Genomic DNA, 71,274 nt, shown 5'->3' with positions numbered 1-71,274 from the left:
AAAGAGCTCCTTGTGGATTACCAGAGGAACAGGAGGCCCCCTGTCCTGGTGTCATCCAGTGAGAGGAAGTGAAAAGATAAAAAGATCAAGAGACAAATCTGGGTCAAAGTCATCATTTTTAGATTTTCCACCACCACTGCCGAGAGCACTCAAATAAGACGTTTAAGCAGTTATTGGATTTTTTTTTGAACTAACACAATTCAGTTTAATCAACATAAATTATAATGTATGTGAAGTCAGCATCATGTTAGGGATAAAGCTAATGCACATTAAAACAGCCACTGAATGATATTTCATTAGTTTGATATTGAAAATCTGATTGAAGTGAGGTTCAGCCATGAGCCTGTTCTGCCTGAGCCGCACCTTTGAATGACGTTCTGGTGTTTTATTTTTAACTGCTTCCATGTACGTTTTTTTCTCCCGCTGCATTGCTCCTAAATTAATAGAAATTTTAGCTTCCGGTCGTGATTAAGTATTAAATAAATAGACCAGTTCAAACTTGCGCATTAACTCGAGCAGCAGTTTCTTCCCACGCCGCTTCTCTCTCTTTTGCAGCTGCAGCCGTGTTACTTTATTTTTCTAAAAACATGCTCCTAGTCGCTGAACGTCCGCATGAGGATTTCGAGCTCCACTGGTGTGACGTAGGAGGACCTCTTTTTGTGTACCGTTGCCATGGTGAATCGTGGTGTCGGGGCTCCATTAACTCTGGCTTTTGATAGTCAGCGTGCACGCACTTAACTCCGGGTGAACCTACTCAGAGTTGCTTTAACTAACTCTGATCAGCTGTTCTGAAACCGAAAACTCAGAGTTTCCTATCTCAGAGTAGATCGACTCAGAGTTCAGGGTTAGACTCAGAGTTTGTTTAACCCTCTTAGTGAAACGGACCCCTGATCAGTTAGTTCAACTCAAAACATTTCAGGAAACCAAACTCTTTTGTGAGTGAGTGTTTTGAACTTATCAATGTAGTAAGATGAACTTAGTTAAGTCGTTGTTCTCAACTTCAAACTCTCCTGTGTCAACTCATTTGAACTGAGGAAGCCGATTACCTTAAAGTCGAGCTGAAACAGCATTTCGAGAGTATCTAGCTTCCGTATCGTGACGTATTTCCGAGTGAAACAGGACGTGCAGGCGGGACATATCATTAGAGGGATTTGATCGAGAGGGATCGTTGAGAAGTTGCATTAACACAAAACAGAAACTGTACAATTCAGTGTATGAGACGCACTTTTAATATTTTTTTCATCTATTTATAGAAACATTTATAGTTTTTTTTTTCAATAGCTTCCCTGTCATGTGACCCAGTGTCCTCAAATCAATGTCAGATGTTAACACTTTGACAAATAAGACACACTTCATCACATTGGATTTAATTGCTGCTTGTATTTTATATTAATACTTTTACGTAAAATTTTTTAAATTTTTTCATCGCACATGTACTGTCATGGTCGCCATTACAGTCGCCACCCTGATAACAATCAATGTTACCGTAGGCTGCCAGCTACCGCTAGCTACCACACCAGCTACCGCTACCTGCTCCTATCCCAGCAGCTACAGACGCGGTGTAAGACTCTCGCCCAATAATAGCTGGGATTCGCTCCAGACCCCCCGTACCCCTGAACAGGATAAGCGGTGAAGATAATGGATGCATGGATGGATGGATGGACTTAGGGCCAATTTTGACACCATGGCAGATCCATTGCAGCTTTCTACAACTTAAATACAACAGGCAGATGCACACGCATAAACAAAATGTTCTAGATGCTGTTTGGTTTCACAGAAATCTGACCACCTCCCTTCCTCTGCAAAATGACTCTAGTGTTTTCCATTAGCTTCATACTTTCAGTTTTGATTTTGCTCTCTGACATTTAAACCCTCCCCGCTGAGAGCGGTCCGGCAGCAGAGCTGAGAGGGCGCAGCACACAACTTCTCCTTAAGATCATCAGCTGCTGACATTTCTTCCTTTTATTTGAGTTCCTCGAACCTGAAGATGTCAGGTAGGCGAACATCACTAACAACAACATGTGCATACTCATCAACTAGTATACTGAAGATTTCAGAGAGACAGATAACTTCACTGACAGAAAGTGAAAAAAGCTGCTTATAGCATATTTTCGCATAATGTACGATAAAGTCAAAATGTTGTTAACAATGAATGGGTACATTCTGAACTTGATTCATGTAACTTATGGATTTTAGAGAAGATTATAACTTGCTAAAATAAGTAAATGACAAAGTTTCCATTTTCTTTCTTTCAGATCTTGGCGAAAAGAGTGAGTAAAACACTTTTTCAATATTTTTTAGTCTGATTTCTTTTCCCCCGGCGTTGCTCAATATTGCTTAATCATTGCCTCTATATTGAAATTATTTAGACCAGTATAGCAAACAGGCAAGATCGTTCTTCACTGCGCGCTGAGCAGACTACCCATCAGTAATGGCTCAATGCCCTTGAGAATACCCCAACATCGCAAATTAAGCAAGACAAAGCTACATTAATAAGTTCAATCGCAATTGGTGAGTGTTGAAGATACAAAGACTGTGAGTGGATCTTGCCATCACAGCACACATGCGGGGGGAGTTTCAGGGGCAGCTAAGGTCTGCATCCGACACAGACAATTGTGGGCCTTGTTCCAAGACGTTCCTTGGGGTGAATTAGTATATAGCATTCATTGCGTTGAAGGCGAGAGAAATCTCTGAATCTGTGTCCGTCGGGAAAATAAGATTCTCTATGCGGCAACTTCAGAGCTGTTATTTGATTTTCCATTGGTAATAGCTTAATGCCCTTGAGAATACCCCAACACCTAAAAAGAAACAAAATTGAAGAACTGAATAAGATCAGACAATTGTCTGAAAATACTCTTTCAAAGACTTTTGATGCTATTGAAGTGGTTATAATGAATTATATAAATACAATTGATTTTTTTTGTACTGCTGCATCTACATTTTTACTTTATTCTTTTAATCAAATTGACTTTTTTTCTATCTATTTTTGCTGTCACATTTCTTTCAATGTTCTTAATGCTCTGTTTTTAATTGTATAAAGCACTTTGAGTTGCTTTATGTTTGAGTGGTGCTCTATAAATAAATCTGCCTTGACAAAGCAGATCAGATAGTCTTCTGTGAACCGATTAGTTAATGGACTTGGGATTTGATAAAAAGGAGACATTGCTGCAAAGTGATGTCTCGAGCCCAGCAGCAAACATTCAAAGCCTCATATTTTACGACCCCTGAAATAATATGTATTTTGCCTTAAAAATATATTTAGGACCCGAGCACGAATGTGTGTGAGGACCCTGCTGAAATTGAAGGAATTATTTCTTTCTTTTCGTTCCAAGATCTCATATTTGGTGGCTTTAACATGCCCCAATCTCACCAATTTTTGTACAAACATCTTATGGGGTGGAAATTTACATGTGATAAGGGTTTTGTAATTGGGCGTGGCAGAATGGGTCCATAGCGTCCACTTCAAATATTCAATAATCCAGCCCCTAGAGCTGGTTAAACCTACAGGTATGAAAATTGGTAGGCATGTGTATCATGAGAAGACCTACAAAAAAGTCTCTTAGCGTCATGGTGAAAACCCAACAGGAAGTCAGCCATTTTGATTAGCTTTTCAGAATAAGGCGTATTTTTGGCGACTTACGGGGTCCGTACCTTGACAAACTCCTCCTTGGGACTTCATCCTATCTTCCTCAAATTTAGCCAGTGTATTGAAAAGACATTGGAAATTCAAAGTTACCAAAAGCTTGAGTTTTCGCCAAGGGGTGTGGCCTGGGCTGGGGCTCAAAGTGTGATGTTTTTTTGCATTTTGCCAAGAAACAGACAACCATTGTAACTCTCATGTGCAATATGTCATCATCTTCATATTTTTATATGTATGATAAGAGTCCCAGCTTAGACATAACTGTGTAAATATTTGCCTAATGGCATAGCGGCCCCTACTGGAAACAGGAAATGACATGTTTTACGCTACAAACCACTCCTCCAAGGCAGTAAGACATAACCTCAAATTGTGGCCAGGAAAGCCTTAAGACCTTGATTAAGTTTTGTACAACAGTTTGTTCGTTTTTGTCAGAGGGCGTATCCGTGGCGGCGCGTTGAATAAAACATATATGATGCCTCGCCATTAATCTTGTTATATATTTTGTTATAACTCAGCTGTACTTCATCATATCCGAATCAAAATTCATATGCTTCATAACTGTCCGCCCTGAATACATCTACATACTATTTTCTGTCATAGCTATAGCACCGCCGGCTGGTTCCGTCTGCTCATAATTTGACGGCTTTGATGAGGGTGTTGCCCTAAACAGATTTACATATTCACTTGTTTTTTCATACTCATAGTGCCACCTACTGGTAAGAGCCAATAGTAACTCTTGTATACAATATTCAATTAGCTTCAAATTTCATGTCTGTGATGAAAGTCACAGCCTTAACAGATCTACATATAAATTTGTGTCATGCTGATAGCACCACCTACTGGTACACAGCCCGTGGTTTCAGCACACCCCGTGACTGCAACACACCCCGGTGTGCAAAAAGGTGCGAGGGCCTGTTCATCACCGCTTGCGGCTTTAATTTTCTAATTAAATTATTGAATATAACATCATTTTCTTCTCAAAATATTACCTTTTAATAATAGTAAATTAAATATTGTTTAATAAAATATTGTTCTAAATAAATGTAATAATAATATTCTTGACTTTTCACCACTCGACAAAATCTTTTTTCCACTGGTAATGTAATTTATTAAATGTTGTGTTTCTGTTTGCATCCCCTGCAGTTGTGAAAAAAGACCTACAGATTGATGCCGAGGAACCGAGTGACAACTCTGACCGGCCTGGTGCAGCTTGTGCCACCAGTGCGTATGCAAGTGCTGGGAAACTAGAAGGCAATAACAAGACGGGAGCATACGCTGGAGCAGGATGGGGCCACGCTAGTGCAGAATGGAGCATTTTTGATGCCGAGGCAAAAGGGCCCAACGTCGGAGCAGGAGTCGAGGTGTCTGAGGACAATGTCAGAGCCATGGCCAAAGCAGAGCTGGCCAGTGCCTCAGCTTCTGCGGGTTTAGTGACAGGTACAGTTGGTCTGGCAGCAGACACTGGATTTGGAATTAGTAAATCCGGATTAGAGGCTAAGGTGCTGGGAACAGGCTTCTCCATTGGTCGGAAAACGGGAATTTCTCTGTTTGGATCTGGATTTGAAATTGATTTTGGGAAATGGTGACTTTGTGCCAAATACAGCTCTCTGTGATGTTTTCTGTTTCAACAATAAAATCTCTGTTGAATCTTGAAAGTTTCTTTTTTTATGTGAACACAGTTCAAATGGCACCACTGAGATTTGATATATTAATTATTGAAGTATTTCTACTCTGCAGACTATATATTTTGATTTGTCACTTAGTAGTTTAACAAACATGCATCACAACTGTTCCCTCAGCCAATAATACTGACTTACATCTGAAGAAAGCAGTGAACGCTGCCAACTCAAACTTTGACATTGATTTGGTCTGAAAACAAGACTGAACTTTACTACGTTTCTCTAAAATCAAAGTTGTGTGAGCAGGATGATTTGAAAGCTATATATAACAACTCTACACTTTGGGCTTTAAAATGATAATTACAAACAAATCATAGACTAGATAAATAGATAGAATTAGATAAGATTCATAGATAAATAACTTACAGGCCAATTTTGAGACTTTCTCGCTCACATTCTCACAAACTGCTATTTGTGATTAATTACAGTCTGTATTTTTTTACTGTATGCAGCTTTCTACAACTTAAATTCAACAGGCAGCTGCAGAATGACTGCCTTGCAGATGTATGCCTCCACCAACAAGTCAAGTTGAAGTTACATTTCTGTCTGTGTAGACTCTAGATGTTGGAGTTATTAAACAAAATGGATTAAGTGTATGATTTGGCAAAATGGAAGTTAATACTATAGCGACATGTATGATTCCAATGAGAAATATGCTGCCCTCACTTAGAGACAATTTTTTCAGGAGGAGAGAGTACTGATAAAGAGCTTTGACACATGATGCAATTATCATCACCTTAAGTTCAATATTAGCAGATCAAAGAGCTCCTTGTGGATTACCAGAGGAACAGGAGGCCCCCTGTCCTGGTGTCATCCAGTGAGAGGAAGTGAAAAGATAAAAAGATCAAGAGACAAATCTGGGTCAAAGTCATCATTTTTAGATTTTCCACCACCACTGCCGAGAGCACTCAAATAAGACGTTTAAGCAGTTATTGGATTTTTTTTTGAACTAACACAATTCAGTTTAATCAACATAAATTATAATGTATGTGAAGTCAGCATCATGTTAGGGATAAAGCTAATGCACATTAAAACAGCCACTGAATGATATTTCATTAGTTTGATATTGAAAATCTGATTGAAGTGAGGTTCAGCCATGAGCCTGTTCTGCCTGAGCCGCACCTTTGAATGACGTTCTGGTGTTTTATTTTTAACTGCTTCCATGTACGTTTTTTTCTCCCGCTGCATTGCTCCTAAATTAATAGAAATTTTAGCTTCCGGTCGTGATTAAGTATTAAATAAATAGACCAGTTCAAACTTGCGCATTAACTCGAGCAGCAGTTTCTTCCCACGCCGCTTCTCTCTCTTTTGCAGCTGCAGCCGTGTTACTTTATTTTTCTAAAAACATGCTCCTAGTCGCTGAACGTCCGCATGAGGATTTCGAGCTCCACTGGTGTGACGTAGGAGGACCTCTTTTTGTGTACCGTTGCCATGGTGAATCGTGGTGTCGGGGCTCCATTAACTCTGGCTTTTGATAGTCAGCGTGCACGCACTTAACTCCGGGTGAACCTACTCAGAGTTGCTTTAACTAACTCTGATCAGCTGTTCTGAAACCGAAAACTCAGAGTTTCCTATCTCAGAGTAGATCGACTCAGAGTTCAGGGTTAGACTCAGAGTTTGTTTAACCCTCTTAGTGAAACGGACCCCTGATCAGTTAGTTCAACTCAAAACATTTCAGGAAACCAAACTCTTTTGTGAGTGAGTGTTTTGAACTTATCAATGTAGTAAGATGAACTTAGTTAAGTCGTTGTTCTCAACTTCAAACTCTCCTGTGTCAACTCATTTGAACTGAGGAAGCCGATTACCTTAAAGTCGAGCTGAAACAGCATTTCGAGAGTATCTAGCTTCCGTATCGTGACGTATTTCCGAGTGAAACAGGACGTGCAGGCGGGACATATCATTAGAGGGATTTGATCGAGAGGGATCGTTGAGAAGTTGCATTAACACAAAACAGAAACTGTACAATTCAGTGTATGAGACGCACTTTTAATATTTTTTTCATCTATTTATAGAAACATTTATAGTTTTTTTTTTCAATAGCTTCCCTGTCATGTGACCCAGTGTCCTCAAATCAATGTCAGATGTTAACACTTTGACAAATAAGACACACTTCATCACATTGGATTTAATTGCTGCTTGTATTTTATATTAATACTTTTACGTAAAATTTTTTAAATTTTTTCATCGCACATGTACTGTCATGGTCGCCATTACAGTCGCCACCCTGATAACAATCAATGTTACCGTAGGCTGCCAGCTACCGCTAGCTACCACACCAGCTACCGCTACCTGCTCCTATCCCAGCAGCTACAGACGCGGTGTAAGACTCTCGCCCAATAATAGCTGGGATTCGCTCCAGACCCCCCGTACCCCTGAACAGGATAAGCGGTGAAGATAATGGATGCATGGATGGATGGATGGACTTAGGGCCAATTTTGACACCATGGCAGATCCATTGCAGCTTTCTACAACTTAAATACAACAGGCAGATGCACACGCATAAACAAAATGTTCTAGATGCTGTTTGGTTTCACAGAAATCTGACCACCTCCCTTCCTCTGCAAAATGACTCTAGTGTTTTCCATTAGCTTCATACTTTCAGTTTTGATTTTGCTCTCTGACATTTAAACCCTCCCCGCTGAGAGCGGTCCGGCAGCAGAGCTGAGAGGGCGCAGCACACAACTTCTCCTTAAGATCATCAGCTGCTGACATTTCTTCCTTTTATTTGAGTTCCTCGAACCTGAAGATGTCAGGTAGGCGAACATCACTAACAACAACATGTGCATACTCATCAACTAGTATACTGAAGATTTCAGAGAGACAGATAACTTCACTGACAGAAAGTGAAAAAAGCTGCTTATAGCATATTTTCGCATAATGTACGATAAAGTCAAAATGTTGTTAACAATGAATGGGTACATTCTGAACTTGATTCATGTAACTTATGGATTTTAGAGAAGATTATAACTTGCTAAAATAAGTAAATGACAAAGTTTCCATTTTCTTTCTTTCAGATCTTGGCGAAAAGAGTGAGTAAAACACTTTTTCAATATTTTTTAGTCTGATTTCTTTTCCCCCGGCGTTGCTCAATATTGCTTAATCATTGCCTCTATATTGAAATTATTTAGACCAGTATAGCAAACAGGCAAGATCGTTCTTCACTGCGCGCTGAGCAGACTACCCATCAGTAATGGCTCAATGCCCTTGAGAATACCCCAACATCGCAAATTAAGCAAGACAAAGCTACATTAATAAGTTCAATCGCAATTGGTGAGTGTTGAAGATACAAAGACTGTGAGTGGATCTTGCCATCACAGCACACATGCGGGGGGAGTTTCAGGGGCAGCTAAGGTCTGCATCCGACACAGACAATTGTGGGCCTTGTTCCAAGACGTTCCTTGGGGTGAATTAGTATATAGCATTCATTGCGTTGAAGGCGAGAGAAATCTCTGAATCTGTGTCCGTCGGGAAAATAAGATTCTCTATGCGGCAACTTCAGAGCTGTTATTTGATTTTCCATTGGTAATAGCTTAATGCCCTTGAGAATACCCCAACACCTAAAAAGAAACAAAATTGAAGAACTGAATAAGATCAGACAATTGTCTGAAAATACTCTTTCAAAGACTTTTGATGCTATTGAAGTGGTTATAATGAATTATATAAATACAATTGATTTTTTTTGTACTGCTGCATCTACATTTTTACTTTATTCTTTTAATCAAATTGACTTTTTTTCTATCTATTTTTGCTGTCACATTTCTTTCAATGTTCTTAATGCTCTGTTTTTAATTGTATAAAGCACTTTGAGTTGCTTTATGTTTGAGTGGTGCTCTATAAATAAATCTGCCTTGACAAAGCAGATCAGATAGTCTTCTGTGAACCGATTAGTTAATGGACTTGGGATTTGATAAAAAGGAGACATTGCTGCAAAGTGATGTCTCGAGCCCAGCAGCAAACATTCAAAGCCTCATATTTTACGACCCCTGAAATAATATGTATTTTGCCTTAAAAATATATTTAGGACCCGAGCACGAATGTGTGTGAGGACCCTGCTGAAATTGAAGGAATTATTTCTTTCTTTTCGTTCCAAGATCTCATATTTGGTGGCTTTAACATGCCCCAATCTCACCAATTTTTGTACAAACATCTTATGGGGTGGAAATTTACATGTGATAAGGGTTTTGTAATTGGGCGTGGCAGAATGGGTCCATAGCGTCCACTTCAAATATTCAATAATCCAGCCCCTAGAGCTGGTTAAACCTACAGGTATGAAAATTGGTAGGCATGTGTATCATGAGAAGACCTACAAAAAAGTCTCTTAGCGTCATGGTGAAAACCCAACAGGAAGTCAGCCATTTTGATTAGCTTTTCAGAATAAGGCGTATTTTTGGCGACTTACGGGGTCCGTACCTTGACAAACTCCTCCTTGGGACTTCATCCTATCTTCCTCAAATTTAGCCAGTGTATTGAAAAGACATTGGAAATTCAAAGTTACCAAAAGCTTGAGTTTTCGCCAAGGGGTGTGGCCTGGGCTGGGGCTCAAAGTGTGATGTTTTTTTGCATTTTGCCAAGAAACAGACAACCATTGTAACTCTCATGTGCAATATGTCATCATCTTCATATTTTTATATGTATGATAAGAGTCCCAGCTTAGACATAACTGTGTAAATATTTGCCTAATGGCATAGCGGCCCCTACTGGAAACAGGAAATGACATGTTTTACGCTACAAACCACTCCTCCAAGGCAGTAAGACATAACCTCAAATTGTGGCCAGGAAAGCCTTAAGACCTTGATTAAGTTTTGTACAACAGTTTGTTCGTTTTTGTCAGAGGGCGTATCCGTGGCGGCGCGTTGAATAAAACATATATGATGCCTCGCCATTAATCTTGTTATATATTTTGTTATAACTCAGCTGTACTTCATCATATCCGAATCAAAATTCATATGCTTCATAACTGTCCGCCCTGAATACATCTACATACTATTTTCTGTCATAGCTATAGCACCGCCGGCTGGTTCCGTCTGCTCATAATTTGACGGCTTTGATGAGGGTGTTGCCCTAAACAGATTTACATATTCACTTGTTTTTTCATACTCATAGTGCCACCTACTGGTAAGAGCCAATAGTAACTCTTGTATACAATATTCAATTAGCTTCAAATTTCATGTCTGTGATGAAAGTCACAGCCTTAACAGATCTACATATAAATTTGTGTCATGCTGATAGCACCACCTACTGGTACACAGCCCGTGGTTTCAGCACACCCCGTGACTGCAACACACCCCGGTGTGCAAAAAGGTGCGAGGGCCTGTTCATCACCGCTTGCGGCTTTAATTTTCTAATTAAATTATTGAATATAACATCATTTTCTTCTCAAAATATTACCTTTTAATAATAGTAAATTAAATATTGTTTAATAAAATATTGTTCTAAATAAATGTAATAATAATATTCTTGACTTTTCACCACTCGACAAAATCTTTTTTCCACTGGTAATGTAATTTATTAAATGTTGTGTTTCTGTTTGCATCCCCTGCAGTTGTGAAAAAAGACCTACAGATTGATGCCGAGGAACCGAGTGACAACTCTGACCGGCCTGGTGCAGCTTGTGCCACCAGTGCGTATGCAAGTGCTGGGAAACTAGAAGGCAATAACAAGACGGGAGCATACGCTGGAGCAGGATGGGGCCACGCTAGTGCAGAATGGAGCATTTTTGATGCCGAGGCAAAAGGGCCCAACGTCGGAGCAGGAGTCGAGGTGTCTGAGGACAATGTCAGAGCCATGGCCAAAGCAGAGCTGGCCAGTGCCTCAGCTTCTGCGGGTTTAGTGACAGGTACAGTTGGTCTGGCAGCAGACACTGGATTTGGAATTAGTAAATCCGGATTAGAGGCTAAGGTGCTGGGAACAGGCTTCTCCATTGGTCGGAAAACGGGAATTTCTCTGTTTGGATCTGGATTTGAAATTGATTTTGGGAAATGGTGACTTTGTGCCAAATACAGCTCTCTGTGATGTTTTCTGTTTCAACAATAAAATCTCTGTTGAATCTTGAAAGTTTCTTTTTTTATGTGAACACAGTTCAAATGGCACCACTGAGATTTGATATATTAATTATTGAAGTATTTCTACTCTGCAGACTATATATTTTGATTTGTCACTTAGTAGTTTAACAAACATGCATCACAACTGTTCCCTCAGCCAATAATACTGACTTACATCTGAAGAAAGCAGTGAACGCTGCCAACTCAAACTTTGACATTGATTTGGTCTGAAAACAAGACTGAACTTTACTACGTTTCTCTAAAATCAAAGTTGTGTGAGCAGGATGATTTGAAAGCTATATATAACAACTCTACACTTTGGGCTTTAAAATGATAATTACAAACAAATCATAGACTAGATAAATAGATAGAATTAGATAAGATTCATAGATAAATAACTTACAGGCCAATTTTGAGACTTTCTCGCTCACATTCTCACAAACTGCTATTTGTGATTAATTACAGTCTGTATTTTTTTACTGTATGCAGCTTTCTACAACTTAAATTCAACAGGCAGCTGCAGAATGACTGCCTTGCAGATGTATGCCTCCACCAACAAGTCAAGTTGAAGTTACATTTCTGTCTGTGTAGACTCTAGATGTTGGAGTTATTAAACAAAATGGATTAAGTGTATGATTTGGCAAAATGGAAGTTAATACTATAGCGACATGTATGATTCCAATGAGAAATATGCTGCCCTCACTTAGAGACAATTTTTTCAGGAGGAGAGAGTACTGATAAAGAGCTTTGACACATGATGCAATTATCATCACCTTAAGTTCAATATTAGCAGATCAAAGAGCTCCTTGTGGATTACCAGAGGAACAGGAGGCCCCCTGTCCTGGTGTCATCCAGTGAGAGGAAGTGAAAAGATAAAAAGATCAAGAGACAAATCTGGGTCAAAGTCATCATTTTTAGATTTTCCACCACCACTGCCGAGAGCACTCAAATAAGACGTTTAAGCAGTTATTGGATTTTTTTTTGAACTAACACAATTCAGTTTAATCAACATAAATTATAATGTATGTGAAGTCAGCATCATGTTAGGGATAAAGCTAATGCACATTAAAACAGCCACTGAATGATATTTCATTAGTTTGATATTGAAAATCTGATTGAAGTGAGGTTCAGCCATGAGCCTGTTCTGCCTGAGCCGCACCTTTGAATGACGTTCTGGTGTTTTATTTTTAACTGCTTCCATGTACGTTTTTTTCTCCCGCTGCATTGCTCCTAAATTAATAGAAATTTTAGCTTCCGGTCGTGATTAAGTATTAAATAAATAGACCAGTTCAAACTTGCGCATTAACTCGAGCAGCAGTTTCTTCCCACGCCGCTTCTCTCTCTTTTGCAGCTGCAGCCGTGTTACTTTATTTTTCTAAAAACATGCTCCTAGTCGCTGAACGTCCGCATGAGGATTTCGAGCTCCACTGGTGTGACGTAGGAGGACCTCTTTTTGTGTACCGTTGCCATGGTGAATCGTGGTGTCGGGGCTCCATTAACTCTGGCTTTTGATAGTCAGCGTGCACGCACTTAACTCCGGGTGAACCTACTCAGAGTTGCTTTAACTAACTCTGATCAGCTGTTCTGAAACCGAAAACTCAGAGTTTCCTATCTCAGAGTAGATCGACTCAGAGTTCAGGGTTAGACTCAGAGTTTGTTTAACCCTCTTAGTGAAACGGACCCCTGATCAGTTAGTTCAACTCAAAACATTTCAGGAAACCAAACTCTTTTGTGAGTGAGTGTTTTGAACTTATCAATGTAGTAAGATGAACTTAGTTAAGTCGTTGTTCTCAACTTCAAACTCTCCTGTGTCAACTCATTTGAACTGAGGAAGCCGATTACCTTAAAGTCGAGCTGAAACAGCATTTCGAGAGTATCTAGCTTCCGTATCGTGACGTATTTCCGAGTGAAACAGGACGTGCAGGCGGGACATATCATTAGAGGGATTTGATCGAGAGGGATCGTTGAGAAGTTGCATTAACACAAAACAGAAACTGTACAATTCAGTGTATGAGACGCACTTTTAATATTTTTTTCATCTATTTATAGAAACATTTATAGTTTTTTTTTTCAATAGCTTCCCTGTCATGTGACCCAGTGTCCTCAAATCAATGTCAGATGTTAACACTTTGACAAATAAGACACACTTCATCACATTGGATTTAATTGCTGCTTGTATTTTATATTAATACTTTTACGTAAAATTTTTTAAATTTTTTCATCGCACATGTACTGTCATGGTCGCCATTACAGTCGCCACCCTGATAACAATCAATGTTACCGTAGGCTGCCAGCTACCGCTAGCTACCACACCAGCTACCGCTACCTGCTCCTATCCCAGCAGCTACAGACGCGGTGTAAGACTCTCGCCCAATAATAGCTGGGATTCGCTCCAGACCCCCCGTACCCCTGAACAGGATAAGCGGTGAAGATAATGGATGCATGGATGGATGGATGGACTTAGGGCCAATTTTGACACCATGGCAGATCCATTGCAGCTTTCTACAACTTAAATACAACAGGCAGATGCACACGCATAAACAAAATGTTCTAGATGCTGTTTGGTTTCACAGAAATCTGACCACCTCCCTTCCTCTGCAAAATGACTCTAGTGTTTTCCATTAGCTTCATACTTTCAGTTTTGATTTTGCTCTCTGACATTTAAACCCTCCCCGCTGAGAGCGGTCCGGCAGCAGAGCTGAGAGGGCGCAGCACACAACTTCTCCTTAAGATCATCAGCTGCTGACATTTCTTCCTTTTATTTGAGTTCCTCGAACCTGAAGATGTCAGGTAGGCGAACATCACTAACAACAACATGTGCATACTCATCAACTAGTATACTGAAGATTTCAGAGAGACAGATAACTTCACTGACAGAAAGTGAAAAAAGCTGCTTATAGCATATTTTCGCATAATGTACGATAAAGTCAAAATGTTGTTAACAATGAATGGGTACATTCTGAACTTGATTCATGTAACTTATGGATTTTAGAGAAGATTATAACTTGCTAAAATAAGTAAATGACAAAGTTTCCATTTTCTTTCTTTCAGATCTTGGCGAAAAGAGTGAGTAAAACACTTTTTCAATATTTTTTAGTCTGATTTCTTTTCCCCCGGCGTTGCTCAATATTGCTTAATCATTGCCTCTATATTGAAATTATTTAGACCAGTATAGCAAACAGGCAAGATCGTTCTTCACTGCGCGCTGAGCAGACTACCCATCAGTAATGGCTCAATGCCCTTGAGAATACCCCAACATCGCAAATTAAGCAAGACAAAGCTACATTAATAAGTTCAATCGCAATTGGTGAGTGTTGAAGATACAAAGACTGTGAGTGGATCTTGCCATCACAGCACACATGCGGGGGGAGTTTCAGGGGCAGCTAAGGTCTGCATCCGACACAGACAATTGTGGGCCTTGTTCCAAGACGTTCCTTGGGGTGAATTAGTATATAGCATTCATTGCGTTGAAGGCGAGAGAAATCTCTGAATCTGTGTCCGTCGGGAAAATAAGATTCTCTATGCGGCAACTTCAGAGCTGTTATTTGATTTTCCATTGGTAATAGCTTAATGCCCTTGAGAATACCCCAACACCTAAAAAGAAACAAAATTGAAGAACTGAATAAGATCAGACAATTGTCTGAAAATACTCTTTCAAAGACTTTTGATGCTATTGAAGTGGTTATAATGAATTATATAAATACAATTGATTTTTTTTGTACTGCTGCATCTACATTTTTACTTTATTCTTTTAATCAAATTGACTTTTTTTCTATCTATTTTTGCTGTCACATTTCTTTCAATGTTCTTAATGCTCTGTTTTTAATTGTGTAAAGCACTTTGAGTTGCTTTATGTTTGAGTGGTGCTCTATAAATAAATCTGCCTTGACAAAGCAGATCAGATAGACTTCTGTGAACCGATTAGTTAATGGACTTGGGATTTGATAAAAAGGAGACATTGCTGCAAAGTGATGTCTCGAGCCCAGCAGCAAACATTCAAAGCCTCATATTTTACGACCCCTGAAATAATATGTATTTTGCCTTAAAAATATATTTAGGACCCGAGCACGAATGTGTGTGAGGACCCTTTGGTGGCTTTAACATGCCCCAATCTCACCAATTTTTGTACAAACATCTTATGGGGTGGAAATTTACATGTGATAAGGGTTTTGTAATTGGGTGTGGCAGAATGGGTCCATAGCGTCCACTTGAAATATTCAATAATCCAGCCCCTGGAGCTGGTTAAACCTTCAGGTATGAAAATTGGTAGGCATGTGTATCATGAGAAGACCTACAAAAAAGTCTCTTAGCGTCATGGTGAAAACCCAACAGGAAGTCAGCCATTTTGATTAGCTTTTCAGAATAAGGCGTATTTTTGGCGACTTACGGGGTCCATACCTTGACAAACTCCTCCTTGGGACTTCATCCTATCTTCCTCAAATGTAGCCAGTGTATTGAAAAGACATTGGAAATTCAAAGTTACCAAAAGCTTGAGTTTTTGCCAAAGGGTGTGGCCTGGGCTGGGGCTCAAAGTGTGATGTTTTTTTGCATTTTGCCAAGAAACAGACAACCATTGTAACTCTCATGTGCAATATGTCATCATCTTCATATTTTTATATGTATGATAAGAGTCCCAGCTTAGACATAACTGTGTAAATATTTGCCTAATGGCATGGCGGCCCCTACTGGAAACAGGAAATGACATGTTTTACGCTACAAACCACTCCTCCAAGGCAGTAAGACATAACCTCAAATTGTGGCCAGGAAAGCCTTAAGACCTTGATTAAGTTTTGTACAACAGTTTGTTCGTTTTTGTCAGAGGGCGTATCCGTGGCGGCGCGTTGAATAAAACATATATGATGCCTCGCCATTAATCTTATTATATATTTTGTTATAACTCAGCTGTACTTCATCATATCCGAATCAAAATTCATATGCTTCATAACTGTCCGCCCTGAATACATCTACATACTATTTTCTGTCATAGCTATAGCACCGCCGGCTGGTTCCGTCTGCTCATAATTTGACGGCTTTGATGAGGGTGTTGCCCTAAACAGATTTACATATTCACTTGTTTTTTCATACTCATAGTGCCACCTACTGGTAAGAGCCAATAGTAACTCTTGTATACAATATTCAATTAGCTTCAAATTTCATGTCTGTGATGAAAGTCACAGCCTTAACAGATCTACATATAAATTTGTGTCATGCTGATAGCACCACCTACTGGTACACAGCCCGTGGTTTCAGCACACCCTGTGACTGCAACACACCCCGGTGTGCAAAAAGGTGCGAGGGCCTGTTCATCACCGCTTGCGGCTTTAATTTTCTAATTAAATTATTGAATATAACATCATTTTCTTCTCAAAATATTACCTTTTAATAATAGTAAATTAAATATTGTTTAATAAAATATTGTTCTAAATAAATGTAATAACAATATTCTTGACTTTTCACCACTCGACAAAATCTTTTTTCCACTGGTAATGTAATTTATTAAATGTTGTGTTTCTGTTTGCATCCCCTGCAGTTGTGAAAAAAGACCTACAGATTGATGCCGAGGAACCGAGTGACAACTCTGACCGGCCTGGTGCAGCTTGTGCCACCAGTGCGTATGCAAGTGCTGGGACACTAGAAGGCAATAACAAGACGGGAGCATACGCTGGAGCAGGATGGGGCCACGCTAGTGCAGAATGGAGCATTTTTGATGCCGAGGCAAAAGGGCCCAACGCCGGAGCAGGAATCGAGATGTCTAGGGACAACCTCAGAGCCATGGCCAAAGCAGAGCTGGCCAGTGCCTCAGCTTCTGCGGGTTTAGTGACAGGTAAAGTTGGTCTGGCAGCAGACACTGGATTTGGAATTAGTAAATCCGGATTAGAGGCTAAGGTGCTGGGAACAGGCTTCTCCATTGGTAGTAAAATGGGAATTTCTGTGTTTGGAACTGGATTTGAAATTGATTTTGGGAGATGGTGAACTTGTGCCAAATACAGCTCTCTGTGATGTTTTCTGTTTCAACAATAAAATCTCTTTAAAAGTTGCTTTTTTTTAGTGAACACAGTTCAAATGGCACCACTGGGATTTCTTATCTCAAGTTTTTATGTATTACGATGCAGCAGACCAATAATTTCCAACTTGACTTGTGTGGAGCTGGATTTAGGCCAAAAGATTGTATTTTTTATCTTTAAATCAAAGAAAAAAAATTGTACAAATTGTTTGATAAATCTTTGGAATTCTTTTTACTATGTGCTACGTTCCCCTTATATTGTTGATATTTAGAAGCTCAAGACTCACTTTTTCAACTTGGCTTTTAACTGATTTATCCTGTTCTTTTTTATTATCTATTTTATTCTATTTTTAATATCTAATAATTTTATTGATTTATTCTTAATTCTTTCTGCACTTTATTGCTTTTATCTTATTTTTTTCTATTCTTATCATTTTATTTCTTACATTTATCCCAGCCTATTTTATTGTCTTTTAGCCTTTTACTTTTTAGCTCCAGTGTTTCCTCATGGGAGCCCTCCACACTGGGAGTTGTGTCTGGTCTGCCCGCTGGGACGTCGTCCTGGAGATCCCTCAGGCCCGGAGGACCGGGTAAGCTCTGCACCTTGTGCGGAGTCCATCCCGGTCTTTCCGGGTCGGGGTGGTCTCTGCGGGTGGCACTCCCTGCGGGTGGCACTCCCTGCGGGCGTAGACTGTGACCCCTCCCGATGCGGATGGCTCCCATAGGTGGCGTTTTCCTCACCTGTTCCTCAGTGTCCTGCCATGTCTCTCTACCATGTTTTATCCTGAGTGCGTGCGTGTGTGTGGGTGAGTGTGTATGTGCATACGTGTACATGTGTGTCTGTCTGTGTGTGTGATAAAGTGTATGTGTGCCTCTGCGGGTGAGTCGGGAGGGGCAAGTTTCCAGTATTTGTATTATTGTGATATGTTTTTAATTCTAGTGATATGATTTTAATTTTTCTGTGAAGCACTTTGTGTTGCATTCTTTTGGCATGAAAGGTGCTATATAAATAAAGTTTGATTTGATTTGATTTGATTCATATTATTCACTTTCACTCATTTAAAGTTGCATATTTGAGGCTTTTTTTCTTTTTTCACACACATTTTTTATTTTCTTTTTCAGACCTTAAAGTTTCAAATGTTACATTTAGTGTCATTTTTTTTACTTTCAGATCTTTTTTTTCCGATTTGAAACCACAAAATTTAAAGTTAAAATTAAAACACAAAAATCAGAGTCAAAAAAATAAGACCTCAAATACTGTAGAAAACTAAAATGTGAAATTAGTTGAAGTGAAAAATAAGAAATGCAATTTATAAAAACTTAAGAAGGTTAATCAAAATAAATTTGAATATAATTATTTTTTCTTCACTTATTTTTCGTTTGATTTCTTTTTACTTTTCAAAATTTTAAGTGAAATTTTTTCACATACAATTTTTTTTTTTTCTCAAATTGACAATCTTTTTGCCCAAGACTAGCTCAATAGATTTGGCACTCGGCCTCCGTATGACTTTTTTCTGAGGGCAAAAATTTAATAAAAAAGCACATGTCCAACTCTGAAAGCTTTACTATAAATTCAGTTCAAAATCAAACTAAACTTTTCTACATTTTTTAAAATCAGGATGATCTAAAATATGTGTGAGAACATATCAACACTTTGGGATCTCAAAATAAAATAAACTTAGTAAAATTGATTATTAAACCCAACGGAGGTTTATTATAATCTGGTTTAGTTACAAAACAAAGTGGAGTGAAAAAGGTACTGCAATGCTCTGAAAGATGTACAGTCTCATTTTTACACTCTCGCTCACGTTCTCACACACAAACCTGATAAAAAGGTGACTGTGATCCATTACTGTCTGTATTGTATCAGTATGCAGTTTTCTACAACACAAATACACCAGACAGCCGCACACACTCAGACATGAGAATGTTCTCGTCGCTGGATGCAACAACTTTCGTTACTGTGAGCACACGCATACACGCATCATCCGTCTCAGGGCTGCATGCGAATGGCTCCGTCCAGTCTGATGACCTCTCCGTTGACCATGGGGTTCTCAGCCAGTGACGTCACCATGTGGGCGAACTCAGCGGGGTCTCCCAGGCGCGAGGGGAAGGGCACCTGGCGGGCAAGAAAGCTGCGCACCTTCTCTGGAAGACCGGCGAGGAGGGGAGTGGAGAACAGGCCTGGAGGAAGAAAGGGAAAATGTCATGTTAACCAGTGTTCAAATGTCACGTTAATGCAGATCTCAAATACAACAATTGTAAAATACTCCATCACAGGTTAAACTCCTGCATTTAAAAACCCACTTTTGTTGTGCACAGAGGTTATCAGAAAATATGCTTAAATTAAAAGCATTTCCTCTGTAGATAAATGCTCCCCGTACCACATATTATTACCCACATTTTATCAGTACATCCATTCAGTGTTTATGGTAAATGTAATCAATTAAAGCCATAAATTCCTTAGTGCAAGCTATCGGACGGAGACACCCGAGTTCTATTGCTTTGACAGTGCCTACATGTACCAGGATGCATTGCATATTAGCATTACATCTTAATTTGTTTATTTAACATTTAGTCATTTATTGATTTGTTGGTATTTTGTTTGAGGTAGATATGTCACTAGGTTTGATAACATGAATATTATTATTTAGAATATTTCAGTATTTATTTATGCTTTTATTTTGTTTTATTTTATTTGCAGTTTAAAGGAGAAGTTCGGTATTTTTAAACCTGGGTCGAAATGCCTCATTGGAACAAAAGCTTTTGGAATTGGTCGAGTAGATGGAATCTTCCGTAGCCACGATACAGCCGCAATGGCTGACAGGGGCAAATGCGCCCGATCAAAGTATGCCCACTAAGAGTGCTTGTTTTTGCCACTGACAGGCTCAGATTGATACTCAGATTGGAAATGATCCCTACAAAGATCGCCCTTTTTTTTTTTAAAGAGTAAGATCCTTTTTGTGTAACCAGAAACAGAAGTCTGACTCAAGGAGAAGTCTCGCTCTGAAATCACGCAGGTGGTGAGATGTTACCTGAACAGGACGGCGGAAACGTGAGTTAGAGTCGGAGAGAGGTTTTGTTTACGTAGAGGACTGCCAGCAAGAATATATTTCAAAAGCCAAGGCTGAATATTTAACCTGATTTCCAAGATGAATATTAGGCATTTGAATTCGATGGCCGCCCCTATTTGTTTGAGCCAGAGTACACGGACAAAGAGAGAGGGGGAACAGGCAGAGGAGGGGGAACCAGCGGCTGCCAGGCCGCGAAGCTCGGGAAACTGGTGAGCGAGACTTCTGTTTCTGGTGTCACAAAAAGGATCTTACTCTTTAAAAAAAAAAAGGACGATCTTTGTGTTGTGTTGAACATGATATCAAGGCAGTTTCAAGCTGCATCTGTATGACAATAACCTCACCTACATGTAGGAGTACCATCTGCGGTTGAAAATGAATTTGAGAAGAGCACTTGGTACCAAGAACAAGTTGAGTTGAGCCGTAATATGCAGTGAAATGAGGCCTAGCTGGGGAACAGGATAAGTCTGGTGTGTTTTTCATATACTCACATATGTATGAAAAGGCAGAACATCAACACTGACTGTATCCTGCTAACAATTGTTATGTGTTCATTCAAAGACTGATATACAATATCTTCTGTATCCTCTGTGTCATATAGCTCCATTGTTGTCATAATAACAAAAAAAGCCTACTCAGAAGTACCTTATACAACCCTACTCCAAAAGTCCCTTTAAAATTTACACCTAAACATGTAGACTAACCGGGTGCTATGGTGATGACCCTGATGCCCATGGGTGCCAGATCTCGTGCGATGGGGAGGGTCATTCCAACGATGCCGCCTTTAGAAGCTGAATACGCTGCTTGGCCCACCTGGAGGAATAATAAAGACAACGAACAGTTAATAAACAGACATGACACTTACTTCTTTTGATGTTTGTGTGTTTTCTTAAATGACCTGTCCGTCATAGGCAGCCACGCTGGCTGTGTTGATGATGCAGCCTCTGTGTCCGTCTGCATCCGGCTCGTTCTTCCCCATCTCACCCACAGCGAGGCGAATCACATTAAAGGTCCCTGCGATGTTCACCTGCAGGAAACGCAGAAAGAGAAGTCACACAGCTGCAACCAGCTCGTCTTTTCCTACTGTTTTAGTGTCTTACATTGATGACGCGCTGGAAGTCCTCCAGGCTGTGAGGTTGGTCCTTCTTAAAGTTGTAGGTTTTAACGGCGACGGCGATGCCGGCACAGTTCACTGCCAGGTCCAGCTTCCCAAACTTCTCTCTGGCCATGGACACCGCAGACTGCACGTCTGCCTCTGATGTCACCTGGGAAAAGACAAGGCCTCTTAAAGCAACAGGACGCTTATTGACGTCACGTTTACATGCAGCCCAGGTGATAAAATATACATAGCAAAGAATACACGTGTAAATGAGAGTGTACTGCTGTTTCTGTCTGTCTTGAATGCAAGAAAAAGGTAGAACATTTTGATGGGTTGCTAAAATATATATAAACACTGTAATGCACGAAACCCAATTAAATTTTTTTTTCAAAAAGGTGCATCTTGTTTGCAGTTAACGTGTGATGTCATGATAGCATGTCCCATTCCTCTGCATCCACAAGCTCTAACGTCTCATGCTCTCATGCCTGGCGTCAGTTAAGTCTGTGAGGGTTCAGCGCTTAGGCGCTTCATTCTGTGGTGATAGTTCTGGATGACGTGAGAGTGCCATCTACTGCATGGAGGGTACATTACACCTCCAGAGGCAGCTGCAGACTGGAGGCCTTTCTCAAGGCGGCACCTTTACACTCACTCCTTCAACCAACAAAGTAAGTTTGAAGTCACAGCTGTCTGAAGCCTCCTTTGTTAAGGTTTAGTGGAAGCAATACTGCAGCAAACTTTGGGACCAACTCCCCTCAATCCGGCTGAAGCTGGATATTTTTGTATGCATGGTTTAATGTCACAAATTTAAAAATAGGTCACATGAATTAAAGGAAGGCATACTTTTTAAAATCACTTAACTTTATGCGGAAAGAAACCAACTCCCAAGCTTCTTCTGTACAGATCTTCTCGTTTTCACTCTGATGCTTAGTTTATGCAAAAGGCCCAGGACAGCTACAGACTGAAGTGTGGACTGTCATCCCCTGACTGTGTGTGTTGTGTTAATGTGTCCAAATGTCCCGCGTCTGCTGAGTTTTGGACTCACGTCAGCAGGAGCGAAGGCACAGCGTTCCCCCAGACTGGCTGCCAGGGCCGGTCCATCAGAGGAGGGCAGGTCCAGGATCACAGCGGACGCTCCGTTCTGCACCAGACGCTCCACAGTGGCCCGGCCCAGACCGGAGGCACCGCCCGTCACCAGGCCCACCATACCCTGCTCAACATGCAAACACACATTAACACACATGTATGGACAGGAGTAGAAGAGAAGAAGGAGGGGCGGGGGTACAGTAACAGAAGCAAACAGGAAATGGATCACTGACAATCATGGGTGAAAGGAGAGATCAAAACTGAGCAAAAAGATGCAAAAAAAACTCACTCACTTGTTGATTTTGTAAAACCAATTTTTATATAAGATGTAGTTACCTTAAACATTTCCTTTTTCCTTATAGCTTTAGTTAAGATGGGGTGACATTTTGTTTACATTATGCGCACAAGACACACACGCCTGCTTGCACACATTGGTGACAGGATACACAATCCCACTAATTATGTAACACAATGATACGGATCGACAGATGGCAGCAGGACGTCCAGATAAACTGCAATGTAGGGCTGCAATTGATGATTACTTTCATTGTTCATAAATCTGTGAAATAACTTCTGATATAATGTGTCCAAAATCCAAGATGGCGTCTTTCAGTGTCTTGTTCTGTCCACAACCAAAAGATATTCAGTTTGCTTTCTTAACAGTAAAGAAACCAGGAAATATTCACCTTTAAGAAGCCGGAATCTTCAAAAAATTATCAAACCATTAACTAATCGATTAATCATTGCAGCTCACGTGCAGAGCGCCAACGAAGGAAGAGAAGAAGACTGCTAGCTAGTACACGTCTGTAAACAAAGCAGGATTTCAAATAGTCTCTTAAAAATCAGCTTTTCAAACTTAGAGGAGGAAGGGAAAATGCAATCAACATATGTTTGGAGCTGAAGAATACACACAATGGGCCTCATTCACTAATATCTGCGCAGAAATCTTCTTACTCTCCGCAAAAAATAAGTACTTGCACAAAATCAGTCACATTCATGACACATGTGTACCGGCCAATTTTGTTTTCACCACTGTGCGTATGGTAGTAAATCAGAACCGTTTTAAATTGACAGGCGCTTGTCTGCGATCTTCAATCAGCATACTGCCACGCCTCTATTTCTCTATATAAGGACATCTGTTTGGTGCCGCATGAAGAGAGCGGTGTTACAGAGAAGCTGAAAGAACGTGAAAGATGGCCTCAAAAGGTAAAAAGAAAAATTTCTCATCAGCAGAAATGGAAACAATCTACTCTATTGTAAACTTAATAAACTAACTCAACTGCTATAATTGAAGATTTTAATTATATGACAATAAATTATGAGGATGACACGGCATTTACGTTTGGTCCATACATTAGTAAATTCAATTATTGTTGTCTATTAAAGCCTTTTTTTCCCCAATAAATTAAGTTTTAACATAGTATGCATTTAGTGAAAAGGGTGTGTGTTAACATTTCCTAGGACATTTCTTTCATCATTTGTGCGTACGCATGGTCTGAGGGAGTTCTAAATTACCTAAGTACGAAGAAATTTAGATAAGAACAAATTGATGAATGCAAGATTTGGGCGTCAAACGTGCGTACGCACAGTTCAAGCACAGATTCGTGCGTACGCACTGTTCGTAAATGAGGCCCATTGTCTTTTGGTGAAAACTGAATATAAACATGGTTTATTTGAAACTCAAGAAACTCCACAGGGCAACATTTAAATATATTTTTATCCCTTCATCATGACTCTGTGGGTGTAGTTTGGTCTGCTTATATTGACAGATCTGGCAAAATGTGACATCACTTGTCGCACAGAGCCCCAACACATCCCAATGAGTAGAGCAAAGATTACACAAAAAAATGCATAAACATTTCATGAGAAACCACCAAAATGGCAGAAACTCTTGCGTTCATGTAGGGCGCTTATGGTAAGCTGTTCAAAATTTAGGCAGCTTTCTTTATTGCCTTTGGGCAGTGTTACCAGAAGGAAAGAGAGGGGAGAGGCAAAAGTATCTGGAATGCGAGATAGCAGTAAAAATAAGCGACAAACTAAATTATTTTTTTGATTTGATGCACTAGCCCTTTAAATTATTAAAACTAAGTCTCCAATGTCAATGTAACTGATAGAACAGAGGTTAGGAAACACACTGCTCTCACTGACTCTCAACTTGTTAGCAAAACACAATGAAACTTCTGAACTACAAAGAAAGCAAACCAGCAGGAAGCTAAAAACTCGCATTTATCACGAGACCGGCTTCGGAGAATTCTAGCACGTCGCGTGCTATCAGAGCAAATTAAACAAGTGACACAGTGTGCAGCCCGAATAAAATGTATCATTACGTTTGCTCACCTTGACACATCGAATGTTCGCCATGTTCGCTCGGACAGACGACTGTGACGTCACAACAAAGATCGTGTATTTGACAGAGCAGCCGCTGGTTTTTTCTTCTTCTTCTTCCTGGCATCCTTCACTATGCATTACTGCCTCTCCCTGGACAGGGGTGGATGTACAAGTAAAACTTGTATTGCTACAGTGTTATAAGTACAATTACAGCATTCAAAATTATATTTGGGAAAAACTTCTAAAATGTTCACAATAAAATATACTTAAAGTGCCAATAGTAAAAGCACTAATAATGCAGAATACAACATATTTTATTGATGTTATATACTGCACGGGTTCAGTGTTGACAGAAGTATTTTAGTACTCTTAATAAAATGAAAGTGGCAGGACACTGCAAGGTTTCTAGTGACATATAAAATATAATACTATTATGTGAATGCAGGTAGGTTAGAAAATAAGATACACTTATATAATATTATCTAAACTATTAGATAAACTATTTGCTGGAATAAATATTGAATTGCTTACAACATGCTCGGATCATTCATTCGTTTAATGTAGGACATTACTTGACATTGTCTAGCAAATACGTTCGTTAGATGTTTGTGTGCCGGATGGCTATAATAATCAGCTAAAGATAATATGATACTGTATTTATCTTCACGCATTCGTATCTATCCCTACTTTTTATTCTATAAGTTGCCACTATAAAAACGTACATTGTTCTGCCATTTAAATCAAATTCGGTTTCAATGTTGAGGTATTGTATAATATGTTCATATTTTTATTTAAATTATTATATTTTATTATAGTCTAATATAGTTTCTTGGTGTTCATATTAAGTTTGATATTGTTTCTTGGTGCGCATACTCCTATTTTCTAGTTTACGGTATATTTACTGTGTATTCATTTATTTTTCCAGTTCAATTTATCTTCTTTGCAAGGCAATACAGATAAATTGTATTGAATCTAAAACCTTATCTATTGCATAATTCCCTGCCTCACTTTGGGAGGAAAGTAACCAACCCGTACCCTTAAAATAAAGGGCGGTATAATCGTTTATATCTAGGTCTGCTTCAAGAACGACCAGTAGCATCCGAATTACAGTCAGTGTGAGAGGTCCTCGTTTTAATAGCTCTATGCTCACCGCGTGGATACTACAAAGCGGAAGAGCATCCTGGCCCCGCCCAGTTTTATCTTATTTGTCCAATCGGTGAGTGTTTCGGGGAACGCCCCCCTCCCGCTATCGACTGATTTGCAGAAAATGTGGGATGTTGTCCAATCACAGCGGCTCTGCAGCTCTCCAAGGTCAGCTCAGGCGAACAACTGACGCTCCCTCAGTTATTACAGAGACTGGTGGTGCAGGAGATTTTGTATGTGCAGTTTTAGTCTTTGAATAAGGCAACTGCTGCAAATCTGTTAAATTGACACAATTAACGATCTGTAGTTTATGGATTTAGCTAACATGTTTGATCCCTAGCGATCTGATTCATCTCAAAATAAATGTCCAAATATAACATGTAACAAAGCACAGACAATATAGAATTACATATATTCTTTATTTTTACGTGGGTGCAAAAATGCAGCTTTCTTATACAGCCTCCGATCTTTCACAATAAGAGTCTACAACAGATTACAATACACAGGATCAGGATTTAAGGCACAACTTATTCTACTTTAGAAAGGGGAACAAAAAATACAGGTGCATTTTCCAATCATTGTCATTATCTGTGAAAATGTCACGTATTTTATCAGCTAAGTGATTAAGCAAAGTCACTTTGAGCCTACAAGCTTTAAACTATGTTTGGTTGTGTCATGTGTGTTGTACAGTCAACTGACACAAAAAGGTCAACAAATTAAACAGTAAGAAACTCACATTTTTAATGCAAGACTGTGCTTCTATTCTTTCTTTTATAGCAACTTTAACTAAATATTTTTGGGGTTTTAGACTGTTTGAATGAAAAAAAACATCAAAAGGCATCCCTCAACACTGATTAATATCATCTGTTACTTCATAGACCAAACAATAACTCAGCTGGAACATAAATTGATTAAAATAACTGTATAACCGTAATTTAGTTATATATCGCAGGGGACAGTCAGCAAAATTTGAAGTGTGAACCGTTGCAATTTGAACCAATTATCCATAATCAAAATAATTGGTGAATTTTCTGCTGCAATTTAAGATTTACAGGAAAATAATCACATTACACAGTTTATAAAGATAATCTAACTATTAAATGGCTGTACAAAGAGGGCTGTAAAAATAGGAAAGGATGTGCATGTCTGCACTCACTGCAGAACATGGGACTTCAGTGCATTATGCTACATTGTGGAAGGCAGTAAGTTGTATAGTTGTATCTCCAAAATAGGTGTTGTAATATCCCACACCCCACAACAACACAACTTACTACCTCACCACAGCACAGCTACAAACACATGCTAAAAACATAGTTACCTAAATTAGTTCCCTTAAATGTTAATGAGCAATAGGTCGGTGATGGTTGGGTTGCCGTGAGAAAGACAGTAGGCTGTATAGTTATCTCCCAGATCTGGTGTGATCCTAAAACTATACAAACTACTACCTCATCCCACAGCTCCCCTTCTTCTTCTTCTCTGCAGTCCAAATCAATACACACCTTTACTTTATTCAATTTAAATAATACGACACAACAAAAAAGCAACACAAGGCGACTAGTGATGCATCGTTAGCAAATGAGCAGCTGACATCATTTTGATTTGCTTTATGTTCTAATCCTTGCACGTGGGAGTGAACCTGGAGCGAACCATAGAGGGAGGTGCTGTTCATTAACATGGACATTATCATGCAGAAAAGGACTCGTGCTCAGCCCAAGTAAAAACGGAAACTCCGTACTTCTTATTTGTCAAGTATTAAATTCACTTAGGATTATCCAAAAATAGGCTTTACCATGTGGTTATTTCATATACTAATTATAGAGTATTTATTTGTTAAATTGCCAGAAATGATATCATATCATACTTAATAACATATCGTGATATATTTCGTTATCAAGATATGAAAATCCTATATCATGATATAGGGTCATTCAAGGTTTTTATACCAAATATATGATGTATTTTTAAAATTAAGTTGTTTAAATAACTGGTAATATAATTACATTAACATGAGCACACATAAAACTTAAATTATTAAATCATAAGTCCAGATATGATTAAATTTGACTAATTATCAAATCTAGTAGTGGTGCTAAATTAAGAGACGTTTTGGAGCCGAAAAAAAAAATCGGCTTTTATTGCCGAGTTTAGCCAAATTATCTGGATTACCAAAGAGTCCATCGTTAATGGTGAAACACACATTTATGACAGGGACACCTTTTAAAGAATAAGAAGAGCTGATCCATCTTCACAAAATGATGTAGCCTACTTCTCAACCGGCTTCTTGTCCTTGGGGAGAGTCTCTAGTGCTGAAGAGATACCCTGGGGAGCAAAAAGACATACTGTAAGAAGCAGGGCATTACTCACTCGCTTCATGCATCATATTCAAAGAAGCAAAAGCAATAATTCAGCGACCGCTAACATGTTATGCTGATAGCCTGTATCCTAAATCAGGTGAGGCTAACAGGCTAACCTGTGCATCCTCTCAGCCTGTCAAGCTAGTCACCATTAGCTGCTGTGTTTATGCAGATAATCTCTTGTCGACATTACAAAGATGTCTTATATAAGAGACAACGAAAACTTGTTGCAACGTTGTCAATTTAGCTTCTCACTGCAGCACCAGCAGCCTGCCTTGGAAGTCAGCTAGCCAACAGTATTCACAAGCTAGCTGACAGCTAGCTGGAATTGGCGGTTTTCGACCTCTCTGTCCAACTGCTGTCACATCCGCCGTCCTACCCGCGGGTCCTCACGAGCCCGCGGCTGCCCGGGTCGTCCGTGTCTGGAACGTTAGTAGAGATGTGCTCAGAACGGACTACTCATACACATTATCGACCTTTCAACGCATAAGTATCGCAGCGAGATGTTTCGATGCCTCGCTTCACCACGCCAAAAATCACGTGACCGCCCCCCAAACGAGGCCTCGCTACGTCACGCGCGTATCAGAGGAGGTGCCGCGGACGGTTGTTATGAATGTGAGATGCTCTTGTCAATATACCTCAATACCAAACGGAAGCATTTTATAATAGTTTCATAACAGATAGAACACATATTGAAAAAAGTTAGTTTCGGCAATACAATCACTCACTCACAGGCACAATAGTTTGGGTTTTAACCATACATACAAATGAAGGACCAATGCTTTGCCCAGCAGATGTCGCCATTTTGACTGTTTCAAATGGCTCGAAAGCAATTTCAGAACATTTGCTTAACAATGATTTAGTGCTTCCGAAAGTTTCTTTTACCCCACCGCTATTTTGATATGCATTTTTACTCTGTTTTTGCAAGAGCCAAACTGACGAATTTACCTCAAGCCTGTATCATAGTCGAAATATTTCATGGCTGATGGCATATGTGTAAATATCGCGAGATTACGGATCTGTAGAGCGCGCCCAGAACGAGACTTCCAAACGTTGATTGTCCTCCAGTCAAACCTCAGCGTGACTCTGAGATCCATTTAAGCTTAAAAGAAAGCGTGTTACGAAGTTTAAACTATGTGTATTTTAAATTTAACATTTTGAAAATATCAGCATTAAGAACTTCTACATTTAATTTGTATCTGTTATTGCACTGAAATATTTTATTAGCAATATGTGTATGTACATACACATTGATAATAAAATATTTCAAACATGAGATACCGTATCATCTCTTTGCTTATATACAGTAGTAACCATGAAGCTACTCGCAAGAAATGGCTAGCTTAGAAAGGAAGTTGTTGCTCTCTGCAAAAAAATAATAGTCCAGTATATAACTTGTCATTAAACAATAAATTGTTGTAAATTAATTTGCTGTAGAGGTTCTGGAAGAAAGACCTTTAGGCTAGCTGTTTTTAGTTTTAACGCTAACTGGGTGATAGCTGTAGCGTCATTTTAAAAGTACATATAATCTTAGGTGGCATCATTCAATTAATCAAACTCCCATCAACTACACAAATAAGCAACATATATTTCAACATTTAATTCCAGTACTAAGGTCTTTAGTTCCTTATGAAATTTAAATTATTGTGGCATTTCTTCCTGTAAATCTAAAAATTAAGACACTGGACAAAGCAAATACTTTTTTTACTAAAAGAATAAATTTTATTTCAGCACTGTAAGTCATTTCCCAACCAGTACAAACATGACTGCCATCTTTGTCTCTTTCTGAACCTTTCCTCCCCTCCCTCTGTGAGATCAGACCACCAACAGCCAGACAATTAAAAAAAAAGAGCTTTCTTTTTCTCGTCTTTCCACAAACAGTCTGGTGCTTCCATAATGCTAACAATGATGACAAATTATACCAACCATAATTATAACAGCAATAATGATGATGATAATATTTCTATAACAATAGTATTATGGATAAATTTTAACCCTTTTCGCTGCACAGGTAGTTTTGGGCGGCCCTGGGTACTGAAGTACATGCATCGGTACACTTGTGACTGACTCGAGGCTGACTTCAACTCGAGCCCCTTACTAGGACTCATCAACAGGGGAGGGAGGGGGATTATACTGGAGCTTGGGGGGCTTTTGAGGGGGGGAGTGGCAGTGTAGAGAGAGACAGACAGAAAAGGGACCTTTATTCAAACTGGACAAAATGCTGTGAGAATCCTGAAAATACATCAGAACAGGTACAACCAAACGGATGATTCCTTTCCACATTCTGTATGACAGACAATAACACTGTTTGACTTCTACAACACTACATAGTACATTTCTATTCTGGGACTTTTGGTTCTCTTTACATTGTCAAGCTCTTCAGAGACGCTTCCCATTAGTGTAGGCAGTGAGGCAGGATGTTTTTTATTATTTTGTCAGTCACGGAGAGCGTGAATTTTCCTCGAGACACTTAAGATGAGATCTTTTTTTTACGCTTTTGTCTCACCTAAACAAGAGTCAGAAATAATTTATCTTCACAGATTAAAAAAAGAAAGATACAAGCCAAGGATTCATGTTTGTTGACAACACCAGAGCAGGTCTTTTATTGCTGCAATTATTATTTATTACGGATTAATCTGTGCATCATTTTCTAAAGAAAGTGGTAGTAAATATGACGACTTCGTCATACGTGGCAAAGACTTGCATAAAATGTTCTCATTTCAGATGCTGAAATCAGCAAGTATTTGGAATATTTGCTTGAAAAATTAATTAAATGATTTTCTTTTTATCGTTGCAGCCAGATTTTCTGTCGACTGATTTCCATAAATTTCGGTGTATGAGTTGAGTTTTTTTTCTCATCTTAAAAGTGGGCTGTGTCCCAAATACCAGTGCAACCAATATACCAGTAAAAAATGCAGGGAGAGGTATTTTACCTAGATGATGGGGCCGTAATATAGCTTAAGCTTTGTCGGGGACATGCGCCATTAGTGCAGCCGCCATCCTCTCAACAATCAACCTTAGCGTAGGTTGAGCCCAACTAGCGCACCGGTAGCTAGCAGGATTACAAACTCTACATGGAGAAAACATTTGGTAGGCTATAATTTGTTTGTTTCAAATGAGAATAAATTGAAATAGTGTTGAAACTACTTGTACAATAGCTTTTATTAACAAACAGCTATAAAGAATTCTTCTGGAATACCCCCCCAAAAACGGACTGCTACTTATATCCTAGTGCGACTTATATTCTGGATTTAACGTTTATCATTTAATCTAGACATGATGCCTTTGTATGGGTTGTATTGCCCATGAAACAGTCCAGAATTGGCATTTTTGTTTTGTTAACAATTACTAAAACAATTAAACATTTTTTTGAAATGGTTGCTGACAAATTGCCTAATAATTGCAGCTCTAAAAGACACGCAGCCAACTGAAAAGCTGGAACAGAAGCTTGTTTGAAGCCCTTACAAAAGGGCTACAAATGCAGATTAATCATCACTTATCCTTTATTTATCGACTCATTGTTTCAGCTCAGAAGTCTTTTTCGTTTTCAAATTTCTAAGGCATTCAGGTCAATTATTTCTTGCTGGCAGTCCACATTTTATTTGACATCTATTTAGGATCTCAGTTTTGTGTTTGGAGGAAAATTCAGCCACTTCACACAGCTTCTGTGCCCACACATAGAGACTCAGTTACAACACATAGCTCTGTCAATCTGAGTCTGGGAAGTTGAAAGGCAAATTTGAGAGAGCACAACAATAACATGTAAGAAAAATGCAAAAGAGGGCGCCAAAACCCCAGCATGACTTAAAGTGTGTTTGTCAGGTGTCGTCCCGTCCTGTGTTTTAGTGTATATCTGAAGTCAGTGGTTCACACAGCCTAAATTCAGTCAACGGAGGAGTTACAACTGGGCAGGGAAGCGAGCACAGGTGTGGTGAATTTACCCACAATGCCTAAAAACCTGCTCGCTGTCCACACAAACGCACTTCCTTTCTTCTTCCCTGTCTGTCTGCGTCTCCACGACAAACCACAGTGTAAAAAAAAAAACACCGTTACCTCACAGACTTGTCGGATAAATCACACGTGCTGTAATGTCATTATATATATACTCATCAGAAAACTTGTTACTCGGGGAGGGGGGCAAACCGTCGACGTAGGAGGGGGTGTGGGGGCGGGGCTATCGGGGCTTTATAGAGGGGGTATAAGGGGATGTTAGGTGTACTTTGGTTCTCAGGTGTTTACAAGAGATGTTTCGCTGCTTTGTGCAAGGGCGCAGAGTTCAGCTTAGATTGATAATAATGAGTCGACCACTAAATTGTTATAAGGGATATTATGAGAATCAAACATAGTGCAGACGACGATTTTCAATTCGAAACGAAAAAAAAAAACGGGCAATAGTTACTTACGTACAGAATAAACGGTGGTCTAAAGATGCCATATAAAATACAGGTAAGGAAAATCGCAATCATTACAGTTCAAATCTCTAGGTTGGCTAAGCGTATTTCAGTACTAACTGAAGCAATGGTAGAAGGATTAGATTAGAAGATGTAATAACATTAAAAATAGTAAGAAAAACACGTTTGCACAATTGAATAAAACCGTTTTGACTTTTTTTTTTCAGATTTTTTTTTCCAGACTCTGGCTAGATACATACAGAAACTGATTATCAACGTTAATATAACCTTTACTGTTAGTTGGGTTTGATTAAAGGGGGCGGGGCAGCCCAAAGAGAAAAGAGAAAAACGGCCAATAGAAACGGTCCTAAGGGGCTACAGGAGAGGCAGAGAGGGGGGTGTGAAAGAGAGAACTGAAATACAAAGAGGGGAGAGGGCGGTAAATCTGTGTGTCAAATATCTGCATGTATTTTTCTGTGTGTCTGCTTTGTGTGTGCTTGTTTGTGTGTGTATGAGTGGATGCATGTAGTCTAAGAGGAGGCAGAGAAAAGAAGTGAATGAACAGTTTTGGGAACAGGGAGGCGAGAGAAAGTGTCATAGCGGGCGGGCAGGGGGGCGGGGAGTTAGGATAACAAGCATAAAAAAAATCACTGATCAAATATCTATCGAACTAAAACAGACAAGGACAAGAGAGGGACACTACATCATGTATTGTGTTTGATTTTTTTTTCCATACTAGCTACTGTGTAACTCAGGGTTTAACATCTATGTATCTGTGTGTGTCTGTATCCGTGTTAATGTGTCGTGTGTGTGTGTGTGTGTGTATAATGGTTGTTTCTGTGCCTACGCCCTGACACACCTCTTTAACATGTATGTCCTTTTTTTTTTTTTCCAAATCCCTCCGTGCTTACTTGAGAATGTGGAGTCAGTCGAATGTGTTACCAAAAAAATGATCTCTGATGAACTGACGACCACTCCACTGGGAACTGAAACTGCACAAAATCACTTCAGCACAAAAGCAGAGAGAACGCTGCTGGTAACAAATGCAACTGAACACCTGTTTGTTAGGTACGCGTGTGTTTGTGTGTGTGTGTGTGTGTGTTTGAATGAGTGTATGTGTGTGTTTGTAACTGTTATCTGGCGAGCGAATCGAGAGAGAGGGCATCGTTATACCGGATCACACTCTGGCTCGCCGCAGAAAAAAGCCATCTTCTAACAATGTACTGTTGCGATACACGTATTTGTACTAATGTCAAAAGTTGAAAGCAGTTAAGTATATGACTCCTAGTAATTCTAGACTTAGTATTTCGGCCAGTGGAGCTATATTCTCTAGCCTAGTCTTGGTGTCTGTGTTTTACAGTCCTGTGTTAAGCCTGACGCTGGTACCTACTCTTAACCTATAAACACCTACAGCACACGAGTGCGTGCTTAATCCCTACCAATAACGGCTAACGAGGCCGAACCTCGGATTTCATTTGGTGTTGGTGTAAGAGACGGCGGCGCGGCATGGCCCCAGCCCTGTGACGCCGAGCGTAGGCCTACGCTCACGGCTGGGGTGAACTGTCAGCGTTTCACTGTAATGGTCTGTGTTCATAACTGAGGGGATGTCTGACGCGACTACATTAACACTTACATATATAGTCAGGGTTTTGTCCTTCAAAGCGGCAATTTCATGAGAGCTTTTTATCCATGTCAATTCTGTGGCACACGATAGAGCACGAATCATCAACATAGTAAGAAAATAAGGTGCTTCTTGTTGACTCTTTTTCTAACATAGTGAGCTCATTTCAGCCTCTCTTTCAGTAAGAGATAATAATGTTCATGGCCAGCATCTCTCAGGCAGTTATCTGTCGCTCCACTGCTCTTTACATTTGCAGTTGTGCTAACGTTGTATTATTTTCCGTAGTCAGATGAAACCTACTATGGGGGACACATCTCTTTCTCTACAAACATAAGTGCTCTAATAAAACAATTCATTATCATTGAAGTCTCAGGATTGTGAGCGGCACACTCGGGGTCCGCCATGAGGCCTCTCTCTCTCCTGTCATGTGATCCGACCCATGAAGCCTCCGCCGTGTTGGGCGGAGGGGCTTCAGGGCAGGGAAGTGCTTCCTGCTGGTCTATAAAGTGACACACCGGAGCCGTGCGGGGGCAGCAGCTCTCGGTGTTGGGCTATCATTGTGGCAACGGATGCTCGATCACCACCAGAGGGTGGAGGGATCTTTGAGGCTTTGTAGCCACACCCCCTTTATATATATCACTGGCTGCCGCAGAGGGCTAGCCTTTTTAAAATACACTTTGGAAATAACTTTTTTTAGAAATCTGAAATGTTTTCCTGAGAATCAGGTGTCGTTTCAGCTTCATTGCAAGGTTCTTGATGAATGTGTGATGCCAGTCTGAGGGGAACTCTGCCTGGCAGCAGTCACCCAAACCCTCACCATTCATTTCCATCTTTTTGCTGGGCAGCATTACTCTTTTCTTTTTGGCCTTAACTCCAGAAGGTGCCTCAAGAGTTTATCATTTCTTTATCACCTGGTAGAGGACAGTCCAGTGTGGTTTAACATCTTTTAAAACAAAGTGCTTCTTTGTCTGAAACCACTCTGTTCACATTCTGACGTCTCTCAAATAGATCTCTACCTTTAAATGTAGTTCTACATGTCATAAGGATTTACTTATGCGCAGGGAACACCCCTCACACACTGTCAATTCACCTGTACAGGGGCTTGTTCAAATTCATTATATTTAAATACAACATTAAGTGCTTCTGTTGGGATAATACAATCAAAGCTTTGGGAGAAAGGGTCGGGGGATGGGAGGAAATATAATAATAATAATAATGCACTTTTTTTTTAAGGAGCGGGGAATATTTTGCATACTTTGGGGCATAAGGTGCATAAATTCATGGGGTTTCTTAGCACAGCTTAGCACTAGGCTTTGCTACATAGGTCAAAGTAAGATAGCACACTAATACCATGGTGGTGCAGAAGTGCTCCTGTGATAGATAACCAATCGATCAATCAATAGGGGGAAATGCTAACACTGTGTGCTTAGCAGTGCTGCTAGCCTGCAGAGTTGGGGGGACGAGGGTCACTGCACAGAAAAACATCACTCACATCCAGAGTCAAACTCTGAACGTCCCTCTGGATTCATGTAAGACAAACCTCACACGAGATGGCAACAAACCGCATCCACACACAACTACCGACCATGGAAACCACATCCAATCTGTCACCGTAACACAAGCTTTAACATCTGTGTGCAGAGACTCAAACAATGGGACCATCAAAAACACAAAATAACAATTTCAAACTGTACAGATACCCATTCTTAGGGGAGGGGCTCATTTAAGTGGCGGGTCGTAATGAAAGGGGCGGGGCTTCAAGCTTATTTAACTCTGAGTGCGGGAGGGAGGCATTTAGGATTTTTGAGGGGTGGGGCGCTTACAGACTCATGGAGAAAACCTCTCTTCATAAAACAATGTAAAACCACATGAGAAAACTAAAAAGGAAGTAACGGCTAACTGCTGGAGCCGATCACATGGAGCAGCGGAGGAGGCGAGGAGGAGCCTCGCATCACTTCCTGCTCCATGTGATGATGTGCGCAGCTAGCGGGCGGGGCTACAAAAACAGGGAAAGGCAGTCGAACACAGAGAACTCTCTCAGAGCAGTGCATCCTGGGAGGGACGCCATCACTCCTCCTTCTGTAGTGCTCCGTCTGACGGGCAGTCGTCAAGGCAACAGGGGGCCTCCACTTCCACCCCCTCTGATTGGTTGTCTCTGCTGGCTAAGGCACACGGGATTGGCTGGGCCAGGGGGGCCAGCTCCAACGGCTGGCCGATGGCGGAGGCTGCTGAGCTGCCGTTCAGCTGCTGAGTGTCAACCTCTGGCGTGGAGCCCGCCTCCTCTGAGGGCTTTGGGGGGCTGCTGGATGTGGGGGATGACGACGTCTGCAGGAGGACAGTTAGGAAAAGTTTAAACACAACGACAAACAGGGAATGTGATCTTCTCTGTTATTACGAGATTAAAGAGCTTTGTGTCAAATTTGGGCCCACTGGTTTCATTATACCTGTGTTCTGTTGGCAGGTGCTTTCTTCACTCCCCTCACTTTCGCTGGAATCTCTTTACCCCTCCTGTGATTAAGAAAACAAGAGATATTAGCATGCAGAACACAGAATTATTAGTAGTCACCTTTAGGGCTCTGTCCAATCAGCATTAAAGATAAATCTCACACAGAATAATGGATCTCTGCAGACAGTTAACTGATGATCCAGCACGGAAATCCTGGTTCATTCATTTGTCACTTCCCGCCTTGACTACTGCAATGCCCTCCTCACCGGACTCCCCGCCAAACTCATCAACAGACTACAAATTATTCAGAACTCGGCCACCCGGATCATCACCCGCACCAAATCGTCTGACCACATCACCCCTATTCTCATCCAACTTCACTGGCTCCCGGTACAATACCGCATCCAATACAAAAACCTCCTCCTCACGTACAAAGCTCTCCACCACCTAGCCCCTTCTTACCTCGGCGACCTCCTCCCAGATTACAGCCCCTCCCGCACCCTCCGCTCAGCCTCTGCTGGACATATTAACCATCCCCACATCACGCCTCAGCACCATGGGTGCCCGAGCCTTCAGCTGCTCGGCACCCAGACTATGGAACTCCCTCCACCCACACATGAGACAGTCAAACTCCATCACAACATTCAAATCCAAACTCAAACCCCACCTGTTCAAACTGTGACACTGTGCACTACACTTGTTTTAGGTTAATGTCTGGTTTTAATAATGTTTGATGTTTTATTGTATGCTTTTATTCCCTGTAAGGTGACCTTGGGTGACCTGAATCAATCATCAAATAAAATGTATTATTATTATGATGCAAATGATCACTCTCAGTAATCCGTCTTTACTTTGTGACCCTGAATTTATAAAAACTGTGATGCCAAAACACACGATTCGCTGCCTGCTAATCACATTGCAATTGGAGCATCTGTCAAAATATGCCTGCAGCACTACACCAGAGCATGTTTTTTTGTTTCCTCTCATTTGCAGTACAAGCAATCACCAAGACGAGAAATCTGTAGGCATCAACTGCCGGCATTTTCTAGACTACAAAACAAACTCAGATGGATATAGATAAAGTATAAAAACAGCTATTCAATAATAATGCAATCAATATGACTTTACAGCATTTCAATATTCTAAGTTGTGACTCTAAGACCATGGACATTATTGACATGTGCTTTTACAGCCTCTGTAAGCTGGACGTTTCAGCCAGTTAACTGTACTGATTACAAGATCATCATGGTACTCACCCTTTCCCTGCTCCCACTGACACCACCTGCATGTTGAACCCCCCTCTCCCACGGATCGGTTTGTTCCCGGCCCACTGGCCAACAACCATGCCGGCTATCTCCAGTTTCCCTCCCTGAGGGGGGATGGACTGAATGCCTGGAGACAGAAGACAAGAAGAGACGTCTGAGAAGACAAAGTTCATTTATTCTAGAGTGTCAAACTGGTCTCCAAATCCACACTAAATATAGACAGTATTTGTGCACAGACACTATTCTTTACTGCACTGCACACAGTTTTTTGCAGCTAATGCACATGAAATCTGCATATTTCACTGTTTCATACAGACAGGAAATTATACAATACATGTGCAGAAAGTTTTGATGCACCAAATATCTGGGACAGACTACTTTTTTTAATCTTCTTTTCACTATTTATACTTGTCATTTTATTTGATGCTGTGTTTCTTTGGAGCCTTTAATGCCTTATGTTAAGCTCTTTGATTTCCTTGGCAGGAAGACAGGGAAAGTTTATTTGCAGCACCTTCTAAAAACAAGGAAGTTCAAAATATGACCTTACACTGACACTGCCAATTTAACTTAACAAGGAGACAGCAAAATGTTGTTTCACAAATTTTACAGTTATTCTTTTTGTTTTATGGTGTGTTCCTTGAGCTGTTTCATCATCATCGTCTGTTATTTTAAGTTTATCCAGCTCTACATAAACAGCATTACGTATATAAACAAAGGTCAGGGTCTGCTCCAGAGTGTGTCTTTACCTGGGAAGGCTCTCGGTCTGTGCTGCGCAGGGTGATGTGGATGATGCGGGTGGTGGTGAGGGGGCATGCCGCCCATAGGGCGTGGTGGGTAAAGTGGAGGCATGGGGTAGAAAGGGGGCACCATGGCTGGAGGGAGGAAGGCAGGAGGTGGAAGAGGAGGGGGAGGAGGAGGAGGGCGAGACAGGTTGATGCCCTCGAGGATTGCTTGACGCATCTTCTCCACCTTGGACACCAACTCCTCCTGCAGAGCAGAAACAAGTGTGACTGAGCCCTGACGCTTGACATGAATCACTGTACTATAAACTGTAAGATCTTACAAACACGGGGTATTTTGCAAGGTCACTATTTACAAGACTTGATTGATTGATGGTCAGAGCAGTTCCATCATGCTCCTGGTGGAAATTTACAAGAAACAAACAATGGAGCATAAAAAAGGAGCCAGAGCTGCCCTTTGTTTGCGCAGTGGTATGCGTTATCTACAGGGATGTTGACTCGGTTGGCAATGCAAGCTAGCAGGTTGCAAGGAAGGCATTTCCTCCTCCATACTTAAAGGTTTTACCGGTTCACTGGAGCTAACCACTGCTGTGCTCACACTGTGTCCCATCAGAAAATGAGCCCCCAATTAACGCATCACATTCAGTTAGGACACCATGGCAGCAGCCCTCCATGTTTACCATCTACCAGGTTTGCTGCTTCCTGTTTGGTGCTGGAGAGAGCTCCTATTGGGTGTTGATAAAGTTTATTCGTCTTTAAACTTAAATTTTTACACTTAAACATTAAACAACAAATTAAACATGTCTTACTTTATTGGAACGTTAAGCCAAGTAAAAAAAGACTTAAAGCTGCAGTAGGTAACGTTATTAAAACGAACTTTTTGTCATATTTGCTCAAACTGTCACTTTAAACATGCAGTAGTGCATGAGCGAGACAATCATGTTCCTCTGGCTCCTCCTACTGCTCCTAATGGCATTTTCAACGCTCCTGAAACACAACAACCAATCAGAGCCGAGCAGTCTCTCAGGCTGCTGTCAATCACACGCTGTGCAGCACCACTACTCCGCGCATGCTCACACGGTCAGGCTCAATTTCTAAAGTGTGCGCAGCGTCAGCCGGTAAGGCACATGTCCCTCATATCCTCACATCATTTATTATTATGTGCTATACAATAACACATAAACACACACGGACACACTCTTATGTTCGTACCTGCCCTTCACACATGTCCAGCAGTGCAGCCCGGTCACGAGCGGCCCGGGCCAGTTTGCTCTGGAACAGTTTGCCGTCAAAGAAGCCCCAGGGACAGCAGTGCTCCCATGGCAAGGGCTGGCCGCACACATCATTGATGAACAGCGCTGTGTCCACGCCGGCCATGAAGAGGGAAGCCAGCTGCACGCCGCGGGCATCCACCTTCTCCACCTAACAGCAAACACACACACACACACACGCAGAAATTAGAGCATCTTTAATATGCAGGCAGAGACGAGCAGCAGGGGAGCCAGAGAGAGAGACAGAGTAGAAGAGTTGTGAATCATGAAGTCTTAAACACATGGTACGTGGGCACACACACCAGACGCTTCCAGGTTAATTTAGATTTTAACAACAAAATCACTTAAATTAGTCTTGGAATAAGAGTAGTAAGATGAGATGTGCCACTGAGTTTGAGGATGCATTAGTCTTGTTCAACTGAAACATTTCTGTGTGCAGAGAGATTTGTATCCTGCGGAGAAACCCATTAATGCGTTTACATCCTGTGGAAACAAATCCGGGTAACACGGTGTTTTACAAATCAAAGGGTTTACGTGAACTGCATTTGTTGCTAGGACCTGCTTTTTGATGTCAAAACCATAGACTGTATAAATAATGGATGTAGCCACCGTGACGTCACCCATTTGTTTCTAGACTGCCAAAATGAAGCCGAAATATGGCCGCCGCCATGTTGGTTTACTGGAGCCTGACGTGACCATATTTGGATGAGAGGGTGGAGCTGCAGAAAAGCACGTGGTTGAAAAAAAAGTTATCAATGATAAACAGTCTGTGTCTGATTCATCTGCTGGTGAATGAGCTAGTTTAACTTCGTGCTTCCCACAGAGGAGATTCTGTTTGTGGTGGTGACTGACTGCAGGTGTTTATTAATTAGACTAAAGAAGTAACAGACTTGCTGCTGGCTCGCCTGGTGAACCGATGCGTACTGGGAAACATTAAATAACCGATGGAAAAGCCAACACCTTCTGACTCCTATTTACTGGCCGACGATTAAATAAATGTTTGATAAACACTGAACAGGCTAACAAGCCAGGTATGGTCTGCTACTTAGTGCTACGCATATATCAATACAATAATCCTAGCGTTTAAGTCACCGCAAAGCTGGAGCACTTCTTGCATGGCCAGAAGGTTTCATAAATCCCCCAGAGAGATTATTTGTCCTTTTAAAGGCTCAAACTACACAAACAGGCAACGTTAAGTTCAGTGTCGGTGTTAACATCTGGCAGCCAGCCGGCAGTATTCACCTGTCACTCAAGTGACCCGGCTCCTATAATTTAAGGCTTATTAAACAGTAAAATCAGCTATTTATAACGAAACTGTTTTTTGTACCAGGCTGTAAACATGTTTATTTCTGCTGTAAAAAGGGGCATTTTCCCATCTGCTGTAATGTTATTTCTTGGTTTCTGGAGCCTCGAGTGGCCACTGGAGGAACTGCAGGTTACACCGGAGGTTGCTGCTTGGTCAAAACTTTATTAAAATAAATGTGAATACAATCTGGATATGCCAAAAAACAGATTAAGGTTAGGCCGTATTTTGACCTGGATGAATCTGGATGACTTTAATGTACATAAAAGTACGCATTAATGAAGTGAATGAAGCACCGAATCAATAAAGGACACGGAGCAGGGAGCTGGAGTTGCAGCTCTGCTCTCTCTCAGCACAGCGGAGCTATTCACTGCATTGGCAAGTGAAAATTATGGAGTGTGAAAGTGAATCAGTATTTGCAGCCTGAATGCATCAATGAGTTCAGAGACTTGCAAAGAGAGTTTTGCAAAACGGAGAGACCTTATCTACACCCCAAACTAAAAACTAAATGAGAATTGTGTGCAGGAACATCTGTCTATCGATCAGTGATTATCCAACCATGGAGGGGTGAGAGGTGGGGTCTCACCTTGAGCTCTTGTAGCTGGTCGGGTTCGTAGAGTTGACTTGAAACAGCCTGAGCCAGAAAGGCATCCAGCTCATGTCTCTGGAGGATCCTTCCCCCAGGCCACTGCATCATATACCTGACAGAGAGGCAAGAACAAGCTCAGAGTGACATCTACAGATCACTGACCCGCCAAACAACTGAAATCAAAAGAAGGCTATAGTTACACAATACAAGATCAGCTCCGTTAATTATCAGCTCTTCCAGCAGGGGTTTGGAACGAACACCAGTCAAGTGCCAACTCTAAAAGACTGACAAATCATGCAGTAAGTGTCACCAAACAATTGGTCTTTCACAGTCTCTGGCTGTTGTCAAGTTTTCTCCAAGCTGTCGCTGTGTCAACGTTAAAACTTCTGTTGATCCTCTGCATGTTTAACTGATCAGACACAAAGCAGCAACTTCTGGTCTTAAACGTTTGAAACTAGGGGTGGTCGATATGACCTAAAATGTATATCATTTATATCCCTACTTTTACCACACTTGGTTCAGCGACTACATATAGACTTGAGGGCTGCAACTGAGTTACATGTCATCTACTGTTTCTAATGGTGTTGACATGTATGTTTAATCAGCGTGAGCAGCCCTGTGACGGCAACTTTTGAGAACAAAACTCACTTATCCTACCTCCTGTTGCCAAACACACAACCTCATGCCGTGTGTGCGCAGCAGGTGAAGCCAGAGCAGCACTCCACAGCACCCCTGCTCTGTGAACGGTCCGCTCATGTGGCCACAGCACCGGGACGAGGTTCCGCTAATAACGGGGACACATTCACTGAAAAGCCGACTCGCATAACTGCGCGTCTGACTCAATCATCCCGCCGACATGATATATGAAGGCTGCAGCGTCGCATGCGTGTTTACAAGCAAGTGATACACACCCTGCATGCAGAGCGTCAGGCCTCTGTGTGCTCCGTGGGGAGATGCACTGTGTGATGTGTATACCGCCCACCCCTCTCTGAAGCACTTAAATTAGAGTTTCAACATTTTTCTTCTCTTCCAGGAAGTTGTATTTACCCTCACAGTGAGTCTCTCAAATGTCATTTTTGCAGTGGCCATGGTTCACTTCCAGCCTGTGCCCTGTGCTACATGTCCTCCCCCCACCTTTCATGTCTATCTCCGGCTGTTCTGATCTAATGAAGGTAAAAATGCAGCAAAATAATCTCACTTCGATGCTCCTCTGTGTAAGGGACCACACACCTAAAACCCAACTGAACTCAGCATCGCAGGTGTAGAGCATGTCATACCTGAGCACGCAGCACATGAGCAGCAGATGCTGTGGGACCTGTGCTGGGTTGAGGAGGGCTGGGCAGTCAGAGCGTAGGCAGGCCAGGAAGGCCCTGGTTCTCCTGGAGCGGTCCTCGCTGGCTCGACCCAACCACAGCCGTCGCAGGTTGGGGCAGGTCCACTCCCGGAAACACAGGGCCGGAACCAGCTCCGGAGTCAGGGCCGACTTGGCTTTACCGCTGCTCCACTCTTTGACGATTACCGGAGGAACTGAAACACAGAGGCCAGAGAAGTCTGTGGGTATTTAAAATGAACATGGTTGGGTACCATATCCCGGATGAAACGTGCAACATCAGTTCATCAGAGACGATAAAGGGTTTTTTGGAGCAGGCTGGTATGTCAGTGTTGTAATCATGTAGCTAACACACTCCTCCGAAGCTGCTAAAAGTGAGAGTACAGGTAGGCGTTCAGTGTGCATCTCAGAAACAAGCTGTTGTGAACGCACAGTTATGACACCGTCTATCAATGTCATAGAATGCAGCCATCATGAATCATATTATTTACACCTGTGTTTGGAAAGACAAAATGTCCATGATGGGTAAAGACTTCAAACACAAACATCAAAGCTTTTAAGAGCAACCCCACCGTGACATGTCAGCAGATACAAAACCATTTTACTGACCCTGTAAGAGTCCGATGTAGAGTTTCAGGTATATTATTTTGCCATGTGCTTGTTTGACATTTTTTATTAATACCACAAATATTCACTCCTGTGCCCAGTTAGTATCGGTTCTCAGTGGGCAGAGAAAAATTGATACTTCTTACTCCTATAGCAACATGAGTCTCGTGTTTTACCTTAAAGCCTTTGTTCATCATGTTTGATGCAAAAATAATCCAATTCCAGGAAGTGTGGGAAAGCAAAAATTTGCTTTCTTTATTCACTCATAAAAGCGGCGCACCACAAAGCATCTGCTCAGGCATTGGCCTGTAAACACAGCTTTTAGAAGAAGTACAGCGTTCGGACTCAAGTCATCAACTTTTCCACGGCAGCTCTATAATTTATTGATGCAACTTTTTGGTCAAGCACCGAGCAAAAAGCTCTACTGAGGTTTAAAAACCACCAGCTTTCAGTTGTTAGTTCACTTTCCAAAAAGCTGAAACGTGACACTGACACTTTGCATGACGTGGTGCTACAACACGGTCAACTTTTATATATATACTGATCTGGGGAAGTACCCGAAGTTGACAAGTCACCATTACTGCGGTGGCGTCTCCCTACAACATCTGTGTGTTTGAATGCCAGCTGTCCTAAGAAGTGAACAATTTTCTACATTTACCGTTACTTCCTGTGTAACTTTACTTTTGACAAAGATGTGAAGGACATCGGGAAGAACCTGTGGAGTCATCGGCTGCTCTAACAGTTGAGATTAACTTTAACTTTGGGAAAAAAGTGCATAACACACGAGCATAAAGGTCATGAAGAGTCCCTCTGTATGAGACCGGACACTTCACATAGATTCACTGGTCACGCAGAGCACTAAGATATCCTTCAGAAGTGAATTGAGAATATTATAGTTATTATATTATTATAACAGTAATTTCTGCCCCCTCTGAATGACCTGTAGATGCATTTAATTGTTCGTCGCCAGGCGATATTTAATCGTATAACGCTCCTCTACTAGCTAGTTAGCATAATCAAGTAAGAGCTGCATGTCAATACAGAGCAGCTGCATTAGCAGAAAAATACGTGAATGAACATCTATTACAAACATATTTGCCAATGCAACTAGTTAGTGTAAAGATTTAATGCACCTATTAGTTGATTAAGCTAACTAGCTTGTAGAATAACGTTACATTACACAGCACTTCATCACAAGACGGTCGATTTTTTTGTCTCTCTCTCCATTATATAATCAGGCTGTTGTTGTGAGCGATGTCCAATATGTAAAATGTAAATAGTGTTAAGATCGCCTGATCTTAACCTTCATTAGTAACGAGAGGCAGCTGTCTAACATCTTTAATCCAACTAACTATGCTGCTGCCACAGTCATACGTGGAGAAGAGGGTGGATACTTAAGAGGTCAGGCGTGGTGACTCGAATAACCCACCTGTCACTCAAGCAGACACACCCTTAATTATGCAAAACTTTTTGCCTTAATATAATTAAAAATATGTAAACACAAATTCAGCCCCTGTAAAGGTGTCACAAATAGAGAAATCAGCTTAAGAGACAAAAACTGTTTTTGAACCAGACTGTGAAAATGTTGATTTCTGCTATAAAGTTGAGCATGTTAAAGTCGAGCTGAAACGGCATTTCGAGAGTCTCTAGCTTCCGTATCGTGACGTATTTCCGAGTGAAACAGGACGTGCAGGCGGGACATATCATTAGAGGGATTTGATTTGATCGTTGAGAAGTGGGCGTAGACAGACGTTCTCCACAGCGCAGCAGCTAGCTAACTGACCGAGCGTTCTTGGTGCTCTGCGGCTAAATGTTGCAGATTGATTGGTTGAAATTGTTTGGTGCCAACTTACGTAAGCACGCGTGAAATTTAGTTTTAAGAATACGAAGAAATGGATTTTCTGTATTTTGTTTGGCTTATATTGTCAAATAGATGCACAATATTACCGAGGATGTGATCGAAAAGGATTAAAATTACATTTTTCATTTCACCTCGACTTTAATACGGGGCTCTCGAGGACCTGCAGTTTTCGACACTTCAGTATTGGCTTCATTTTCAGGCTCGAAGGTTGCAACAATCCATAATTCATGTGTATTCTATATCTCCATATTCTATGGTTACATGACAAAATGACCGACATGTCCCCTGAAAAATTTTCCATAATAGATAGCTAGATAGCTACACACATTATAATCTTAAATAAGCAAAACAACTAACTTATTTCAGAGGTCAGATAAATGTAAAAAACCAACAATGCAAATCTAACAGTCTCTCAACCACATCCCACTAAGATCTCTACAATGTAAATCTGTGGAAAACATGAACGTCAGCAGCAGCACCTACCTTCCAGGGGAGCCCTCTTGCGGAGAGCGAGCCTCTCCAGGCGGCGGTGTGTTTCAGCCAGACTGAAGAGGACGCCGTACGCGTACTGTCTGGCGGCACGGAACAGCAGAGAGGCAGGCGGTAGCTCGGAGTTACACTCGTCTTCTATACACACTGGCATCTTCATCTCTCCCTGAGCGTGTGGAAGGAGAGGCAAGGAGGGAGGAAACAAGAGGAGCGATTAAAGGGAGGACCAAGAGCTCTGAAGAACCTCCACCACCATTTTTAAATCTCACTGAACTTTAGAAGGTGCTGTAGAGAAGGGGTCTTTCACTACGTTAAGTCAAATTCAATGCTTTCAAAGAGCTTGACAAATATAATCTATGATATAAAAAAAAACAATTTAATAAGTGGTAGGGAGTTTTCCTCATTGCGGTTTGGAGGTTAACCACAAAATGAACATTAAAACGCAAGTTTATTAACCACTGCTAAATTCGTATCCTTAATTGTTGAAATTAAATTTGTGGTGATGTGCTAGTTGTTGTTGTAGCGGCCAAACAAGCACGTGGCAAGACTGCACACGGGCTCGTCTGCACCCTCCGAAGAAGGTTGACACAGCGGCGCTCTGACAGCATGGTGTCGTTAACTGATCACTGTGATTTTTAAAAGGAGTTTGATGTTCATAATGCATCGTTCTGTATGGGAAAGATGAGGTGCTTTCCTAGTGACTTTACTGCATTCCTTTAGATTTAAATGCACCTAGCAATATCTCTGGGTCCATTACATTTTAAAAGAAGTAGTGGTGCTGACGGTCACTGGGTCCACCCAGTAACTGCAGTCATGCGGTTACCATGACAGCCCTAATAAGTGGTATTTTAGAAAACAAATTTACTTTTTCTTTCTTTTATTCAGGGAAAGAAAACCGTCAAATCACACTCTTCAATTCAAATGACACAAACAGTTCATGCATACTAACATGCCATGTCACAATATGTCTGTCACAGGCTAAAAAGTTAAAATGTGAATGTACATGACTTTGTTTAAAACAATTATGTAGGACACAACAGCTTTCATCCCAAGAGAAACTCCTCTGGCGTTGAATACACCTGGCTTTATTTCCAACCACCTCTGAAAGTTATCTTTCACTAAACATTTCACATTAAACTTCCATCCTCCTCATCTTGGCTTGTCTTTACTTGTTAGCTAGCTAGCAACCGCAACTGACAATAATGAAATGACACGCTGCTTGACGCCAATGTCTATAGCTAATAGTGTAATGCAAAGTAATTTAAAAACTCTATTAATGGGTCTTTCATTCTCTATCGTACAAAGTTAGTTTGACAGGAGGCTGCTGTGCATGACCATTTCACCGTTGTGTCATCGTGTCGTCTGTAGAAAAACTGGTCTCTCTTATTTCTTTGCTGATCTTCTCCTGTGCGTGTTGTCATGTACAAGTTAGGTTTTCCGACAATGAATCTCATCCTGCTTTCTTTCAACAGTCAAGCGCATCACTCACGATGAATCTTTGCCATGAAAAAGGGTCTGCGTGCTGTTAATCACCTCGTCTGACACCAACAGATATTAAAAAATATCATCTAGAAATAATCAATCTTCTAGCTGATGGTCTCGTCTCATCTTGTAGGTCATGTAGAGGCACTAGTATTAATTTCGGTAAGTCATTCCCAGCGTAAAACTAAATAAATAAATGCTTGCAGAGATACAAAACAAGAAGCTAATTGAGGAAAAGTTTCTACCTTGGTCAATATGTGGAAAATCTGGGGGTACATCAGTCCTCTTCTGTGTCTGTGCTCGGCTACACGAAGAACCTCAGCGCTGACCTGCAAAGACAATAAAGGAAACGTGGTGAAAAAATGCACATGATTGATTTTGTTATCTGGTACGGAGAGGTGTGTTTACCTACCTGAGGCAGAGGGGGTGTGGTTATGTCCATGTGACTCCGCGTCGCCATAGACAACAGTGACGGAATGTTTGACCCGCTCCCGTTGCCTTGGGACCCGTCTCCAGAGGCCGAGCCCCCCCTTCCAGCGGGGTCCTCCCACCGAGAGGGCTTGTCCGTCAAATGGCTGAGAGAAAGAAAGAGAGAGAGAGAGCGAGAGAGAGAGAGAGTTTATGGTCTGGTTCTCATCATGTCTACATGTGTGTTTACACAATAACACAGTTTCTGCATAGAAAGCAGTTCCCTTTTACACACATGAAACATCAGAAACTTAACCCTCTACAACTGGTCTGAGGTGTCATAACATTCAAACCTTATTTTTAAGGACAAATTGTGGACAAAACGTGTGAAAAGATCTCCCCAGTGTCTCCCCAGTACTTTGTTTTCCCTGATGCTCCACCCTCCTCAGTAGCTGTAATCCCTGAATCGCTAAGCTGCAGCTGGGCTTCTTTAAACCATAAGCTTGTTGACAAAAAGTCAGGTGTATGTGATACAGAGCCGCTCCAGATGCACTACATTGTGGGAAGGGCTCATCTGATATCAAACCAGCTCTGGGGATGTTCTGAAGAAGCTTTTTGGCCCTTAAATATCGTCCAATCTATTTACCTAAATGTTTATTAAATAAAAATGTACCTGACACCATTTTTCACAAGCTACAAGATCTAAGTATTGCAGGTCCTGGCTTTAAAACCATTAAAAGGAACAATATGTAATTTACTTCATATACTCTCCTCCTAAACTTTCCATTCCAGTGCAGAACGTCTGTGTGTGTTTTGGCCTGCACGATCCCGCCCACTGCCCATATCGTCACCCCAGGTTACCAGATATGAAACAAATTGGTGCACAGGACTCGTTGCTTGTCACTGTCAAAGCGCACGTTTTGCGCTCGAGTAGGTTCAGTGTCCTCAACCTGGCAACCCGCGTGAGCTTCGCGTTGTACTAGAAGCGCAGCTCTGTTTGGGAATAGATGAGTGCGTGAGTGTGGCTGGTGGAGCAAGTGAGTGAGAGAGACAGGATGTGAGTGTGCGCGCATGAGTTACGAGGGTGAACGGGGATCGGAGTGGATCAGCGGAGAGTGTTATCGGTAACTGAAAACAACAGAACAACTGTACAGAAATGTGTGTAATAAAGCCACATACTCCTCAAGACTGAAGTCGCGCTCCCGTGTCTTGCTTCCTGCTCGCTGCTGTGCGTGTGTGTGTAAAGTGACGGGAGTTAGCCCCGAAGCTAGCGGCAGCTTCGTCCCGGGAGCAGACCGATAAGTCTCCCATGCGCTGCTTAAGAACCACGGTCGGAACGCTCGAGAGTGGAGGTTGACGGACAGGTCTGAGGTTGGGCTGTCAAAGGTAACTCACTAAATAAATGTGTGAATGAATGAACACAAGCAGGTGGAGGTGGACAAAACAAAGAACACTACAGTAAAGAAGGGTCAGGTTTATTTTAGCCTTTATCTAGCAGTAAAAATACGCCTCGATACAAACATCAGGACTTCTCTAACTGGCTTAACGAAGCTGGTGATGTTTGTCTCACTCTTAACGTTGCTATAAATGAAGAGGCAGAGCCCAGTAGACGTATGAATTGAATTTTTTTCACTGCATTTATTTGCGATGTGCAGTTCAGCGTCGTGTTTGTCTTCATGTTGATGACAGCGAGTTAATGTTTGTAAAGCTGAAGGCAGAGCTCTTTCTAATCCCTGCCAGTCATGAAATCTGCACAGTTAGATTGCCGGGTTCATCTACCTGTTAAAGGTGAAAGACAGGTGTCTGTTTCAATACGTTCTCCTTAAAGCTTTATTCAGACGGAAAGAGACACAATGCCTGCATCATATTTGACACCAGGTGAGTGAGAGGAAGCTAAACACTGTAGCTACAGGGGAGGGGGGAGCATTCAATTAAGAGAGAATTTGAAGCCAAGAATAACAGCAGTATAAATGAGGACTCTGTAAAGCGTGTTTCTTCATATTAATTAATTCTTCCACGTCTTTTAAATGAATCTAAAAGAAAGTATAAAGGGAGACGGCTGGTCTGATGATTTTTGTGGTTGTGCAGAGACTTTTTTTTCCCGTGAATTAGACCCGACTTTAGAAAACAATTTGTCTAAAAATCTTGCTTGTTAAAAGTCGACCTTTCAATCAGCACTCTGTCTTCTCTATTTTACTTACAGTTTAAGCTAAACTGTTCTTGTGATTACTCAAATCATGTGTTACGTAAAGCACTTTGCTCCACCTTAAATGCCCCTTTAAGTCCCAATACCACTACAATATAATTAAGGAGCACACAGCTTGCTTAAATCCTGAACAGTGCAAACATGACTTTCCTGTGTGTCTTACTTTGCGTTGCTGTCGTTGGGTTCGTCTCCATCTGATGACGAGGAAGGAGACGGAGAGGGACCGGATTGAGTGCCGGCGTGATGGTTGGGTAGTCGATTTCCCCCCTGAGTGGAATCATACGGAGCGGACCAATCGGTGAAGCCCATCTTGCCCGTCATCGAGTCGTTGCAGTCTTGGGACGGCGGCGGCGGGTTCTGGAACAGAGGGGCGGAGCCAGGTCCATATGGAGCGTTATGATAGGGTGGCTTAAACCCCGGAACCTGGGGAGGCGGGAACTGTGATCGGACAGGGAAGAAGGGAAAATGATTGGAAAAAGGAATAAAAGAAGGAGCAGGAGGGAGAGACGGGGAGGGGGAGAAGATGTCTCAGGGATGGGGACTCATACGCCTCTTTCCCACTCGTCAAAAACCCGCTAACGATCGGCTTTTTTGCTTAATGGGAAAGGTTACAATCAGCATTCAGACCCGGAACAAATGACTCTGCAGTAGACCTGAGTAATTATCAACTCGGCTCCGATCAGCATTGATGGGAACACAGAACCGTGTCGACACGCTAATCTCTGCCCCCTTTCCGGTGCGATGCTATGCTCCGTCTGTAACTTCTGCGACTCCTTGTCATCTCAGCTACAAATTCAGCCCATCTCTGTCCGAGCAGCGCTTGAACATTTCGTTCCAAATTTGTCTGCGCCGTGTTTGATAAACAGACTGAATGAGTAATAGATACAATAAAGACCTAACCACAGTAACATCTTCACTGTTTACCAACTCTGTCTCCGGCACGTTTGTGACGCCAGACGGTGACGCAGCAGGAAAGAGACCGACAGTAGGATATTTCACTGGCAATGGGAAAAGAGACAATCGGCATCTATAAGCTTCCCGGATCTGAAAAAGCCGCCTCAACGTGCTAATTTCGGTGGGAAAGGGGTGATACTGTCCTATTTTTTACATTAAACTAGAGGCATTTAATGAAGGCTGGTGGGAGAGCTTGAGATGGACAGGACTGCACCCTCCTCTGTAGGCTAATTTTTCCCCTTAATGAGCACATGCCACAAAGGGATATCAGGGAGCTAATTACACACACATCAACAAGAAAGAAGGAACCTACCTGATTCTTTCCAGGCTGCATCGGTCCCATGTGGCCAGGTGGTCCCCCAAAAGGATTGGGTCCAAACCCAGGTACTAAAGCCGGGTCAGACAACGAACAAGGATACAAAATAAACTTTTAGTAACATAAAAACTGATTACATAACGGTGTGGGCGACTGCTTCTCTATTCTACTACTCACAGATGAAAGACGAGGGCCCCGAGCGTGGTTTGGAGGCAGCTGAGAAATACTCGACAGCTTTCTTGAATCGCTCCACCTTGTCCTCCATACGAGACTGGAGAGGACGGAAACAAACATTACATTGATTATATAACATGGTGGGGTTATTACACACCTGTTGAGTTATTCCTCTTCAGACCAAAGCAAAGACCTGGAGGAAACATGTTGTTGTAAACTTGAATTTTTATAGCTTAAGAAATTGTTTAGAAGTTTCACTCGGGTATTTGTGGTGTGGAGCCGCCAATGCTTCCCTGAGCACCTGTAGATCCCTTCAGACACAGGGAAAATCTAAACATGATGTGATGCACTAATAAAGCCACTTTCTCACTGGTCAAAAAACTCAGTAACTCCTGCTAACAACCGGCTTTTTTCCTTAGTGAGAAATGTTACAATCAGCATTAAGACCCGGGTCACATGACTCTGCAGCAGACCCGGGTAATTAGCACCTCGGCTCTGATCAGCATTGACGGGAACACAAAACCGTGTCGGCACGCTCTCCGGCCCCTTTCCGTCTGTAACTTCTGCGACTCCTCGTCATCTCAACTACAAATTCTGCCCGTCTCTGTACAAGCAGCGCTCGAACATCGTTCCAAATTTGTCTGCGCCGAGTTTGATAAACAGACTGAATGAGTAAAAGATACAATAAAGACCTAACCACCGTAACACCTTCACTGTTTACTAACCCCGTCTCCGACACGTTTGTGACGTCAGACGATGACGCAGCAGAAAAGAGACTGTAAGGAGTATACTTCACTGGCAATGGGAAAAGAGGCAAGCGGCATCTTCCCAGGTCTGGGAAACCCGTGTCAACACACTAAATTTAGATGGCAAAGGGGTATAAAAGTCTTAATAATTAATAAAGGCTTAATAAAGGCTTAATCATTTCCTGGGTACTTTTAGTTTATTTTCAGACTGTACTCAAACAGGATAAAACAACGCATTTTTAAGGGACTATTTTCAGCTGCAGGTACATGTTCTCTCGTTCCAATAGACACGGATTGGAAAGAGACAGATTGAGAGATTAATGGTTTCATGGTCTAAAGTTATTGGACCCGACAGCTCCTGCAGTTTAAGCCAAGATAGAAATGTAATCATGTTTTGATAAATTGCAACAGACTTGAACCAAACTTCCTCAATCTCAAAGATCCCTCACATGACTGGAGAGCAATCAGGTCTTTCATGTTAAACCAAAGACGTTAATGTTGCAGCAGCTACCCATGAAGAACTGAGACTAGATAATCCTGTTAAGCACGTGGATTTATATGAGGTGTGGTGCAGTTCAGCACTGATGTGTGAGGAAGTGCAGGCGCTGACTCAGGTCTTGTGTTGACAGTGATGACATATTTAACCATCAACAACGGTCAGCAAACTACGGTCAGATATGAAGTAAGAAGCATGTTCATCATGTGTATTAAAAGAGGTTAACAAAAACAAACTAAGTCGTAATCGCTGAAAATAAACACCTGACCTACCTGTGACTGTTTGAAGACATCTCTGGCGATGGCGTCGAGGTTTCCCAGGTCTTTGATGGAGGAGACGTACTCCGAGACGGCCTTGATCACCACCTCGCAGGGCGGCAGCACCAGCTGATGGGCTCGCACCTGAGACGACAGAAGCACAAAGGTTTTAATCAACATACACCTGCTTCAGTACGAGGAGTAACACGTCTATCAGTCAAAAACAAGAGATTTATCACGCAAGTAAATGAATATTTAATACTACTCATTGTTCTCAAGCTGCTGGAAACTCGCAACAAAAGCAGTCATGTTGGAGAGGAGGAAACAGTCCATACCGTGGTCTCATTTCACACAGACAGATTGAAACAGTGCTTTATTGTCTGTAAAATGATCATTTCAAGTCCATGGGAATCCTGGGAACACTAATAATTGTGAACAATACAGGAGCTAAATTCCAGGAATGCTGTGTATTTGAGCTCTACAGGTGAGTGCTAATGCTTCCCAAACGATCCTGTTAGAACTGTAAATCTAGATCCACACAGGCAGGCTTAGCAGGTTTTTACTTGTTTAATTTGATATTGAAATCATGATTCAATAAGGGAATTAGGGACTTTGGGGATAAGCAGAATTAATAATTATAATAATGGGATTGTATCAATCTAACCGTACCGGTTCCTGTTCTGAGTTAATAGTTGGCTCATCAATTAAAGCACAATAAGGCTTAGAGTGTCATGCACACACCTTTGGGTATGTCCTGTCGACATGAGCCGACATGACTCCATGAATGAAAGCAAGAACCAGAATAAAGATGTTTACAAAACAACAGAGCAGTGTCAATTTCGCAGCTATTTTAGATTCTGTCTCAGTCTTCAGACGGAAATGTTTCTTAGGGCGGGTTCACACCAGCCTTATTTAGTCCGACTGAACCAAACCCTGGAGCGTTTGTCCCCTCGGTGCGCTTTTTCAGGTTGGTGTGAACGCCGGAATCGAACTCTGGTGCGGACCAAACAACCGCACCATGGTCGGCTAGAAAAGACGGGTCTCGTTCCGTTTCCAAACGAACCACGGCCCGGTTTGATTCTGGTGAGAACGTAAACGGACTTAAAGTAGGATGTGATACCGGAAGCAAACCAAAACCACAGTGCATTGTGGGTTGTTAACAGGTGCTGACACTTGCAGAGACAGACGCGCATCCACGCAGTGAGCTGAGTAGAGGACAGACGTGGGGAAGCGACGAGGAAATAGAAATATGGGCTGACCAAACACTTTCACAAATGCTTGTGGAAACGCACAACAACACGGAGGTGTTCAAAGTGTTCAGTGAGAAACTAAAGGAGAGTGGAGCTGATCGACCTGGGAACAATGTCGGTTAAAAGTCAGACATTAAAGTCCGTGTCTGACTCAGGAGTGTGCTCCCCCTCTGTGTTTACTTTAGGTTTAGGTTTACCCACATGGAAATTCTGACCAATCAGAGAGCAGTTTCCTGGCACATCAAAACTTTTGGTCCGTTGGTAAAAGCTGCCGTGTAAACACAAACCAAATCGGAGGCAAAATGCAACTTTGTAACAATTTGGTGTTTGACTCGGATCAAACGAACGGACTTCAGGTGTGAATGCGACCTTAGTTTTATTCACATTTTAGTCGTTTTTGCCCTTAATTGTTTTCGTCGACAAAAACTCGAAACATTTGTGCAGTTTTAGTCGATAAAAAGTCGTCACATTTTAGTCCAAATGTTTCCTCTTTTTAAAATAATTCAGCCTGATACAGGTTCAATCTGCTGTAAAGTCCTTTTATCCGTCTTTACATGAATTGTTTCCTAAAGATTTTCTGCACAGGTAATAAAGAGCCTCAGCTGAGGTTATATGGAAACTAATGGAACGTAACGTTATGCGTGTAAAGCCACAGAACGTAAGCCACATACTGCGGCAGTGTTGGTATTTACCGTTAAAACTTTTTATATTTTCATCATAGCTTCTCATTTAAACAGTCTGACTGAAGCAGACAGCCGGTAATCGCTGCTTTTTGAGCAGAAAGGACGCATAAAAAGCCCCTTTATCGGCTGGCATATTTTAGTCTCGTCCCGTCTCATTAACAAAAACAAAACATACGCGTCGTCACAGTTTTTATTATCAACGATCCGTTCTAAAGCTCGTCAACGTCTCGTCTTCGTCATGGAAAAAAGATCACTGACGAACATTCCGGCATAATCGTTAAAGACATTAACACTGCAACAGAGACATAAAAAAGATAACGAAAGCATCCACTATAATAAAATCTTCTAACCATAATTGACAGAACAGAATTGAACAGTGACAAAAGCTTCCTCATGAAGTCATTAAAAATGTATCCTGCCTTCTCTTTCAGGCTTTTAAGACGAAATATATTCACATCAAAACTGAACCGTTGCTGTTTATGTTCTCTGCACACCAGAATATGTCAAGGTTTTCTAGCGGCCTTTCACGGAACATTAACTTTGTTAAATCATCACAAATTGTGCAATACAGAGAGAGAATGGGACTCGATTTCCACTTCCCAAAACCACACAGCTCTCACACTGCTGGGTATTTCTGAAAATCAACCAACCTCTAGGCGTGCTAAATGGTCTCCTCTGGGCAGAGGAAGAATGCCAGCTGTCAACTGTGCCACTAAACTACCATCGAGATAGATGAGAGGTGTCGTATGAAACCAGGACAAATTTATGTTTGATATGCACTTTCATCCTCCACTTTGGCTTTGACATTAATTTCAGACCTTTTTATTCAACAGTTTGTGGCCTTTTACAGATTTGCATTGCTCCATGACCAAATATTAAACCATACTTTGACTCAAAATCTAATTTGTTTAATTGAATTTACTGAAGGTTTTCCAGTATCGAGGCCATTTAGGCCAATTCCAAAATAAATCTACGTAATTCAAATATTCTCTCCAGAAGACGTCCACACTTCACTTCTAGAAGCTGCGTCTGATTCTGCTCCTTTCAGGCCAACAGACCTTTAATTCGTCTGTTAGGTCGTATTAGAGTAGACATTAAATTCCCTCTGTTGTTGCCAACATTACTTATATTCATGGAGGTCAGCCCTGACATTTTAATTTGCCTTTTAACGTACTGTCATGTCATATATCATATCATTTTGCAGTAAAGGCCACAGAGCTGCAGCTGGAGGAGGTTTGGTGTCTTTGGTGAGCAACACCACAAAACAATGAGTCCACAAATCTGAAAATAACAAAATGGAGGCCATGCTGCAGCAAGCAGTGAAGTTGTGTTTTCTGCACTCACTCTGTGTTTTCACACATCACACCACCTGCCATCACACTTAAACCCCGACCACTGAACAATGAAGAGACAAAGCCTCTGAAATGTCTCTGGAACATGAATTAAATAGAGATAAGTTTATATATTTTAAATATGCTACATGTTTGCAGACAAGTGATAAAGAATGAGATGTTCTGAACTTTTTGATTCTTGTATGTGGTTGTTATTTCCCTTTTATTTAGACATTATTTCTCTCTGTAACTACACCTGTTATTCACCGAATCCCTGATTTATTCATTCCAATAATCTCCTGTCAATTGTACTTTTTTAAGATGTTGTTTATGGGACAAAAGGACACATCTAATTCATGAGCAAGTACATATTAGAGGAAGGAGTAGCTCCAAAGCTGCAAAACAACCCGTGCATACTGTCTAACGTGCATTAAATACATCTATTTGCAAAACTTTGCATGTTGCACAGTGTGTGGGAGTCTTTTTGCAGAGAATAATAATTAAAGTCACTATTTCCTGTAGATAAGGTAAAAGCCTTGTTTTGTTTGGGGCCAATGTGCGCCTAAACCCCTGACAAGGAGCTTCTTTTTAAAAATGATGAGAAACTTATAAAACAGGAACAATTAGAAATAAAATCATGTCCCGAGTTAAGGTCTGGTTCTGTTTTTCTTTGAGGTAAATCAGAGCTCACGTCATTATTGGACAAAGTCCAGTGTCACATGATTATTACAGCTAATATTTTCTTAGAGGAAGCAGCGGTTTGCAGAGGACTCTGGACTTTTGAACATATGTTACCTTGAGAGAAGCTAGTGGGTGTTCTGGTCCCAGCAGACTCCAGTGGAAGGCAGCCAGGTCCTCATCAGGCAGAATATGATTTCCTGCAGGAGAGAGACTCTTTTTAATGTTTGCTGTGTCAATGAACAAGGACGACAGACACAGAGGGGTGCCAAAAATACAACTCACATGGGGGTGTGTGTGTTTCAGTGAGACAGCTTAAAAGATAAATGCAGGAAACGCGTTTGTTTTTGTGTATTTGTGTGTGTAGGCTGAAGCATGTGACTGAGTGCTGCTGCTCACCCAGCAGAGCAGCGAAGCAGGGCAGGTGCTGTGTCTTGAGCCCGAGCTGCCGGGCGGCCTCAGACAGCAGGTACTGGTGTGTGGTCAGGTTCTTGCCGTTCCAGCTCAGTTTGAGCGCGTGCGAGGAGAAGTAGGCGGGTACGTTGCAGAGGGCAAACTCAGAATCCTGAGCAATGAGGCCGGCAAATCCAAAGTCTCTGTACAGAGACAGCACTTCCTGGTGGTGGTCCTCCAAAGTCTGTACAACCTGTAGATGCAGAGAGGACAAACTCAGGCTGCCGTTGTGGTGAAACAAAAACACTTGCTGCTACAAGTAACCTGGTTTGTAATGTGTCCGTATTTAAATATTTCTTTCTTTATATTTCTTTCATTTTTTCTCACTCTCTATTTTATCCCTGAACATTTGGAATTTTGGATTGGTCAGGCAAATTGAAGATAATAAGACGTCACCTTGGACTCTTTTTGGTGGAATTATGATGGACTGCAAACTGCTAATAAATTAAACAAAAAATAGGCAGGTCAATAAATAATGAAAACAATCATTAGTTGCATCCCTGGAGTAGTTGTTTCTATTTATAATAAAACATCACCAACAGAGTTAAAATATCTGTGAAAACTGAGCAGCTAGCATGCCAGCAGTCACTGCAATATACTCAATTTAATGCAACTTATTATTTTAATCGTCTATTATTTTGTGGATTAATAGATAACTTGTTTAGAGTATACAATGTCAGAAAACTGTTGGACGTGATGTCGTTCACAACCCAGAGAGATTCAGTTTACTGTCTTAAAGAGGAAAGAAATCAGAGAACATCCACATTTAAGAAGCTACAGGTTTGTTGTGATTTTTCTCTCCTAACAAAAATATTAAAATAGATAAATCAATCTGCAAAATAGTTGGCAATTAATTTAATAGTTGACAACTTATCAATTAATTGCTGAAGCTCTAACACAGTTGTTTATAGAGATCACAGTCAGCCAGCGGTGGTGATACCTCGTACACCCACAAAATACTTCATCCTCTCCGCCCATGAATCCAATTATAATAAACTGCAGTTTAATTCTAAGAATACATTTGTGGCTGTGCTTCATTGATCAGCAACAATTGTTTCAGAGCACACTCATGCAGATCCCGATCCGTGGGTGAGGTGCATGGTTTAACTAGAGAGCAGGAGAGCCTAACAATATGCAAGAAATGTTTGATTGATCTCGTTAATTACGGCTGAATTATTATATGTGAAACTTAATAACTACATTCAGTTAGTTAATTGAAAAGTATTTAATTAGTGGGTAATCTGACTTCAAATAAATACACTCCCATGTAGGGATGGTAAGGCTGATTATGAGGGAACTGATTGAGGGGTGATTTGTAAAAACAGCAGAATATTTAATGTTTTACTCACCCAAAATAAAACTTAAAATAAGCAATTTTCAACAATTAGAGTAATGCATCTGCAATCATTCAAGACAACTAAACATGCATGCAGCACATGTAAAGCTGAGTAGGATTAGTGCACAGAGAGTAGCAGCGATGCCTTCAGTAAACAGTGTAATTCAAGCAGAGACGAGATACTTAAAGCTGCAGAAATAGGCCTGTTTCTCAGAAGGCAAGAAGTGAAAACAAGAAAGTACACATGGGAAGTGTGCGTAACGAAACTGCACATGCACAAGGAGCAGCAGAATGTGTTGTACTGTAATGTGGGTGGGATTTTTTTCTATTCTGACAGGATTCACTATGGCTTTGTGTTTTTTTAAATACTAGCATGCAAGCCATTTGGAGGGTAGATAAAGGGACAGATGGGTGCAGTTGACAGGAAAAGTGTAAGAGGCAATCAACGGTTTAGCTGCGTTAATGGAAGGTCTTTAACACACCGATATGAGTCACATTTCCTTTTTCAAACATTAAGTTGTTCCTTGGCCTACAAGATCTCAGCTTCAGGGAGCACATTTATTTCACCTGATAATAGTGGAGTAAAAGGAATACAGCTAACCCACCCTATTCTACTTTATTTAAAATAAGAGCAAATAGTGTTGATCAGATGTACAGAATGTCAAATTTTCCCAATGGAAATGCACGAGATAACTCATTACAAATGCGACACTGTCAGGGGGCTATAAATAGTCTATCCACTCAGCAGTTGTTCAACAATGTATGAAAGGTTCATCGAGTTCATGTTATGTAATATATAGGCTAAACTAGATCCTCGTGTTGTACAGTACATGCTTCTCACAGGCGAGCAGCCATTGCTTCATACACCTAACAAAAAATCTGTTGCACTGGATACATCCGTCCTCCCAGCAGACAATCATCCCAAATACATCCATGAGAGCAGAGCAGGCCGGGCTACAAAGATAAACCTGTGCTCTGCTAGCTAGAAACAACACGTTTGCCAGAGCAGAGGGGAGTGCAAAGCAAGCTCAACATACCAGGGCTTTCGATGGATGTGTATATTAATTTTTTTGTTTTACCACAGGATGCATTCTCAGTTCCTCATAATTACGTTTGCATGACAACAGCACATTGTAGGTCTTGAACTTTAAACATCCTACACACGACTTAATCTGCAAAAACTGCATTTCTGTCTGACCTTTTTCCATATTAAAGAACACGTGCAAATTACTTCAGTTTTCTGCTAAATTAAAGTACAATTATTCAAACAAAATTCACAGTGGTGAGTAGCTGCTGTGCCCTTAATCATTCTTTCAGTGCATAGGTGATCTGTTCTGTGAAATTGTAATATTACCTGACGCAAACAGGGGAAAAAGGAGAGGAGTAAGAAAGAGTGCAGGGTGGGGGTCATATTTCCTGCATCACTAACTGAATGCATGTACTGTCCTGTGATGCAATACAGTGCATACAGTTTGTGCTGCTGTAACTACAAGGCTTCATTCTGTGGCATTGCTAATGCAACATTACAGTTCAACAGGTTTTCATAGGCCTTATAAAAGCCTACTCCCTCAGCTGAGAATCAATATCACTCACGGGAATATTGTCAGGAAAGGGTATGTAAAAGGACGGCACTTCACAGCCAAATTAAATCTTAAAACTCTGAACATAGCAGCCTCCACAGCAGGTTAGGTGTGCAGCACAAGTTACCATGGGTAGAGGAGAACCAGCTTCATTATGCTGAAAATGTGGCTTTAGGCTCAACATAACTGACTTACTTACAAATCTTGTTTCATAGTACACCCCTCAGGTCGGCATTTGTGGATAGAAATATTTAACATAATTTCAGATGGGCTCATTTCAGTGTTCAGGACTGGTAGTTGCACTTGCACACAAACTGGAATGAGTTAAAACAGAGCTGCATGATGTAAGCTGCTAACTGGGCGTGCAAAGAGAAAGGGCAAGTGTTAAATTAACGGCAGAGCATGTGAACACAATAACACAACTTCACACAGCCATGATCACATTGCTCACCCGCACTCGGAAGCGGAACATGGCGAGGCGGACGCAGTGGCTGAGGCAGGCCGGGGGCAGGAACCATGCCCGTGGGGGCGGGGTGGCCTTGCTGCCGACGTGGTTGACTATCAGCTGCGCGGTCTGTCGCTGGCCCTGAGCTCGCCGCGCCCACTCGGGCCAGCGCTCCTTCCCCAGTGTGCCGTTGAAAACCACGACCAGCTCCAGGCCGCCCTGGTACAGGCACGCCTGTGACAGGGCAGCCAGGTATCCCAGCATGGCGTTCCACTCTCCCCCGCACACCCAGTCCGTCTGGTAGCCGCCGTAGAGGCGCTGCAGGCCGGAGTCAGCGTCGATTAGGATCCTGGCAGGCGGGGGCGGGGGAGGCATGGGCCCGGGGTGATGTGGGTGGTGGTGTGGGTGATGGTGGTGAGGGGGCTGGCGGGCCGCGGTACGGGCAAGCTTCAGGAGGTCCACCGGGACTGCGGCCCCGGGACACCGCTTCTCTAAATACTCTTGAAACCCCTGCACTCCCATGACGGTGTTGTTGAGCCTATGTGTCTGGCCGGGAGCGGGCTCTGAATACGTTCTGTACGCCGTGTTTGTAATGTGATGTGGGGCGAGACAGTAGCTAGCTGTGCACTGCAGGCAAGCTAACTGGTCTCCGAAGTAGTGACTAACTGTGGTTAAGTTAACCCTGCAAAACAACTTATCTGTCACTCAGACTAGCGAAATGAGTCACCATGCACTGCTGTACAAGAGTGTCAGCTAACCTTACTTGTTCCAATGCTAATTTATCAGTTTTGGTCTTGGCTGCTCAGTTTAGTGTCCATCCCTGTGGATTTTTGGTTAGATGCCAGCAAGGCCAGTGTAGCTACCTACAGCCAGAAAAAGTTCAACGTTTTTCCTGCTCCCATAATTTGGCTTCAGCATAACCAGCTTCACAAATGTAGTTGGCAGTAAATAACGGAGATGCAGCAAGGTGGTGGATATTGTTGAAAAATGCCTACAAAATAATTCTGCTGCTGGTTTGTGCACATGAAACAGATGCAATACTGCGCATTAGTTAGCAAACCACAGGCTGGATGGCCAGTTCGCGGACATGATGTTTAACCGAGCAGCTTGCAAATTCGATATTCTCATCTGACAGCTTAAAAAATTGACATTTATTCTGCACTACCTCAGGCAAATTTCAGCACTTGTGCAGCGATAGCTTGTTGGCTCGCAGGTGTTTGAATATCAATTAAAACAAACTAACAAGCTATGTGCCTGGCTGGCTGTCTGGCTAGCTGTACTAACATTTGCTAACTGTGTGGCTAGCTGTTAGCTGCTGGCAGGGTCCCCGGCGTGATTTGACGCGTCAACTCCCGAAGACAAGTCCGGGGTGGACACGACGCGGAATGAGATGGATGTTTGACGAAATAAAAGAAAAGTAACTAAAAGAAAATAAAAATAAAAGCCCGATGGTGCCTCCCTCGCTTTCTTCCACACTCACGGCTTCATGTTGCAGAGGGGAACATTACTTCCAAGCGACATCAGCCATCTTGCGACTTCCTCGCGGCCCAGTGGAGTGGGAGGGAAGGTGGAGGGAGTGGAGGGAGGAGGCGCGGCCGCTGGGTTGCTGGGAAATGTAGTCTGACGACTGCATCACGTACCACTCTAAAACATGTAGTCTAAAATATGAAAAACTACAACTACCAGTATAAGGATACCAACGGTTGAACGAGGATAAAAAAGCTGGAGAGTAGAATTTCTCTAAGTGGCCCGCAAGTGATTCAAGTGTAAACGCCGTTATTTGACCGCTACACTTCCTGAATGCAGTTCTGATATTATCTACCTCTGCACATTAACATGTTAATATTCAATGTACAATGCTAGCTAACGGCTCTTACGCTAGGCCAATACTGATGCTCTATTCCGTGCCTTATAGAAGTACTTAAATACTCAGCAGGGATGAAGGCAGTACAAAAGTGGTGTGTTTTAAAATCAAACGTGAATTTGACGTTACTTCATAAACATTAAAATGTATTGAGTGGTGTAACAGGTAGAATGGCGCTGTCCCGTCCATGTAAAATCAGTGTGAGTATGTCGCCTCCCTGTGGTTCAGTTCACAGCTCTCAGATGAAAAAGTGCTACGGGCAAAAAAGGAGACCAAACTAACTAGGCCAACGGGCTCTCGAGGCTGTCTGCTGGAGTTGCCATGGCGACATGAAGCTAGCTTAAAAGACTCCAACTTCACCCTGTGCTTGTATCTTTGTCCCAGCTTCCTCTCTTATAAAAAGAGGAAAAGTATGTCGAATAAGGGTCTCTTTGTGGATGAGTGAATGTGAGGATCATGAGGTAGTGTGTGAGTTAGAGAGGGAGATTAACTGTGAACGCGCAGCACGCCCCCGCCCCTGTCCATCAATGATCCATCCGCTGTGAGGGAGAACATGACGGCCCGGTCTGTGCGCTCTCTGTCCGGAGCCCTGAAGCCCGTGTTCAACAGCCGGTTTTCCAGGGTAGGAGCAGTCTCTTAATTCACCAGCAGACAGTTGACTGTTAAACAGACTTTTTGTGATATTTGAAGTGGTTTACTTATTACTTTTCCAAAAGAGCTGTGAGTAAAGCTAAGCTGATTAACGGTTGGTTAGTTGGCTAACAGAGCTAGCTGGGTTTATGTCGCTGTCCTTTCAGCACCACTCTTGTTCTATGCTAACTTGATGTCAACCGGAAATGCCTGCATAGAAAATTTGCTCCTACTCGAGCAGCATTCCTCCAGCGAGATAAGGCTGTTAATGCATCTGAAACTGCTCCCTGCAGAGTCATAAATTATTCAAAGAGTTGTGGTTTCCAGTTGACAGTATAGGGAACAACTCAAATTCCACAACCAGACTTTAAACACAAACTGTGCATTTAATTTGGCGAAATAGGGCCATTGTCTGGAGCAGGTAATAAGTATATCCACATGATAAAAATATGGCACATATCAGCATTAACTGCAGTACAGCAAATTCAGAAATGCTTGTTGCATGTTAAGTTTGCATGATACCAATAAATTCCTAAAATTGGACTAAGCTGTCTCAAACATGAATTCACTTGGTGCTGAAACGACAATGTCAAAATTAATTTGCAAAAAACGTAATTTTAAGAAGAATGCTGAAATTGAAAGTGAATATATTATATTTACACCCTCTTTGCAAATAATCACCTTTTTTCTGTTTTTACAGGTTAATGGTGCAGCGACATGTAATCAGAGACACAAATCCACTTACACTGTGAGTTGTTCAGGAGACAAAAATGCATTAAAACATTATGACCTTCCTCACTTTTTATCCCAGCTGTTGTACCCCACAGAGAATTCCAAACATGTCAGTGTGTCCTTACTGCATGTGCACTGGAATACCAATGCAGTTTTGTCTCATCGATATGCTTGTGATGCCACCAGGAAGTTGCCGGGCTCTATGTCCCCCCCTCCCTTTTTGTCCTACTAACCCCCCTGTTTTCTCTCCTCTGTTCTGAATCCCTCCTCCATCCATCCACCCACGACAGACCATAGTGAGTATGGCTGCTAAACACACAGACAGTGGTGTGACAAAAAATCATTAAAATAGCTTAAAGAGTAAATTAAGTATGTGCAGTTGTCTTACGATAGCTTAGAGTCTTCTCCGTAGTTTTGTAGAGGACGCATCTACAGGATTGTATTGGGAGGAGTTTGACTTTCTGTGCATTACAGCCTCCCCCGGCTCGGTACGGAGGACGCCACACTGTAACTCTGATTCCCGGAGATGGCATCGGACCAGAGCTGGCCAACCACGTGCGTGAACTATTCAGGTGAGAATTCAAATGTCCTGTAAACACACACACACACATTCACAGATAGAGTTGGAATGAAGTCAGTAACTGACACACACAGTCACTGACTGACTCAGCTCTGCATGCACACACTGAGTAAATGATCTCCATCTGCTTTTACCATCAGGTTCTGCTGTGTGCCAGTGGATTTTGAGGTTGTCAATGTGGACTCATCCATGGCGTCTGAAGATGACATCAATAATGCAATAATGGCTATCAGACGCAATGGAGTGGCACTGAAAGGTAAAGGTTTGAAATGTGCAAATGATCACAGTGTTCTCTCATTTGTCAGTTAGGTACACAGGTAAATAATCCTGTAATCAGTTTTTACCTTCATGGAGATGTTTTTATTATTTTCACTAGCATAGGATAGCATGCTAACGTTTGCTTATTAGCACTCAACATAGAGTACAGCTGCTTCTGATGGGTATGTCATTAGTAATGCAGGTATTTGTGTATTGTACAAAGTTTGAGCCAATGAGGGTGCCATATAAGTAAAATGAAATTCACCAGCAGTCAAACATGCCATTGCTTTGCTATAACTTTATTTGTTTATTCAGGTAACATTGAGACCAATCACAACTTGCCACCGTCCTACAAGTCCAGAAACAACCTGCTGCGGTTAGTCCAAAGTTTTTTATCCATCACTACTTCCACCAGTGTTAAACAGAAATCCTCAATCTTACTGCCTCTATGTTATTTCTCCTCCTCTTACCTTTACTGTACCCTCTCTCTGCAGCACCTCTCTGGATCTGTTTGCCAATGTGATGCACTGCCAGTCCCTACCCGGAGTGAGGACACGCCACAGAAACATCGACATCACGATCATCAGGGAGAACACAGAGGGAGAGTACAGCAGCCTGGAGCACGAGGTGTGTGGAGCGCAATCAGTTTGATGGTAAAACACAAGGAGATCTCTCTTGATCATAACAAACCTTCACTCGTTCTCCTGTCTCTGCAGAACGTCCCAGGCGTTGTTGAATGTCTGAAGATCATCACCAAGACTAAGTCTTTACGCATCGCCGACTACGCCTTCAGGACAGCTCGGGCTCAAGGACGCAGACGAGTCACGGCTGTACACAAAGCTAACATCATGTCAGTTACCTTTCTTTGTATTAATCTTTCTTATTCTCTCTAAAACGCATGATAGATCTTAATGTGTGTCTGTTTGCTGGAGCAGGAAGCTGGGTGACGGCCTCTTCCTGGAGTGCTGTAAGGAGGTGGCCAGCGGTTACCCTGAAATCACCTTCGACAGCATGATTGTTGACAACACTACCATGCAGGTGACTAAGACACTCCTTTGATTGTTAAAAATCAGAGCCTGATCTCACGTAGGTCCTGAATGATGTTTGTTTTGTGTTTGTGTGTTAGCTGGTTTCCAGGCCCCAGCAGTTCGACGTGATGGTCATGCCCAACCTGTACGGCAACGTCGTGAGCAACGTGTGTGCCGGGCTGGTCGGTGGACCGGGCCTGGTGCCTGGAGCCAACTATGGAGAGGATTACGCCGTGTTTGAGACGGTGAGAGGACTCATATTGGATTAGAGAGAGAGAAAAGAAAGAGATATGAGAGAGGAGTAAAAGATACCAGTGAGAGAGGCAGACAAAAGTACAAATTCAATAAAGAAAAGCATGAAGAGACTATGGTGTTAAAACATTTATTTAAGTTATTTTTTTGTCTCAGTATATTATCAGTAGTTAATAAATGCACAAATATGTGTACCAGCTAATCACTAACTTAGTCTCAAATTTGTTTCTGAGCAGGTAGCATACAGTGGGTTTGACAGTAATTTTGCCACCATAATTGTACCGGCTATAACCGGAAACAACGCTGAAGAATGACCCCTAACAGGAGAGTTGGGAGCTAGAAAACAATGAGCTCATAGGCTGAAAAAGCAGGTTTGTTTTAAAGGTATAATAAGAAGGATTTTTCTTTGCATTTTGTCAACAACACATTCAAACTGGGCCCCTCCTCCTGGGCTCTTCGTCACCAGAAGCTCACTCTCACTCTCTCGAGCGAGAACACGCCCACCCCGCCGAGCTAACACCCACAGCATCATGGTTAATAGATGCACTAGCATGCTAAACGCCAGTTACCGTTTGGCTAGTATGTTAACCGCCGGTTAGCTTGTCCTACCCGGTTTTCTACCTGTCCAACAGAAAGAAGGCCAACTCTGCGTCGCTCTTTCGCCATGTTCGCTGGTCTGAATGGGGCCCAGTTGCTAATTTGAACCACTCCCACAATTCACAGCAGCGCCCCTCCTAAAAACGTCCCATGCAAAGCAAAACAACAGAATAGATGCAGAGGGAAGGGTCTCACAAGGGTCTGCACACACACTCACCAACACACATGTATAGAGGCCCATAAGCGATGATTTATATTATATTTGTAAAAGTCTTTATGTTATTTTTCCAGGAAAATTCTACTTATTATACCTTTAATGTCAAGCTAAATTTTCAAAGATATACAGTATATATATATATTTGTATATATATACATATATATAAAAAAGGAAAATCTATTCTGATAAAAAATAAACCAAAATATCGTTTAATCCGACTTCCAAACCAAAATTAATCCTGAGTTTTCGACAGTATTTCTCCTCAGAGGTGATTAACAGCACTGGTGATTAATAAGCACTGTAGAATTAGAGAACAATCAGATGTTAAAGCTGCTAAATCCTTAAGCATTCCTCAATTCATGAACTCTGAGAATGTTCCTCTGTGTGCAGGGAACCAGGAACACCGGGAAGAGCATCGCCAACCGTAACACAGCGAACCCCACGGCCATGCTGCTGGCCTCCTGCCTGCTGCTGGATCACCTGAGGCTCCACGCCTACGCCAGCATGATCCGCAGAGCCATCCTCTCCACCGTCACCGAGACTCGGGTACGACCGATCACACACCTCCACATCTTACGCTCAAATGTTGAGTAATGAAGTACTTGTTTGGAAGTTTGTAATTGGGAAAGGTGCATCCAATCAAAAGCCACAACGATCTGCTTTGAATCGTTCTTTTAGTCCAGTTTCAAAACTTATTTGACTTTATTAAGGGAAAGTTTCTCACAATGAAACAATGAAAACAGAACATTCTGCTCACTCGTACCTCTCCTCTCGTCCTTTAGCTGCACACTGCTGACCTGGGAGGCCAAGGCTCCACCTCTGATGTGGTCCAGGCCATCATGAACGCTGTTCAGAGCACCGGGCCGCAGACTCTGAGCGTGTAGAACAAACACACATTAATGCAAACACTCTCACACAGCAGAGGTGTGTGTGTTCGTGTGCCTCTCTTCAGTGAGTCCTCTATGCAATTACTTTAACCGTTTGTCTATGCAACAGTTTTTATCGTTAAATAGATTATTCATGTCTGTTTGTTTATTAGTTTGTTTTATTTATGTATTATTTATTCCTACAAGTCATTGTTTTGTGCTTTTGACTTGAACTTATTTATAAGACAGCTGTCTTACTGCAGAATGTACTGAACTGAATGTTGGACTGTTGATCTGAGACCTTCACTTCTAATAAAGACCATCATGTCCCTGTAGTCATCTGTTTGTCTCTAATGCAGAGGAGGGAAGCTACAATGTACATGTAATGTATTTAACTTTTTTCCCTGTACCCTCTACATTTTAACTCAAATATCTCTGTGAAGACAGGCTTTGGTCTTTAGCTTGTTAGGCATTTAAGGGGAATTATTGATTATCAACATAAATAGATGGGATAATAGGACATAAAAAATTGATAACGGTGCGAAACATGACAAAAAGGTCATTAAAGGTGCATTAAAATGAAACAGACAAGACATGAAGAACTTTTAGGGACATGGATGATCTAGCTGACACCGAAGCAACAGGACATCATCCAACTGATTCGCACAATGGACCAAAGTTAAAGCTGATTATTTTCAGTATATTATATTTATTTTATTTTATTAAAAGAATGATATAAGCTTATAAGTCCCTCAGACATGTTGTGAGTTTCAGCTAGTTCTGAACAGAACCAGACGGTAGAAACGTCCTTCAGAGTGACACTTTTTACTTCATACTGCGAGTACATTTCAGAGCCTGTGTTTTTTACTTTCACTAAGTTGAATCAAGATCAAGATAAACTTTATTGTCCCACAGGTGGGAAATTTGTCTTGGGCTAATCCCCCATGCTGCAGCCATAAACAAAGAAAACAACAACAACACAACAGCATACCCATGATATAATAAAACAGGCATCAAAATGACCCTGATGTAAATAAGGAATATCAGTGCCAAATAGCAACTCAACTTTTTAACTCCGGCATCTGTTTGTCTCTTTAAGTAAAGAATGTGTACTTTTGCCACCTCTGCTCTGCTGAAGCGACGATCACTGTATGAATGAAAGCAGCACTGACCTGTCCAGACCACCGGGAGGCCACGTTGTCCTGTGAAACCACAACATTCACTTGGTTGTAAACCTTCATTCTTGGTCATATCTGTAGCAGAGCTTCAGGATTAAAAACAACATTTAGCAGGAAACAAACATGAGAAACGAGTGAAATGTTTGCTAACCAGAGCATATAACTTTAAAACAATAAAAACAATGAAAAGATGTAAAAACAAAAATTAGCAAAGATAAAAGCTCAGGGGGAATTACGCCTCATTAAAGCGAAATTAAAAAGGTAAATCTTGTGTTTCTTTCTAAAAACAAAAGGAGAGTGTATTCTGCACTTTATGGGTGTAAAACAGAAATAAGTCTCAACAGGTTTATCCTGGGAAACATCAGGGAAAACTGTAGCTGTTAAGGAAAGGTGCTTTATCAACAAGGACTTGACAGGCTTGTGAGCAGTGGGGTAATTAGAGTTCGTTTTTAAATGCAGTCGTTTAAATGTATGTATATGTTTAAATCAACCTTTACATATAATGCTAATTGAAGATTGTTTATGTAAATAAATGTCTGTTAAGTCTCTATCTATCACTGAATGAGGTAACAGAATGATGCCTATGGCCCACTGATGAAAGCCTTTGCATTTGCAGTATTACAGACTGGGTGTCTGTGGCGACTTTCACAGAAAAAAAATCACAAGCGGCGCCCAGTTAGTGACGCGTTTTCCATCAGCCAGCAGTGGTTGGTCTGCCAGAGAGGGTAGGCGGAGCTAAGCGGCTGCTTTTCTGGTCTCTGCAAGTGTTGCGAGTAAACAGTAATCTACTATGGCTGTACAAACAAAGAAAAGATGGATGACTACAGATACAACTTCAACAAGAAGTGAAAATCCAAAGAAAAAGAAACAAACTCGACGCTCAGATGAAGCAAACAGTCTGAAAAGGAAAGCGACCGTCAGCCAGGAAAATCAAGAGTTACAACCGGAGCCGACCGTGGATGTCACACATGCAGCACTGTCTGGAAGTGTCCTCCCGCAATTACTGTTTATTCGCCAAAGGTGCCGCCAAAGAGAACAAAACTGAGATCTTCGAGAACTTTTCTTTCCCTTTCCTTTATCTTGTGAACCTTTAAAAGGGGCTCGACCCCTAGGTTGGGAACCTCTGGATTCTCCATAACTGTATGTAAGATAGTTAAAAGGAGCTCCACCTCGACCATCAACAGGAAAAGCAGAAATAAAAGAAGCTGCTGACAATATAATCCATCTATTTAAACACAAAACAGGCTTTTCAGGGGACTCACTTTCAGTCTAAAAGTGTCCTGATGTTCTCAAGCGACATCGGACATCAGAAATCTGCTCCACAATAATGTCAAAATATGAAAAACGAAGAGAGAAACTTGAGAAGCTTGAGCCGCGACCAGCCCCATGTGTCAGTGTGCGTGTGTGTGCATGTTTTTGTGTGTATGTTTAAGGTCACTCAGCGGGCCCCTCGATAATGAGAGGCTTCTCCAAATGAGGGGAAGCAAACAGATTACTGCAGCGACACAGAGAGAGAGAGAGAAGGAAAGAAAGGAAGAGGAATGCAGGAGATGTAGAGAGAGAGGGAAAGGGGTGAGAAAGAAAACTCTCCTCCTGTTGCTGCCGTCTCATTTCTCTCTAGAAACCTTACAACCCATCTGTCACGATATCTGACACGGCCTCCCCTTCTCGCCCCGCTTTATCGCCCGCTGATGCAAAATCACACGTCCACATATCAGTTTAATGTGTGTGTGTATGAATGAACGCTCTTTGATCCCGACAGCAGAAATCTCATTTGATCTGCTGGCCCTCGTGCGCTCTTCTTTTCTGCTCTGAACGTGGATCAAAGTCAAAAGCAACGCGAAACAATCAGCAGGAAATTACATTAATTTACCATCATGCCCTTTGATCAACACACCCACTTTCCACTCGAGTAACCCCACC

General features: G+C 41.6%; 5 protein-coding genes across 6 annotated transcripts; 3 read left to right on the top strand and 2 right to left on the bottom strand.

Annotated features, from left to right (window-relative positions):
* Positions 1-1,890: 1,890 nt before the first annotated feature.
* LOC138590320 (bifunctional protein GlmU-like) lies at positions 1,891-5,266 on the top strand. The gene is made up of 3 exons (XM_069660934.1): positions 1,891-1,994; positions 2,256-2,270; positions 4,784-5,266. The coding sequence occupies exons 1-3, from the start codon at positions 1,988-1,990 to the stop codon at positions 5,224-5,226; spliced, it is 465 nt and encodes a 154-aa protein (XP_069517035.1). The 5' UTR covers positions 1,891-1,987; the 3' UTR covers positions 5,227-5,266.
* Positions 5,267-7,968: 2,702 nt separating this feature from the next.
* Positions 7,969-11,344, top strand: LOC138590319 (bifunctional protein GlmU-like). Its single transcript, XM_069660932.1, has 3 exons — positions 7,969-8,072; positions 8,334-8,348; positions 10,862-11,344. Exons 1-3 carry the CDS (start codon positions 8,066-8,068, stop codon positions 11,302-11,304), a joined length of 465 nt encoding a protein of 154 aa, XP_069517033.1. The 5' UTR covers positions 7,969-8,065; the 3' UTR covers positions 11,305-11,344.
* A 7,158-nt stretch (positions 11,345-18,502) lies between these two features.
* hsd17b10 (hydroxysteroid (17-beta) dehydrogenase 10) lies at positions 18,503-25,003 on the bottom strand. The gene is made up of 6 exons (XM_069660990.1): positions 24,955-25,003; positions 22,577-22,741; positions 21,536-21,700; positions 21,334-21,462; positions 21,140-21,248; positions 18,503-19,548 (listed from the first exon to the last, which is right to left on the bottom strand). The coding sequence occupies exons 1-6, from the start codon at positions 24,976-24,978 to the stop codon at positions 19,358-19,360; spliced, it is 783 nt and encodes a 260-aa protein (XP_069517091.1). The 5' UTR covers positions 24,979-25,003; the 3' UTR covers positions 18,503-19,357.
* Positions 25,004-30,141: 5,138 nt separating this feature from the next.
* fam120c (family with sequence similarity 120 member C) lies at positions 30,142-62,686 on the bottom strand. Its single transcript, XM_069659572.1, has 17 exons — positions 61,156-62,686; positions 57,735-57,981; positions 57,453-57,535; positions 53,409-53,537; positions 51,898-51,991; positions 51,718-51,791; positions 50,614-50,888; positions 48,249-48,411; positions 48,082-48,165; positions 46,349-46,520; positions 43,346-43,595; positions 42,066-42,180; positions 40,118-40,327; positions 38,912-39,152; positions 38,157-38,292; positions 36,899-36,962; positions 30,142-36,779 (listed from the first exon to the last, which is right to left on the bottom strand). The coding sequence occupies exons 1-17, from the start codon at positions 61,669-61,671 to the stop codon at positions 36,522-36,524; spliced, it is 3,111 nt and encodes a 1,036-aa protein (XP_069515673.1). The 5' UTR covers positions 61,672-62,686; the 3' UTR covers positions 30,142-36,521.
* An 880-nt stretch (positions 62,687-63,566) lies between these two features.
* Positions 63,567-68,235, top strand: LOC138589817 (isocitrate dehydrogenase [NAD] subunit gamma, mitochondrial-like). 2 transcript variants are annotated; one of them, XM_069660277.1, is made up of 11 exons: positions 63,567-63,635; positions 64,344-64,391; positions 64,850-64,947; positions 65,096-65,211; positions 65,529-65,589; positions 65,708-65,840; positions 65,930-66,063; positions 66,149-66,251; positions 66,340-66,486; positions 67,698-67,853; positions 68,090-68,235. In XM_069660277.1, the coding sequence occupies exons 1-11, from the start codon at positions 63,567-63,569 to the stop codon at positions 68,189-68,191; spliced, it is 1,167 nt and encodes a 388-aa protein (XP_069516378.1). In that variant the 3' UTR covers positions 68,192-68,235. The 2 variants fall into 2 exon arrangements, with proteins under 2 accessions (XP_069516378.1, XP_069516377.1); XM_069660276.1 differs by lacking the exons at positions 63,567-63,635; positions 64,344-64,391 and adding an exon at positions 64,608-64,671.
* The last annotated feature ends 3,039 nt before the right edge of the window (positions 68,236-71,274 follow it).

This window comes from Semicossyphus pulcher, unplaced genomic scaffold (assembly GCF_022749685.1).
Source record: "Semicossyphus pulcher isolate SPU_LCO1_2020_fin unplaced genomic scaffold, fSemPul1.0.p SCAF_13, whole genome shotgun sequence".
Lineage (NCBI taxonomy): Eukaryota > Metazoa > Chordata > Actinopteri > Labriformes > Labridae > Semicossyphus > Semicossyphus pulcher.
The sequence above is the reverse complement of the archived record's forward strand: the minus strand, read 5'-3'. Positions and strand labels throughout refer to the sequence as shown.

Excerpts from the sequence above, each read along its gene's own strand:
- hsd17b10 (XM_069660990.1), bottom strand. The coding sequence starts at position 24,978 with ATGGCGAACATTCGATGTGTCAAG. Across the intron at positions 22,742-24,954 it reads CGAACATTCGATGTGTCAAG|GGTATGGTGGGCCTGGTGAC; the intron begins GTGAGCAAACGT and ends CATGTTGAGCAG. Across the intron at positions 19,549-21,139 it reads GGTCATCACCATAGCACCCG|GCCTGTTCTCCACTCCCCTC; the intron begins GTTAGTCTACAT and ends TTCTTCCTCCAG.
- fam120c (XM_069659572.1), bottom strand. The coding sequence starts at position 61,671 with ATGGGAGTGCAGGGGTTTCAAGAGTATTTAGAGAAGCGGTGTCCCGGG. Across the intron at positions 48,166-48,248 it reads CCACACCCCCTCTGCCTCAG|GTCAGCGCTGAGGTTCTTCG; the intron begins GTAGGTAAACAC and ends TTGTCTTTGCAG. Across the intron at positions 36,780-36,898 it reads CACCTGCCAACAGAACACAG|ACGTCGTCATCCCCCACATC; the intron begins GTATAATGAAAC and ends GTCCTCCTGCAG.
- LOC138589817 (XM_069660277.1), top strand. The coding sequence starts at position 63,567 with ATGACGGCCCGGTCTGTGCGCTCTCTGTCCGGAGCCCTGAAGCCCGTG. Across the intron at positions 63,636-64,343 it reads TCAACAGCCGGTTTTCCAGG|GTTAATGGTGCAGCGACATG; the intron begins GTAGGAGCAGTC and ends CTGTTTTTACAG. Across the intron at positions 65,841-65,929 it reads ACAGCAGCCTGGAGCACGAG|AACGTCCCAGGCGTTGTTGA; the intron begins GTGTGTGGAGCG and ends CTGTCTCTGCAG.